This window comes from Cervus canadensis, chromosome X (assembly GCF_019320065.1).
Source record: "Cervus canadensis isolate Bull #8, Minnesota chromosome X, ASM1932006v1, whole genome shotgun sequence".
Classification (NCBI taxonomy): domain Eukaryota; kingdom Metazoa; phylum Chordata; class Mammalia; order Artiodactyla; family Cervidae; genus Cervus; species Cervus canadensis.
The window spans coordinates 8,223,808-8,295,896 of NC_057419.1; the positions used below are offsets into that span (position 1 = coordinate 8,223,808).

The 72,089-nt window shown below is 41.9% G+C and overlaps 1 protein-coding gene and 1 pseudogene across 1 annotated transcript; both read left to right on the forward strand.

Moving 5' to 3' along the window:
• Window positions 1-1,013: 1,013 nt before the first annotated feature.
• LOC122434718 lies at window positions 1,014-28,850 on the forward strand (annotated as a pseudogene).
• An 8,206-nt stretch (window positions 28,851-37,056) lies between these two features.
• Window positions 37,057-40,547, forward strand: LOC122434853 (allergen Bos d 2-like). The gene is made up of 6 exons (XM_043458621.1): window positions 37,057-37,211; window positions 37,750-37,889; window positions 38,056-38,126; window positions 39,408-39,515; window positions 40,239-40,340; window positions 40,510-40,547. Exons 1-6 carry the CDS (start codon window positions 37,131-37,133, stop codon window positions 40,524-40,526), a joined length of 519 nt encoding a protein of 172 aa, XP_043314556.1. The 5' UTR covers window positions 37,057-37,130; the 3' UTR covers window positions 40,527-40,547.
• Window positions 40,548-72,089: the final 31,542 nt, after the last annotated feature.

Consider the following 72,089-nt stretch of genomic DNA (forward strand, 5'->3'; position numbering starts at 1 on the left):
CCATGAGAGGTGCAAGCTACTATGTGGAAAATAATGTACAAAAATATACTGTATAAGGAAAAAGTGAATAGGGAATAAGTGAAGTGATTGTGTTTAATAGCTCAGTGGTGTGTGATTCTTTGTGACTCCACGGACTGTAGCCCACCAAGCTCCTCTGAACATGGGGATTCCCCAGGGAAGAATACTGCAGTGGGTAGCCTTTCCCTTCTCCAGGGGATCTTCCCAACCCAGGGATCACACCCAGGTCTCCTGCAAGGCAGGCAGATTCTTTACCAGCTGAGCCACAAGGGAAGCCCAAGAATAGTGGAGTGGGTAGCCTACCCTTCTCCTGCGGATCTTCCCAACCCAGGAATCAAACTGGGGTCTTCTGCACTGCAGGCAGATTCTTTACCAACTGAGCTAGCAGGGAAGCCATATTTTTATAACATTAGAAACAGAAATAAAATTATGAACATCTACATGATACCCCATAACAACAACAAAAAAAACTGTACATCAATTATACTTCAGTTTAAATATTTAAAAAATACCCCTCTGAATAATGCCCTGATAAATGATTCCTGGTAGAGACACCACATATTTATCTTCTTAAAGCAGACAGTGCCATCTTTAGTTTTAGAAAGTAAGCTTAAACAGGCCTCTTCAATGTGAAACAAATAACGTAGGAGTTGAGGATATTTCACCTGGACTGTTTGTCCCATTTTGAAATCTGAGGACAGAAAAGAATATAAAAATCACTGTCTTTGAAATAACTCATGAGTTCTGTGATTTCTTATTGACTCTGACGGCACAATGTCCAGATCCACTGTAGCTTCTCTTAAAACTGATACCATTATAAGAAGCCTAGAATGCCAAAAGAGCTCAGCTGCCAACCAAGATGTCAGAAGATTATGCAACCAAGGTCTTGTGACTAATCACTGCTTGATCATTATGGACTGAGCCAAGGGACATATCCTATAAAAAGTGGAATCAATTCACAGTCTATCCAACAACTAGCACACTCTCACCTTCTCTAGAAGAAGGACCACGTGAGTCACAAGATGAAGGTTCTGCTGCTGACTCTTTTCCTTGTCCTGGTTTGTGCTGCCCAGGAAACTCCAGCTGAGATAGACCCCTCACAGGTACCCAGAATGAGCTGATCTGCTAGAAGGTCTTGCTTGTTTAAATGTGCGTCTCTGTTTGTGTGTGAGGCTGTTGGTGTGCGCATGTGACAGAGATATTCTTGTTTATATGAAGGACATACTGTATAGATACCTTAGTCCATGTATCTACATGAGCATAATATCTCTATCTATGAAACCCTCTATGCATCCACTCTTTTATTTCCTTTTCATAAAAGAAAAAACCTTAACATGCTATCATTCAGAGAGTTATGAGCTGTCATGTTCATTATTGGTGTTTTCACTATTTCAAAATCTCTGAATTCTATGCTGTCTACGCAAATATGAATCATGATTTCATTTCATGTTATTCAGCAAAGTGGGGGGTAGAACCCTTCGTTGCTTAGTAAGACTCCATTTACTCTTCTGTGGTAAATACAGAAGCAAATATACTGCTGTGTATTGGCGAGTAACCAAAAACGAAATTAACTGACGTTTATAGAGATTTTCCTTCTTAGATTACAGGAGACTGGCACACCATTTACATGGCCGGGGATAACAAGAAGATTGTGGAAGGGGGCCCACTGAGGTGTTACTATCATCGGATCAAAATGTATCAATGGCTGTGAATACATCTCCTTTACATTTTACATCAAGTAAGCACAATCTGCCCCAAATGAAACCAAGGAGTCTGTTGACTTCTGACACAGGGTCTGGTCTCCAATGTGCAATGAAAGGTGTGGGTCATGGCTGTGATGTGGAGTATGTGAACTCTCTTCTGGGAAGGGTATCCTCAAGCACTGGGGAATGGATGGTGAGGAAGGAATGTCTTGTCTGTTGCTTTTTCAGGGTTGACAGGACATGCCTGTCATTCACAGAAGTGGCAAAGAGACAAGAAGGAGATGTTTACATCACAAAATGTGAGTATTCAAGCATTTCCGATGTATTCCCAAAACCTTGGAACATGTTCAGATGAATAGTCTCGGTCCCATAAAAGACAACTAGATGTCTGGATTGGTGGACTATTTTCTCTACTTATTACCAATGCAACCTTGGAAAAGCCATATAATTTTTCAGCAATCAATTCTGTCCCAAAACACCAGGATGAGGCCCAAGGTTGGAATGTCACCTTTGACGTTCTCTGAGAAGCCCCAGAACATTGGCTCCTCACGTTCCCTGGGCATGGGGAAGTGTGTAAAGCTAATTAAGATTACAATGACTCTTGCAAATTTTTTCTATCTTTTATTTGACCTACACGATCAAACTTGATTTAACTAAAGAAATTCTTTAAATATTAAAAGTTCTTTGCTAGCAAGCTTAGTAAGTAGAACATGATTAATTTAAAGCCCAAAGATGAGAACAGCTAAAATAAGAGTCAAACTTTCAAACTAATTTTTGCATAATTTGAAAGTAACTTTAGCATAAACTTCTATCTCTATAGTTTAAAATAATGAGAATTCTCAAATATGAATATCAATACATAATTCAAAAGGGGCATTAACAGATTTGTATCTCAGTAGTTGAAAGTAACAGCAAAAAATTCTCAAATATTAATATCAATACTGTAATATTCCATTCAGTGATCAAATGTCCATCCGCTTCATTTTCATGGAAAAAAAATGTACAACGGAGCACTCTAATCTTGGTCTGATGCATTTATTTTAATTTTAACTGTGGACAGGCAGCCACAGAATCTAATCTGCAATCATTAAGGATTATATACGTCAACATTTTACAATAGACTAATTTGTACCTCTTTTATTACCTCTTATACTAGGAAATAATCCTGGATGATTTGCAAACTCTTAATATGATTCATTTAGACTTTTATTATTCCTTTCTCACCATGACTGTACATGCGAACTGGGTTACAAAATTTCAAAAATTGTATAGCAGTCAGCTCTTGTGAGCTAGTATGAGATGGTTGAGGTTCAACACCTATTATGGATGCAATAAGCAACTTTGCTATCATTCACAGACTGCTCAGACTAGAACATTGGAAGTCTTAATTATCTCAGGAGAGGGGTGTGTGGAGAAAGTTTTCCTACTTCACGCTGTCATAACTAGTTCTAATGACACACCACTGGAAATGTCATTGAGACAGACTTCACCATCAGAAGGAAGGCAGAAGATAGCGTGTGAAGAATAAGGCACGTTCAACTGAAAAGGAAAGAAGTTAATCACGTTGAGGTTTGAAATTTTTTTTTTCTCTGTCACACTCAGGGGTAAAAATGCTTTGCAACTGATTCATGTATCAGACAACATGGTGGTAAATTATGTCGAAAATGATGATGGAGATAAGATCACAAAAATGACTGAAGGTGTTGGCAAATATTGTAGATTACCCAATACAGAGTAGACCTCTTCATATGATCAGTATTTTTATACTAGGGAGAGAAGTACATGTATACTTTATATTAGGGTTACGCTGGTGGCTCAGACAGGTGAGAATCCGCCTGCAATGTGGGAGACCTGGGTTTGATCACTGGGATGGAAAGATACCCTACTTCAGTATTCTTGCCTGGAAAATCCCCACGGACAGAGGATCTTGGTGGAATACAGTCCATGAGGTAGCAAAGTGTTGGGCACGACTGAGCGGCTAAGCACAGCACCTCATAATGAAGAACACTGGAGCAGACACGTGTTCACACAGTGAATTCAGACTTCACGTGACATAAGTCAGTGCCACAGAATGGTAGTCTGCTAGGAAAATGAGGAAATGTATCCACTGGGGATTCTATCAGATGGCTTTTTTTAAAAATGAGATACGTTCATCCCAGAGATCCAATGAAATACTACAAAATGGTCCATGGGTTTCCTGCCAAATATCACACAATGGAGCTGCTGGGTCCTGACACAAAAGTGAACCAAATCTGCTAAATCTGAGTTGAGTAGACTCACAGGTCCCAGCCATGACTACATTCATCTCCACCACAAACGCTTTCTTCTTTGTCACAATCATTAAAACACTTCCTGAGACCTGAATCCAATGCTCTGCAAACACCACTGAATCATATTGAATCCTGCAGAGGCAGTGTGGACAGGCACATCAGTCATTCTGCCATCCAGCCAACCCCTGGGTTCACTGACATGTCCCTTTATCCTTTCTGATATGATATCTTCATTGGGGTGGCGAGGGGGTTGTGTCTGGTCATTGAGGATAACAATGCATGAATTTTCCCCTCAGTAGCATGTGTGATGTTATTACTGAAAGTGGGATCCTGCTGCCCGCCCTTCAAAAGCCAACTAAGAGGCCAGCTTTTTGAAAGTCAAGTCTGCTTTTGTTCAGATGCCAACACCTGGGGGAAGGTTGGACTTCTGTCCAATGGCTGTATATCTCACCCAGCTGACAATCAGTGGGTAAGATCTCTATAGACAGAGAGAGGGGGCTCCATGAAAAAACAGCCCAGGTACCCTGAACAGTCATTTTGAAATTGGTCATTGGTGGTCTGACCTGCAAAATTATGATTGTTTTAGGTACAGTTAATCATCAGTTCCCTACTTTCTTTCATGTAAGTCTGAATTTTAAAATAAGGAGTTTATGATCTAAGCCACAGTCAGATCCCAGTCTTGTTTTTGCTAAGTGTATAGAGCTTCTCCATCTTTTTTAAAAATTTATTTTTATTGGAGGCTAATTACTTTAAAATATTGTGGTGCTTTTTGCCATACATTGACATGAATCACACATGGGTGTACGTGTATTCCCTGTCCTGACTATCCCTCCCACTTCCCACCCCATCCCATCCCTCTGGGTCATCCCAGTGCACCATCCCTAAGCACCCTGTCACATGCATCAAACCTGGATTGCTGATCTACTTCACATATGATAATATACATGTTTCAATGCTATTCTTTTAAATCATCCCACCCTTGTCATCTCCCACAGAGTCCAAAAGACTGTTTTATACATGTGTCTCATTTTCTGTCTTGCATATAGGGTCATCATTACCAATGTTCTAAATTCCATATATATGCATATATATATTCCATATATATACTCAGGATGGGGAACACAAGTACACCCATGGCTGATTCATGTCAATATATGGTAAAAACCTAACTTAGAAATAAATTTAAAAAAACAAGTCTGTTTTTTACATCTGTATCTCTTTTGCTGTCTCGCATACAGGATCATCATTACCATCTTTCTAAAATCCATATATATGCGTTAATATACTGTATTGGTGTTTTTCTTTCTGACTGACTTCACTCCGTATAATAGGCTTCAGTTTCATCCACCTCATTCAAATGCATTCTTTTTAATAGCTGAATAATATTCCATTGTGTATATGTACCACAGGTTTCTTATCCATTCATCTGCCAATGGACATCTAGGTTGCTTCCATGTCCTGGCTATTGTAAATGATGTGGCGATGAACATTGGGGTACACATGTCTCTTTCCATTCTGGTTTGCTTGGTGTGTATGCCAAGCAGTGGGATTGCTGGGCCGTATGGCAGTTCTATTTCCAGTTTTTAAAGGAGTCTCCACACTGTTCTCCATAGTGGCTGTACTAGTTTGCCTTCCCACCAACAGGGTAAGGTTCCTTTTTCCTCCGCACACTCTCCAGCATTTATTGTTTGTAGACTTTTTGATAGCCATTCTGACTGGCGTGAGACAATACCTCATTGTGGTTTTGATTTGCATTTCATTTCTCTGATAATGAGTGACGTTGAGCATCTTTTCAAGTGTTTTTTAGCCATCTTTATGTCTTCTTTGCAGAAATGTCTGTTTAGATCCTTGGCCCATTTTTTGATTGGGTCACTTATTTTTCTGGAACTGACCTGCAGGAGAGCTTGTATATGTTTAAGATTAATTCTTTGTCAATTCCTTCATTTGCCATTATTTTCTCCCATTCTGAAGGCTGTCTTTTCACGTTGCTTATACTTCCCTTCGTCGTGCAAAAGCTTGTAGGTTTAATTAGGCCCCATTTGCTTATTTCTGCTTTTATTTCCATTATTCTAGGAGGTGGGTCATAGAGGATCCTGCTATGATTTACGTCAGAGAGTGTTTTGCCTATGTTTTCCTCTAGGAGTTTTATAGTTTCTGGTCTTACGCTTAGATCTTTAATCCATTTTGAGTTTATTTTTGTGTATGGTGTTAGAAAGTGTTCTATTTTCATTCTTTTACAAGTGGTTGACCAGTTTTCCCAGCACCACCTATTAAAGAGATTGTCTTTTCTCCATTGTATAGTCCTGCCTCCTTTGTCAAAGATAAGTTGTCCATAGGTGCGTGGGTTTATCTCTGGGCTTTCTATTTTGTTCCATTGATCTATGTTTCTGTCTTTGTGCCAGTACCATGCTGTCTTGATGACTATAGCTTTGTAGTATCGGGTGACATCAGGCAGGCTGATTCCTCCAGTTCCATTCTTCTTTCTCAAGATTGCTTTGTCTATTCGAGGTTTTTTGTATTTCCATACAAATTGTGAAAATATTTCTTCTAGTTTTCTGAAAAATACCATTGGTAGCTTGATAGGGATTGCATTGATTCTATAAATTGCTTTGGGTAGCATACTCATTTTCACTATAATGATTCTTCCGATCCATGAACATGGTATATTTCTCCATCTTTTTCTGTTGTCTTTGATTTCTTTCATCAGGGTTTTATAGTTTTCTATATATAGGTCTTTTGTTTCTTTAGGTAGATTTATTCCTAAGTATTTTATTCTTTTTGTTGCAATGGTTAATGGGATTGTTTCCTTAATTTCTCTGTTTTCTCATTGCTAGTGTATAGGAATGCAAGGGATTTCTGTGTGTTAATTTTATAAACTGCAACTTTACTATATTCATTGATTAGCTCTAGTAATTTTCTGGTGGAGTCTTTAGGGTTTTCTATCCGGAGGATCATGTCATCTGCAAACAGTGAGAGTTTTACTTCTTCTTTTCCAATCTGGATGTTTTTAATTTCTATTTCTTTTCTGATTGCTGGGCTAAAACTCCCAAACGTATGTGGAACAGTAGTGGTGAGAGTGGGCACCTTTGTCTTGTTCCTGACTTTAGGGGAAATGCTTTCAATTATTCACCATTGAAGATAATGTTTGCTATGGGTTTATCAATTATGGCTTTTATTATGTTGAGGTATGTTCCTTCTATGCCTACTTTCTGGAGGTTTTCTTTTTTTTTAAATAAATGGATGTTGAATTATGTCAAAGGCTTTCTCTATCTATTGAGATAATCAAATGTTTTTTATCTATTTGTCAATGTGGTGTATCACACTGATTTATTTGCAAATATTGAAGAATCCTTGCATCCCTGGGATAAAACCCACTTGGTCATGATGTATGATCTTTTTAATACGTTGTTTGAGTCTGTTTTCCGGGATTTTATTAAGGATTTTCGCACCAATGTTCATCAGTGATATTGGCCTGTAGTTTTTTTTGTGGCATCTTTGTCTGGCTTTAGTATTAGGGTGATGGTGGCCCCATAGAATGAGTTTGGAAGTTTACCTTTCCCTGCAAATATCTGGAAGAGTTTGAGTAGGATATGTGTTAGCTCTTCTTAAAATTTTTCATAGAATTCAGTTGTGAAGCCATCTGGCCCTGGGCTTTTGTTTGCTGGAAGATTTCTGATTACAGGTTTGATTTCTGTGCTTGTTATAAGTCTGTTAAGATTTTCTGTTTCTGTTCCTGGTTCAGTTTTGGAAAGTTGTACTTTACTTAGAATTTGTCCATTTCTTCCAAGTTGTCTGTTTTATTGGCATACAGTTGCTGATAGTAGTCTCTTATGATCCTTTGTATTTCTGTGCTGTCTGTTGTGATTTCTCCATTTTCATTTCTAATTTTGATTATTTGATTCTTCTCCCTTATTTTCTTGATGAGTCTGGCTAATGGTTTGTCTATTTTCTATATCTTCTCAAAGAACCAGCTTTCAGCTTTGTTGATTTTTGCTATGACTCCTTTGTTTCTTTTCCATTTATTTCTGCCCTAATTTTTATGATTTCTTTCCTTCTACTTACCCTGGGGTGCTTCATTTCTTCTTTTTTCTAATTGCTTTAGGTGTAGAGTTAGGTTATTATTATTTTTTTCTCTCTCCTGTTTCTTGAGCTAGGCTTGTATTGCTATGAACCGTCACCTTAGCACTGCTTTTACTGAATCCCATAGGTTTTGGGTCATTGAGTTTTCATTTTCATTCGTGTCTATGCATATTTTTATTTCTTCTCTAATTTCTTGGTTATTCAGAAGTGTGCTCTTAAGCCTCCATATATTTGTATTTTTAATAGTTTTTTTTTCTGTAATTGACATCTAATTTTACCACACTGTAATCAGAAAAGATGCATGAGATGATATCATTTTAATATACCAAGGCTAGATTTATGGCCCAGGATGTGATCTATCCTGGAGAAGGTTCCGTGAGAAAGAAGGCTCACTTGAGAAAAAAGGTGAAATCCATTGTTTTGGGGTGAAATGCCCTATAAATATAAATTATGTCTAACTGGTCCATTTTATCATTTAAAGTTTGTGTTTCCATGCTAATTTTCTTTTTACTTGATCTATCCATAGGTGTGAGTGGGGTATTAAATTCTCCTGATATTACTGTGTTACTATTAATTTCCCCTTTCATACTTGTTAACATTTGCCTTACATATTGCGGTGCTCCTATGTTGGGTGCATATATAATTGTTATATCTTCTTCTTGGATTGATCCTTGGATCATTATGTAGTGTCCTTCTTTGTCTCTTCTCACGGTCTCATTTCAAAGGTTATTTTATGCGATATGAGTATTGCTACTCCTGATTTCTTTTGGTCTCAATTTCATGAAACATCTTTTTCTAGCCCTTCACTTTCAGTCTGCATGTGTCCCTAGATTTGAGGTGGGTCTCTTGGAGACAGCATATATAGGGGTCTTGTTTTTGTATTCATTCACCCAGTCTTTGTCTTTTGCTTGGGGCCTTCAACCCATTTACATTTAAGGCAATTATTGATAAGTATGATCCTGTTGCCATTTACTTTCTTGTCTTATGTTCGAGTTTATCAACCTTTTCTGTGTTTCCTGTCTAGAGAAAATCCTTTAGCATTTGTTGAAGAGCTGGTTTGGTGGTGCTGAATGCTCTCAGCTTTCGCTTGTCTATAAAGCTTTTGATTTCTCCTTCATGTTTGAATGAGATCCTTCTGGGTACAGTAATCTCGGTTGTAGGGTTTTCTCCTTCATCACTTTAAATATTTCCTGCCATTCCCTTCCGGCTTGAAGAGATTCTATTGAAAGATCAGTTGTTATCCTTATGGGGATCCTCTTGTGAGTTATTTGTTGGTTTTCCCTTGCTGCTTTGAATATTTGTTCTTTGTGTTTGATCTTTGTTAATTTGATTAATATGTGTCTTGGGGAGTTTCGCCTTGGGTTTATCCTATTTGGGACGCTCTGGGTTTCCTGGACTTGGGTGGTGATTTCCTTCTCCGTTTTAGCAAAGTTTTCAACTATTATCTCCTCAAGTATTTTCTCATGGCCTTTCTTTTTGTCTTCTTCTTCTGAGACTCCTATGATTCAAATATTGGGGTGTTTAACATCATCCCAGAGCTCTCTGAAATTGTACTCATTTATTTCTATTCTTTTTTCCTCTCTGCTTCATTTATTCCCACCATTCTACTGCCCACCTCACTTATCCTATCTTCTGCCTCAGTTATTCTACTGTTGGTTCCCTCCAGAGTGCTTTTGATTCTCAGTTACTGCATTATTCATTGACACTTTTTTATTTCTTCAAGGTCCTTGTTAAACTTTTCTTGCATCTTCTCAATGCTTATCTCCAGACTATTTATCTGTAACTCCATTTTGTTTTCAAGATTTTGGATCACTTTTACTATCATTATTCTTAATTCTTTTTCCTATCTCCTCCTCTTTTGTTTGGTTTGGTGGGCTTTTATCATGTTCCTTTACCTGCTGACTATTTCTCTGACTTTTCATCTTGTTTAGATTGCTGTGGCCTTTCTGTATGCTAGAAGTTTGTGGTTCCTCTTTATTGTGGAGGTTCCTCCCTGTGGGTGGTGTTGGATGAGTGGTTTGTCAAGGTTTCCTGGTTAGGGAAGCTTGAGTTGGTGTCCTGGTGGGTGGAGCTGGATCTCTTCTCTCTGGAGTGCAACGAAGTGTCTAGTAGTGAGTTTTGAGGTGTCTATGGGTTTGGTGTGACTTTTGACCACCTGTATTTTAATGTTCAGGGTTATGCTCCTGCGTTGTTGGAGAATTAGCTTTTTTATGTCTTGCTCTGAAACTTGTTGGCTCTTGGGTGGAGCCTGGTTTCAGTGTAGGTATGGAGACTTTTGGATGAGCTCATGTTGATTAATGTTCCCTGGAGTCAGGAGCTTTCTGGTGTTCTCAAGTTTCGGATTTAAGCCTCCTGCCTCTAGCTTTCAGTCTTATCCTTACAGTAGCCTCAAGACTTCTCTATCCATACAGCACCAATGATAAAACATCTAGGTTAACGCTGAAAAGACTCTCCACAGTGGGGGACACCAAGACAGGTTCACAGAGTTACATGGAGAGGAGGGAGGAGGGAGATAGAGGTGATCAGGAGGAGAAGAGGGGGAATCAAAAGGAGAGAGAAAGCTAGCCAGTAATCACTTCCACAGTCTGGAACTTCAGACTGTAATCTCCACAGTCTGGAACACTCAGAGAGGTTCACAGAGTTCCATAGAGAAGAGAAGAGGGAGGAAGGAGACAGAGGGGACCAGGAGACGAGGAGGGGGAGTCAAAAGGAGAGAGGCCAATCTAGTCTGTGTTCCCTTCCCTAAGTGTTCTCCACAGCCCAGAACAGCCAAAGAGATTCACAGAGTTAAGTACAGAAGAGAAGGGAGAGGGAGGAGATAGAGATGACCCAGGGGATTAAAAGGAGAGTCAAAAGGGGAGAAAGCAACCAAGCCAATAATCACGCTCCTAAGTAAAAATGGGTATGGAAGATTGGATTCTTAAAGGTGCAGAATTATAACATTTCGCAAAAGCAAAGATTAAAAATCTTGAGTAGAGTTTAGACTCTCAAAAATATAATAGTAAAACAAAAAACACAAAAGTTATAAAATACATATATATGAAATTTGCTTTAAAAATAGGGTCTTCTTTTTTGCAAGGTAATAGTGGGTTTTAAAAAGGAAAATTAAAGGAGCAATAAAGAACTTAAAATTTTAAAAAATTATAAAATGATAATAGTAAAATATATCTACTAATTTCTCTGGAGATGTTGAGGGCAGTGTGGGGTCAGTTGAGTTTCAGACAGCTCCTTGTTCCAGTTTATACTTCTCAAGTTCTGCAGGTCCCTTCCAATGTAGCCAGTGCTAACTACAGGGCTCTAATCTGTTGCAACTGTCACTTCCAAAGTGGTTCCCTCTTCTTGGTTTCTTTTGGCTTCCTCTGTTTGCAGGTCTCTTTAGTATCTAACTTCAGCCCTGACACAGGGGGCAAAGGTGATCATTTATTTCGGCTCGCTTGTTCAGTCGTGCTGTGGGGGGGGGGGGGACACTGTAAACAAGTATCACTGGCGTGTGTGGGGAGTGCTCGCAGGGTCCCAGCCACACGGGGTTTGCCCCCGCTCATGGCGTGTGTGCTTTCCCAGTCTACAGTGCTCAGGCTTCAGATTGCTCTGCAGGGGAACTGTCTAAGCTGAGCCATGGGTTCCATGCCCTCCCAGGTCTAAGCCACTTGGTTGAGGTTCTCGGGTACTACACAAAAGCACAGACTCGGTTGGGCCTGCGTTTTGTGCCCTCCCCAGGTCCAAGCAGCTCAGGCGACCAGATACTTGGTAAGTGCACACTCCCCAGGTTGGGGGGCGGGGCTGAGTCTTATCACCTCCCCGGTCCAAGCTGCTCGGTTTCCTGGGTGCTCAGAGGGAGCATCATCTCAGGTGTGCCGTGTGTCTCCTCTGGGGAGCTGATTTCTGGCTGCAATCCTCCTGGCAGATGTCAACCGTCCAGGATCCCAGGAAGACTTGGTTAGCAACTGGGAGCCTGCTTGCAGTTTGGTAGAGGATGCCAGCTCTGGGGCCCAGATTGCCCCTCTCCTTCGGGCTTTGGCCCTCGCCCCCCTGCCTCTCTGCCTCTGGCTCAGGATGGGCCGGTCTGCAGTCGGCTAGCTCTCCTCTGGTATTCGCTCCGTCCTTTGATCTGTGAGCAGTCCCGGCAGTGCCTTAGCTCAAACCTTTTTGTGAGAAAGTTCTCTCTTTTTTCTCTCTCTCTGGCTATCCCATGGTTTGAGTTACTATCTCACAATAGCTCTCTCAGATTGCCCTCAGGGCATTCAGGCCCGGTCCTTACCCTAAGCAATGCAGCCCACACCTCCCTGCTCAGCACCAGCTTGCTGGTGGCAGATGTGAGCATCTGGGCTACTCCTCTGCTGGGAGCTGCAGTTAGGCGACTAATCTGTGGGTTTTAATTATTTATTTTTTCCTCCCGCTTATGTTGCCCTCTGAAACTCCAAAACTCCCCACAGACCCACCAGTGAGAGGGTTTCCTGGTGTTTGGAAACTTCTCCTCTTTTACGACTCCCTCACTGGGATGGGTCTCCATCCCTAACTCTTTTGTCTCTCTTTTTAATCTTTTATATTTTGTCCTACCTCATTTCAAAGACAATTGGCTGCCTTTCTGGGTGGCCGGTGTCCTCTGCCAGCATTCAGAAGTTGTTTTGTGGTATTTGCTCAGTGTTAAAATGATCTTTTGATGAATTTGTGGGGGAGAAAGTGGTCTCCCCATCCTATTCCTCCATCATTTTAGGACTGCCCTGAGCTTCACGGTCTTTGGCTGCAAAAAATATAATCAATCTGATTTCGGTATTGACCGTCTGGTGATATCCATGTGTAGAGTCTTCTCTTGTGTTGTTGGAAGAGGGTGTTTGCTGTCACCAAAGCATTCTCATTGCAAAACTGTGTTAGGCTTTGCCCTGCTTCATTTTGTATTCCAAGGCCAAGTTTGATTGTTATTCCAGGTAAGTCGTGACAACCTACTTTTGCATTCCAGTCCCCTATAAGGAAAAGGACATCTTTGGGGGTGTCAGTTCTAGAAGATTTTGTAGGTCTTTATAGCACCATTCAATTTCAACTTCTTCAACATTACTGGTTGGGCCACAGACTTGGATTACTCTGATATTGAATGGTTTGCCTTGGAAAAAACAGAGATCATTCTGTTGTTTTTGAGATTGCACCCAAGTACTGCACTTCCAACTCTTTTGTTGACTATGATGATTACTCCATTTCTCCTAAGGGATTCTTGCCCACAGTAGTAGATATATTGGTCATCTGAGTTGCATTCACCCATGTCAGTCCATTTTAGTTCACTGATTCCTAAACTGTTGATGTTCACCCTTGCCATTTCCTGCTTGACCACTTCCAATTTACCTTGATTCATGGAACTAACATCCCAGGTTCCTATGCAATATTGCTCTTTACAGCCTCAGACTTTACTTCCATCACCAGTCACATTCAAAGCTGGGTGTTGTTTTTGCTTGGACCATCTCTCCATTCTTTCTGGAGTTATTTCCCCACTCTTCTCCAGTAGCATATTGGGCACCTACCGACCTGGGGAGTTCATCTATCAGTGTCCCATCTTTTCACCTTTTCATATTGTTCATAGGGCTCTCAAGGCAAGAATACTGTAGTGTTTTGCCAGTGCCTTCTCCAGCGGACCACGTTTTCTCAGAACTCTCCACCATGACCCGTCCATCTTGGGTGGCCCTACATGGCATGGCTCATAGTTTCACAGACAAGGCTGTGGTCCAAGTGATCAGACTGGCTCGATTTCTCTAATTGTGGTTTTCATTCCGTCTGCCCTCTGATAGGTAAGGATAAGAGGCTTATGGAAGCTTCCTGGTGGGAAAGACTGACAGGGGGAACCCCATCTTGTTCAGATAGGTAGGCCATGCTCAGTAAATCTTTAATCCAGCTTTATGGTGATGGGTGGGGCAGTGTTCCTTCCCTACTGTTGACCTATTGACCTTATTGCACAATTCAGACTCATATTGAAGAAAGTAGGGAAAATCACTAGACCATTCAGGTGTGACCTAAATCAAATCTCTTACAATTATACAGTTACATGTGTGTGTTAGACTATGCAGCTATGTGTGTGTGTGTTAGTTGTTCAGTCATGTCCAGCTCCTTGTGATCCCATGGACTATAGTCTACCATGCTTCTCTATCCATGGAATTCTCCAGGCAGGAATACTGGAGTGGGTTGCCGTTCCTTCTCTAAAGGAACTTCTCAACCCAGGGATCAAATGCTGGTCACCTGCATCGCAGGCAGATTCCTTACCGTTTGAGCTACAGAGAATTCTGAACTATACAGTGGAAGTGACAAATAGATTCAAGGAATTACACCTAATAGACAGAGTGGCTGAAGAACTATGGACAGACGTTCATAACATTGTACAGGAGGCAGTGATCAAGACAGTCCCCAAGAAAAAGAAATGCAAAAAGGCAAAATGGTTGTCTGAGGGGGGCCTTACAAATAGCTGACAAAAGAAGAGAAGCTAAAGGCAAAGGAGAAAAGGAAAGATATAACCATTTGAATGCAGAGTTCCAAAGAATAACAAGGAGTATAAGAAAGCCTTCCTCAGTAGGGATGGCAAGAAAAGTAAAGGAAACCAATGGAATGGGAAAGACTAGATGTCCCATCAGGAAAATCTGTGATAATAAGGGAATACTTCATGCAAAGCTAGGCACAGTAAAGGACAGAAACGGTATGGACCTAACAGAAGCAGAAGATATTAAGAAGAGGTGGCAAGAATACACAGAAGAACCATATAAAAAAGATCTTCATGACCCAGATAACCATGATGGTGTGATTACTCACCTAGAGCCAGACATCCTGGAATGTGAAGTCAAGTGGGCCTTAGGAAGCATCACTATGAACAAAGCTAGTGGAGGTGATGGAATTCCAGTTGAGCTATTTCAAATCCTGAAAGATGATGCTGTGAAAGTGCTGCACTCAATATGCCAGCAAATTTGGAAAACTCAAAAGTGGCCACAGGACTGGAAAAGGTCAGTTTTCATTCCAATCCCAAAGAAAGGAAATGCCAAAGAATGCTCAAACTACTGCAAAATTGCACTGAACTCACACACTGGCAAAATAATGCTCAAAATTCTCCAAGCAAGGCTTCAACAGTACATGAACCATGAACTTCCAGATGTTTAAGCTGGATTTAGCAAAGGCAGAGGAACCAGAGATCAAATTGCCAACATCTGTTGGATCATCGAAAAAGCAAGAGAGTTTCAGAAAAAACATCTACTTCTGCTTTATTGACTATGCCAATGCATTTGACTGTGTGGGTCACAACAAAATGTGGAAAATCCTTCAAGAGATGAGAATACCAGATCACCTGACCTGCCTCCTGAGAAATCTGTATGCAGGTCAGGAAGCAACAGTTAGAACTGGACGTGGAACAACAGACTGGTTCCAAATCAGGAAAGGAGTATGTCAAGGTTGTGTATTATCACCCTGTTATTTAATTTATGCAGAGTATGTCTTGTGAAATGCTGGGCTTGATGAAGCATCAGCTGGAATCAAGATTGCAAGGAGAAATATCAATAACCTTAGTTATGCAGATGATACCACCCTTATGTCAGAAAGCAAGAACTAAAGAGCCTCTTGATGAAAGTGAAAGAGGAGAGTGAAAAAGTTGGCTTAAAACACAGCATTCAGAAAACTAAGATCATGGCATCTGGTCCCATCACTTCATCACAAAAAGATTGGAAAACAATGGGAACAGTGACAGACTTTTATTATTTATTTATTTTTTGATCTCCAAAATCACTGCACATGATGACTGCAGCTATGAAATTAAAAGACGCTTACTCCTTGGAAGTAAAGTTATGACCAACCTAGACAACATATGAAAAAGCAGAGACACTACTTTGTCAACAAAGTCCATCTAGTCAAGGCTATTGTTTTTCCAGTAGTCATGTATGGATGTGAGAGTTGGATTGTGAAGAAAGCTGAGTGCCAAAGAATAGATGCTTTTGAACTGTGGTGTTGGAGAAGACTCTTGAGAGTCCCTTGGACTGCAAGGAGATCCAATCAGTCCATCGTAAAGGAGATCAATCCTGGGTGTTCATTGGAAGGACTGATGCTGAAGCTGAAACTCCAATACTTTGTCCACCTCATGCGAAGAGTTGACTCATTGGAAAGGACCCTGATGCTGGGAGGGATTGGGGGCAGGAGGAGAAGGGGACGACAGAGGATGAGATGGCTGGATGGCATCACCGACTCAATGGACATAAGTTTGAGCAAACTCTGGGAGATGGTGACAGACAGGGAGGCCTGGTGTGCTGCAGTCCATGGAATCACAAAGTCTCAGACATGACTGAGCAACTGAATTGACTGAATCTTCAGTTCCAGGGTCGCTATGTTCCCATCTCCTTGATGTCACTTCTCTGAATCATGGCAGCTTCTGTCGAGGCTATAGTCTGGTCATCCTGTAGTAAACTTGTCCCCTGGGTAGGGGTTCAGTGTCTAAGACAGCTCACAGTATATGACACAGAATATTATCTATTGCCCTTAGGGAGGAACTACAGGTCCTTGACTTTGCTTCATGATTACGTTATTATCATTTGGTCTCCGTTGACTATTTTCCTTTGCTTTCCCACATTCTCAATTATCTGATTAAGCTTATTCTTTGACTAAAATCTGTCACAGACAAAAGGCAGGCCAAAAACATGGTGGGTGGGGCAAGGAACACGAGGTCCTGTTCCGTCTCACCAGGATTAGTGTGCTTGCTGAAAATTCCAAATCATTCCCCGTGCCGCATTCATTTCATGAGGGTTGATGACAACCCTGTGGATGGAATTCTAGGATGTAGACAAAGTGGACAGGAAGAGTTAGAGTTGGGGCAAATTCTGGGTCTCAGACCCACCACGACCTTCTCCGATGTACCTTGAAAGATTGCATCTCATTGGGGCATCTTTAAGCTCACAGATAAATGACCTGTAGTTGTCTCAGAGGTTGGGAGAACTAGAATGTGATGAAATGTTAATTATGTGGACTCTACTCCCACAGATCCATCTGAAGACCTGTTTACACACTTGGGCTCCTCTGTAGAAAATTATGTGGTGAGCACTGTTTAGGTGATGGTGGAGGGCAGTAATGATGGTAAGACTTACTGGACATGACATGCATGACCCAGATGACACTCTATAACCTAAAAAGGCTTCTAGCGCACACCTCTTCTGCTCTGTTTGCTATGAAATCCAGCCAAAGAAACAGTTTCACTCAAGAAGAACTTCAGAAGTATCAGGAACTGAACAACTAAAATGGGGTTCCAAATGAAAATACAGAAAATCTCATCAAAACAAGCAAAGTCCCAGAGGACAACAGGTATCCAAAATGAACATATATTACTAGGACATTCAATTCAAAGTTCCCATTCACACAGACATCTTTTATTTTTTTTACTTGATAGTTTTTTTTTTCATTTATTTTTATTAGTTGTAAGCTAATTACTTTACAGTATTGTAGTGGTTTTGTCATACATTGACATGAATCAGCCATGGATTTACATGTGTTCCCCATCCCGATCCCCCATCCCACCTCCCTCCCCACCCGATTCCTCTGGGTCATCCCAGTGCACCAGCCCCGAGCACTTGTCTCATGCATCCAACCTGGGCTGGCATTCTGTTTCACACTTGATAATATACATGTTTCAATGTTGTTCTCTCAGATCATCCCACCATTGCCTTCTCCCATATAGTCCAAAAGTCTGTTCTATACATCTGTGTCTCTTTTTCTGTTTTGCATATAGGGTTATCGTTACCATCTTTCTAAATTCCATATATATGCGTTAGTATGCTGTATTGGTGTTTATCTTTATGGCTTACTTCACTCATATAGACATCTTTTAGAAAAGCTGTTATGAAATAATCCTTGGAATAGAGGCATGTCAATGGTCATTTTTTGCCTTATTCATTCTCTTTCACAGACATCTGTCCTCCATAAGGAGAGAGAACATCAGTTGGATGACTAGAAATGTGACAAATACAAGGCTGAATTTCTTTCCTGTAAGTTAACACCTTTTTAGGGGGGTTAAACTGCTCTACGAATGGAATACATACACCATGGAATATCACTCAGCCATGAAAAATGAAATAATGCCATATGCAGCAACATGGATGGACCTAGAGATGATCTTATTAAATGAAGTAAGTCAGGAAGAGAAACACAAATATGCTATCACTTCCATATGGAATCTAAAATCTGATGCAAATAAACCATTTATAAAGCAGAAACATACTCTCAAACATAGACAAAATTTATGGTTACCCAAGGGGAAGCAGGGAAGGGATGAATTAAGAGTTTGAGAAGAACAGATACATGCTAAAATATATAAAATAAACAACAAAGACCTATTGGAGAGCAGAGAGAACTATACTCAATGTCTTGTAATAACTTATAAGAAGAATAATTTTAAAAGGTATACATTTACCTAAATATATTTATAACTGACGGCATCCCAGGTGACTCAGAGATCAAGAACCTGCCTGTCAATGCAGGAGACACAGGAGATGCAGGTTCTATCCCTGGGTCGGGAACATCCCTTGGAGTAGGAAATGGCACCCCACATCAGTATTCTTGCCTGAAAAATCCAATGGACAGAAGAGTCTGGGAAGCTGTAGTCCATATGGTCACAAGAGAGTGGGAGACGACTTAGCAACTAAACAAAAACAAAAGTATAAATGAATCATGAAGCTAACACAACACTGCACGTCAAATACATCAGAATAAACATTTAAAGAAAGAGTGGGATAACTAAACACTTCACCATGCCACAGGCCAAGGGCTCGGGCTTCCTCAGTCCGTGATTTAAATGTCTAAACACACACACTGGGCTAGACTCCACGGTGAGATGCTCTGAGGACAAAGGAGGAGACTGAGTGAAGCCCTCAGCTTGAAATATGACGACTCCTGGGGAATCCCACTCTCAATGAATGACCTTGCAGCCACATCTTCATGATGATAAATGAGACGTCAGAAGACGTAAGTGGCACAGGTTACATATATGACCTCCTACGTCTCAGACCTGTGAACGTGTAACTTACTACCTCTCAACATAAGACCCAATATGATCATTTGTTCTGGCTCCAAAACATAGCAAAACTAATGTCTTGCTATTTCAGATACCTCTTGTGAACATCAGTAGAAATATACAATACTCTAATGATCTATAAATGGCTGAGAAATTCTGTTCTCACAAGTTTGTGAACTGTGAACATTTTCTTTCAACACAAACTTATTGAAGGCTAGTCATGCGACCTTCATGTTCTAACTGTCTCTATACATTGCCCAAAGCAGAAATCAAGAATGAGGGGAAAAAAAAACAAACTAAAACACAGCCAAATCTATTCCTGGGGACGGGACAAATAGATTTTGGATAAAGTTGCAAATGAAATTCAGTGGAAAATCATACGAGCAAATTTCCTGGAGAAATTGGAAATTTATATGCCAAAAAAAAAGAGCTTCACCCCATTCATTGCTCCATGCTTTAAAGCTAACACAGAGAGACTGGTAAACCTACGTGTAAGACCTAAAGCAAGGAACACTCGACAGGCAAACCACAGGTGGAAACTCCAAGACCAAAGATTAAGTGGTTCCTGATGCAGATATACACCAAGCAGGATAGTTCAGTGGGAACAGGGCATCAGAGTGACCAGGCCTCGATCAACACGAAAATATTTACATCTTTGAGGGACAACCGTAAGTAAGCACAAGAGAAGCCAGCGACTGGGCAAAATCATTGGCACATCTTCCATCTGAAAAGGAACTCATATTCAAATATATTAAAAACCTACAAGCTTCACAAAAAGTTAACAAATAATTCACTCAGTAATGAATGAAGGACTTGGAGAGACACTTACCAAAGAAAATAGACAAATGGCAATCCCAACTCTTTATTCATTCAGGAAATGGAAATCACTACTGAAACTGGATACCATCACACACTTATTATACTGTCTGAAATGAAAACAACTGGCCACCCTGAGTCCTGGCAAGGATCTGGAGCAACAGAAATTCTCATCTCTTGTTGACAAGAATCGAAAATCAGAAGGCGCTGAGATCCAGCAGTTCCAACACTGTCTCTACCCAGGAGATGAGACAGCTCAGTTCCTTACAGAGACCTCTCTACGAACATGTAACCATCAATATTTGGATGGATAAAAATGGGACATATCCTGACGATACTATGTAGGGTCAACAGGATTGGAGTCTACAAAAAAAGAAAAATAGATATTGATTCAAACGAATATGCTAAATGAAAGAAGCCAGAAACACACACAGATTTAATTTTTGAAAACATCTAAAGAAGACCAATTAATCTATTGTTCCAGAAAACAGACGAGGAGGTTCCCAAGTCCAGTTTTGGGGAGGCGGCTGAGAAGGGGCTAGAGGAGGAAGGATGAGCAAGGAGCCAAAGGACAGTTTTGAACATAACAGATATGCTCAGATACTGACTGGGGAAAAGTTTTCACAGCTCTATTCATTCAAAGCTTAGCGACTGTACCACCTGAAATACTTGAAATTTTGCTGTGTATCATTTACATCTCAATGAAGAGTTTTAAAAACTCATCTCTCAGCTCACTTATAGAGGTCATCTCAGTTACAGAGGTCGAGTTCAATTTCTATTTTTTTTAATACTTCTAATCAGTATTCATTCATTTACTTGTTTTATTATTACCATGGTCATCACAGGGCTGGTGGGAGCAAACTGTCCAAGTGAGTGCTACTTAGACAATGGCTGTCCACAGTTTCTTTAATCTAGTTTGCCTGATGTGTGAACAGTCAGAACAGTGGTTAAGAGAACCTGGATTTTCATGTTAGGAGATACACGTAAAGCAGAAATCTCATACGCTGTCATGACGGTAAACCCTCAAGGCAAAATGAAATGGTAGAGACAAATTTGGGAGGGATCCTTGAGTGCGGTAAAAGATAAGAATTTGCCTCCTGGGGGGGAGGAGCTAAGATGGAGGAGGAATAGGACAGGAAGACCACTTTCTCCCCTACAAATTCATCGAAAGAACATTTGAACACTGAGCAAATGCCACAAAACAACTATGATTGCTACCAGAGGACATCAGGTGCCCAGAAGAGCAGCCCATTGTCTTTGAAAGGAGGTAGGACAAAATATAAAAGATAAAAAGAGAGAGAAAAGAGCTAGGGATGGAGACCCGTCCCAAGAAGGGAGTCATAATAGAGGCAGTTTCCAAATACCAGGAAATCCTCTCACTGGCGAGGTCTGGGAGAAGTTTTCGAATCTCAGAGGGCAACCTAACCAGGCGGAAAAATAAATAAAACCCACAGATTACATGCCTAAAAGCAACTCCCAGCAGAAAAGTACCACAGACGCTCGCATCTGCCACCAGCAAGAGGGGGCGGAATGGAGAGAAGCAGGTGGCATTGCTTAGGGTAAGGACTGGGCCTGAATGCCCTGAGGGCAATTGGAGGGAGCTAACGTGAGATAGAAACTTAAAACTGTGGAATAGCAAGAGAGAGAGAGAAAATTAACTGGCGAAAAGCGCTAACTGAACACACTGCAGGCCCATTCACAGAACAAAGAAAGAACTGAGCGATCCCAGAGAAGAGTTAGCTGGCTGTGGACCAGTCTATCCCCTGCCGGAGGCAGGAGGCAGAGGGGAGGGGAGAGGGGCAAACTCAGCCCCAGAGACGGCATCCCCTAGCAAACTGCAAACAGGCTCCCAGTTTCTAACCAAAGGCTTCCTGAGATTCTGGATGGTTGACATCCATCGGGAGGGTCACAGTCAGAGATCAGCTTCCCAAAAGAGACATAAGGCGCACCCAACCGGTGCCCGCAGAAACCGAGGGTGGGACCGCGGAGGGGATAAGGCTCACTGCACCCAGGGAGAGTGCGCGTGTCAAGCTCCTGGCTGCCTGAGTTGCTCGGGCTGGGGAAGGCACAAAACGCAGGCCCAACTGAGTCCGTGCTTTTGTGGAATACCCGAAAACTGGAACCGCACGCCACGCAGGGCCCACTCCATATAGAGCAGCCTGGAGCCTAAGCAGTGTAAACGGGGAAAGCACACACCCGTGAGCGGGGGCAAACCCAGTGTGGCTAGAACACTGCGAGTGCTCCCCCCACACACAGCGATATCTGCCTGCAGCGCCCCTCCCTCCCCGCGGCACGACTGAACAAGCGAACCTAAACAAGAGGTACCATCTCAGGCCAGTCAGGATGGCTGCTATCCAAAAGTCTACAAGCAATAAATGCTGGAGAGGGTGTGGAGAAAAGGGAACCCTCTTACACTGTTGGTGGGAATGCAAACTAGTACAGCCGCTATGGAAAACAGTGTGGAGACTTCTTAAAAAACTGGAAGTAGAACTGCCATATGACCCAGCAATCCCACTTCTGGGCATACACACCGAGGAAACCAGATCTGAAAGAGACACGTGCACCCCAGTGTTCATCGCAGCACTGTTTATAATAGCCAGGGCATGGAAGCAACCTAGATGCCCATCAGCAGATGAATGGATAAAGAAGCTGTGGTACATATACACCATGGAATATTACTCAGCCATTAAAACGAATTCGTTTGAATCAGTTCTAATGAGATGGATGAAACTGGAGCCCATTATACAGTGTGAGGTAAGCCAGAAAGATAAAGACCAATACAGTACACTAACACATATATATGGAATTTAGAAAGATGGTAACGATAACCCTATATGCAAAACAGAAAAAGAGACACAGATGCACAGAACAGTCTTGAGGACTCTGCAGGAGAAGGCGAGGGTGGGATGATCTGACAGAACAACATCGAAACATGTATATTATCAAGTGTGAAACAGAACGCCAGCCCAGGTTGGATGCATGAGACAAGTGCTCAGGGCTGGTGCACTGGGAAGACCCAGAGGAATCAGGTGGGGAGGGAGGTGGGAAGGGGGTTCAGGATGGGGAACACATGTAAACCCATGGCTGATTCGTGTCAATGTATGGCAAAAACCACTACAATATTGTAAAGTAATTAGCCTCGAACTAATAAAAATAAATGAAAAAAATAAAAAAGAATTTGCCTCCTGTTGAAAATATTTCATTAAATTTAAATATTTATTTTTTTATTTTATTTTTTTTATTATTATTATTATTTTTCAATTATTTTTATTAGTTGGAGGCTAATTACTCCACAACATTTCAGTGGGTTTTGTCATACATTGACATGAATCAGCCATGGAGTTACATGTATTCCCAATCCCGATCCCCTCTCCCACCTCCCTCTCCACCCGATTCCTCTGGGTCTTCCCGGTGCACCAGGCCCGAGCACTTGTCTCATGCATCCTACCTGGGCTGGTGATCTGTTTCACTATAGATAATATACATGCTGTTCTCTCGGAACATCCCACCCTCGCCTTCTCCCACAGAGTCCAAAAGTCTGTTCTGTACATCTGTGTCTCTTTTTCTGTTTTGCATATAGGGTTATCGTTACCATCTTTCTAAATTCCACATATATGTGTTAGTATACTTTATTGGTGTTTATCTTTCTGAGAAAAGGGAACCCTCTTACACTGTTGGTGGGAATGCAAACTAGCACAGCCACTATGGAAAACAGTGTGGAGAGTTCCTAAAAAACTGGAAATAGAACTGCCATATGACCCAGCAATCCCACTCCTGGGCATACACACCAAGGAAACTAGATCTGAAAGAGACACGTGCACCCCAGTGTTCATTGCAGCAGTGTTTATAATATCTAGGACATGGAAACAACCTAGATGCCCATCAGCAGACGAATGATAAGAAAGCTATGGTACATATACACCATGGAATATTGTTCTCAGATGTTAATACACTGAAGCCGAAGTATGTATCCCCTCAGGGGGCCTCCTTCCTCAACCATCTCCTTGTTATCCACGGCCATGTAAATGGTGCGCCAGTCTCCTGTAATCTAACAAGGAAGGTTTCCAGAAACATCAGGCAGTCTCTTTACTTGTTTGTCTCTAACACACAGCACAATCTTTGCTTCTGCATTTACTTCAAAAAAGAAACAAATTCAATCTTATCAGATGAGGAAGAGTTCTACCCCTCACCTTGCCGAACAACATGAAATGAAATAATGAATCGTATTCAGTCACAAGCATAGAATTCAAGGTTTCTTGCAATAGCCGAACGAATGCCACTAAAAACCATGGCCCTTTATAGGTATCTAAATGATAGCATGTTAGGTATTTTTTTAACATACAGACAAATAGAATGAAAGAAAAATGCAAAGTGTGAAAAGACAGAGCTTTGTATTATGCTCATGTAGATACATTGACCATGGTGCTTATAAAATCTGTCTGTACAAGTAAACAAGAGTCTTCCACACACGCACACACACTCACAGGCCCAAGACCTTCTCCCACATCAGCTCGTTTTGGGTTACCTCTCAGGGGTCTAGCTCAGCTGGAGTGTCCTGAGTGACACAAACCACAAAAAGGACAAGAGTCAGCAACAGAATGTTCATCTTATGATTCTCCTGGTCCTTCCTCTGGAGAAGCTGAGGACGTTGGAGAGGATATGAATTGGTCTCATTTTTATAGGATTGGTCTCCTGGTGGTATACATAATGGTCAAACAGTGGTTAATCACAGGACCTTGCTTATTTGCAAGTGGTTCTCTGATATCCTGTTGGGCAGATGAGCGTACCTAGCAATCTGCGGGTTTTGTAACGAGATTAACTGGAGGACCATCTACAGTGGATCTGGGCATTTGTCCTTCAGACTAAGTGAGGAATCCCGGGATGTATGAGGTATTTCAAGGACAGTGATGTTTTTATTCTTAGATATTCTCAGTTTCCAAATGAGACACACAGTCCGAGACATAGCCCCAAGTCCTATGCTATTTAACGTTGAAGAGGTCTGTTAAGCTTCTTTTCTAAAACTACAGATGGTCCTGTCCGGTTTAAGAAGATAAATGTGGGGCATCTCTACCAGGAATCGGTTATCAGGGCATTCCTCAGAGGAGGAAATAAATAAAGTTGATGTTCACAGTTCCTTTGTTCCAGGTGTTGCATGTAATGATTCACAATTTTGTATGCTCCATTTATAGTGTAAAAATATTGTCTTATTCTCTATGTTGTTCAGGACATCTTTTAATATTATATATTTTATTCAGGTTAGCTTATACCTCTTACTCTGCTTCTCGTGTGTTACCTCCACCCCTTCCCTCCTCCCACTGGTCACCACTAGTTTGTTCTCTGTGAGTCTCCTCCTTTTTTGTTATATTCAATAGTTTGATTTATTTTTTAGAAAGATGGTAATGATAACCCTATATGCAAAACAGGAAAAGAGACACAGATGTATAGAACAGACTTTGAGACTCTGTGGGAGAAGGCGAGGGTGGGATGATCTGAGAGAACAGCATCAAAACATGTATATTATCAAGTGTGAAACAGATCACCAGCCCAGGTTGGATGCATGAGACAAGTGCTCGGGGCTGGTGCACTGGGAAGACCCAGAGGGATGGGATGGGGAGGGAGGTGGGAGGGGGGTTCAGGATGGGGAACACATGTAAATCCATGGCTGATTCATGTCAATGTATGGCAAAACCCACTACAATATTGTAAAGTCATTAGCCTCCAACTAATAAAAATAAATGAAAAAAAAAATCTGAGAACAAGTCTCCATTACTTTGTATGTCAAGTAAGTACAATCTGCCTAAAATGACAGCAAGGAGACTGTTGTCTCCCTAGATGGGGTCCTGCCTTCAGTGTCCACTGAAAGGTGTGCGTCATGGCTGTGATGTTGAGTGTGTGGACGCTATTGATGGAAAGGTGTCCTCAAGCGCTGGGGAACAGATGGGGAAGGAATGGTGAGGAAGGAATGTCTTTGTTGTTCAGGTGTTATGAGACAGGCATGTTACTCAGTGTAGTTGCAAAGAGAGACCGGGATGTTTATGTTGTAGGATGTGAGTATTTCAGAGTGTCTGGTGCATGCATCTTCTCAAGCACGTTAGTTGCTCTGCCGTCTCTGACTCTTTGTGACTGCATGGATTGCATGGATTGTAGCCCACTAGGATCCTTTGTCCATGGGATTTTCCAGGCAAGAAGATGGAAGAGGGTTGTCATTTCCTCCTCCCACTTAATGCACTGGCAGGCAGATTCTCTGCAACACTAACTGACCCAAATATTTATTTGACCCTTTGTTTGACCTTCATGATCAAATTTGCTTTAACTAAAGAAATTCTTTAAATATTAAAAGTTCTTCATGTATGTATTTAAGAGGTAGAAACTAATTCAAATCTCACAGAAAAGTATGAAAAACAAGTAAAAGTGACAAAAACTTTGAAACTAATTTTTCCATAATTTGAAAGTGAAAGGAACACAGTTTCAGAGTTCTATCTCTATGGTATAAAGTATGGGAAATAATTCTCAAATCCAATACTTAACAGTGTCATCACTTAATACTATAATAAGTGATCAAATGTCTACATATTTGATTTTCACAGGAAAAATGCACAGCAGTTTTCTAATCTTCACCTGAAGTGCCGTTTATAATTTCCACTGTAGGCAAGTAGCCACAGGAACTAAGAATCATTTCAAGTACATATGTCCAACATTTTGTAATATCTTCACTTATGCCTCTTTTATCACCTCTCGTACTAGTTAATGACTTTGATTTTTCTATAGCTTTTAATATGATTTATTTAAATTTATAGAATTACTTTTTAATCACCACTGTGCTTGCAAATTCAGTCACAACTTCCCTGAAAATTTAACAGTCAGCTCTTGTGAGCTGGTATGAGACAGCTGAGTTCCACCACCTACTATACTTGCTGCAATAAACAACATTGCTATCGTTCACTGACTGTTTGGTCTAGAAGAATGGAAGTCTTTGTATCTTAAGAAGAAGGGTGTGTGGGAAAAGCGTTCCTAGTTCACTAGCTGTCTTAACTCATTCCAGCAACACAGCCCCTAGAAATGTCATTGAGACAGAGTTAGCCATATGAGGGATGATTGAAGATAGCCTGTGGAGAACAAGACATGTCCAATTGAAAAGGAAAAAAGTTAACTGTATTGAGGTTTCAATTTTTTTTTTTTTTTTTGTCACAGACACGTATAAAATTTTTTCTGAACTGATTCGTGTATCAGACAACACGTTGGTACTCTATGCTGAAAACTTTGACGGAGTGAAGACCACAAAAGTGACTCATGCCTCGGTACATGCTGTAGCGTATTCTATACAACTTAGTCATGTTCATATTCTTGATATTCTTTATTAAGAACTGAGGTGCATACCCAGCTTATATTATATTAAGCACACTACCACAGACATGCGTTCAAGCAGGAGAATTCAGACTTTATGTCACGTGAGTCAGGGTGGCGAAAATGCTGTCTAATAGGAAACTGAACAAATGTATCCACAGGGGAATCTATAAGATTTTTTTTTTAATCAGATACACTTATCATTGAGGTACAATGAAATATTCCAAGATGGTCCATGGGATTCTTGCCAAATACCACATATTGGAGTTGCTGAGTTCTGACACCAAAGCTGAACCAAGGTTTAAATTTGAGTTCAACAGATGCACAGGTTCCATCCTTGACTGCATTCATCTACACCACATACACTCTCTTTTTGTCTCAGTCACTTTAAGAACGCCTGACGCCTGAACCCAATGCTCTGAAAATAACCACTGGTTCCTACTGATCCTTCAGAGTCATGTAGTCAGGCATGTCAATCATTGTGCATCTGGCCAACCCCACGGGGTCACTGACAGGTAGCTTTAACTTTTCTGATATTATATCCACATTGGTGGATGGTGGGGATTGTGTCTGCTCTCTGAGAATGAAAAAGTGTGTATTTTCCCCTCAGTAGCATGTGTAATGGGATTAATGTGCCTGGGGTAAAGTCCAAATCGTTTTTCCCCAATCATTTGAATTTTTTTTTTTTTTTCAGTTGCTAAGTCCTGCCTGACTCATTGTGACTCCATGGATTCCACCACACCAGGCTCCTCTGTCCTTCACGGTCTCCAAGAGTCTGCTCAAAATATGTCCATTGCCTGCAATGCAGGAGACCCCAGTTTGAGTCCTGAGTTTGGAATACCCCTAGAGAACGGATAGCCTACCCACTCCAGTATTCTTGGCCTTCCCTGGTGGCTGGTGGTAAAGAACCCTCCTGAAATGCAGGAGACCAGGTTTGATCCCAGAGTTATAAAGATTCCCTTGAGAAGGAAATGGCAAACCACTCCAGTATTCTGGCCTGAAGAATTCCATGGACAGAAGAACCTGGCAGGCTACAGGCCATGGGGTCACAAAGAGAAACAACTGAGAAACTTTCACTTCCTAATTAGACAAGTTGGACAGGAAGAGTTAGAGTTGGGAGGATTTCTGAGTCTCAGGACCCACCATGACCTTCTCCAACATACCATGAGTGCCTACATCTGACTCGGAGATGCTTAAGCTCATAGGTGAATGGCCTGTAGTTCTCTCAGTAGTTGTAAGAAGTAGAACATGAGAAACTATGAACTATGTGGACTGTATGGACCCATCTGAAGATGTGCATGAAACTCAGGCACCGCTGTACTGAATGACCTGGTGGGCCGTGTTTAGGTGATGGTGGAGGGCAGCGGTGCTGGTGAGACTTACCGGACACTACAGGTATGAGCCAGGTGGCTCTCCATAACCTATAAAGGATTCTCATGCACACCTCTTCCACCCTGTCTGCTATGAAATCCAGCCAAAGGAGTCCGTTTCACTCCAGAAGAAATTCAGGCGTATGAGGAACTGAACAGTGAAAGGGGGGTTCCAAAAGAAAATATACACAATGCCGCCAAAACAGGTAACACCCCAGAGGACAACAGGTATCAGAAATGAAAACGCATCACAAGGAGACTCGATTCAAATTTCCTATTTGCACAGCCATCTTTTACAAAGGCTGCTATAAAACAATCCTTTGAAATAGAGGCATGTCAATGGTCATTTTTCCCCTCATCCACTGTCTTTCACAGACAATTGTCTTAAATAAGAACTGAAAACCTCCAGTGGGTGAGGAGAATAATGATACATACAATACTGAGTTTTCGTTGTAAGTGAAGACTTTTCTTCTGTTGCGTACTGCATTAAGAATGCAGTATATACACAATGAACTATTACTCAACTAAGACAAAGAATAAGTAACTCCATGTACAGCAAGACGGTTGGGCCTACAGATGACCATACTAAGTGAGGTTAAGTCAGAAAGAGAAAAGCAAATATCCTATGACATCACTTACAGGGGAAACGTAAAATGGGATGCAAATGAACTATTTATAAAGCAGAAACAGATTCACAGACACAGGAAACAAATTTATCATTACCAAGGAGAAAATTCTGGGGATGGGTAAATTAGGAGTTTTAGATTAACGGATACACACTACTTCACATAAAATAAATAACAGGACCTACTATATAACACAGAAATCTATTGTCTTGTAATAACCTATAAACGAAAAGATTCTTAAAAGGTACATATTTAGCTACACAGATGTATAACTGAGGGCTTCCCTGGTGGCTCAATGATAAAGAATCTGCTTTCCAATGCAGGAGATGTAAGTTTGATCTCTGGGTCATAAAGATACCCTGGAGGAGGAAATGGCAACCCACTCCAATATTGTTCCATGGGAAAACCCACGGACAGAGTAGCCCAGCAGTCTACAGTGCAGAGAGACAAAAAAGAGAGGGATGTGACTTAGCGACTGAACAACAAGAAATGCATAAATGAATCACATTGCTGTACACCAGAAATGAACACGACATTGTAAATCAACTACATTTCAATATAAATTAATTTTTAAAAAAGACTGAGATAGAAAAACACGTACCTCGCCACGTGACAAAGTATTGGGCTTCCTTCAGTCTTTGGATTTAAATGTTCAAACACTCACATTGGTCTACAGTCCACAGAGGGATGCTTTGAGGTCAAACGTGAAGGCCGTGTGAAGCCCTGAGCTGGGAAATATGATGATCCCTGGGGAATCCCACTGTGAATGCAGGACCTTGCAGCCACAACACCTTTATGATGATAAAAAAGATTACAGATGATATAAGTGGCACAAGTTACATGCTATGTTATCTTGGACATGTGCTATACATCTTGGACATGTGCATATGTAGGTTAGTGTCTCTCAACATAACACGACTGCTCACCGCTAGTTTCACCAGGTGGTAATCCTATGCAAACCCACAGGGGCATGCACACATAGGGACTTCTGTGAAATGGGTCTTGTAAGGAAATTTCTCCACAGCTTCCATCAGTAACCACTGCTGTTTTTCCTTTCCTGCTCTGGCCAATATCATTTTAATCCTAATCAGTTCAACAGCATTTTACTTTTGTTCTTGTTTAAAGAAAAAAAAAAAAGTAAGAATACGAGCAACATCGAAGCACTGCTGTGTCCCAATCATCCATATGAAGATAACAGACCTTTTCCTTGAAATCATCATTTCTTATCTCCGAGGATATCATGACCCTCGACCCATGGCTTTCCAACAGTGAATGTCCTCTGCTCTGGCTGATGTTACTGAACTCTTAAATCATTCAATGAATTGACTGGCATACATATGTGTCAGCAAGGAAATGTGCCATATTTGAGAATGCACAAAACATGTAAATCCAACCATGCGGAAAATCGAGTATACAATGATGGAGGAAATAACTCCGTTTAGGACACAGTGGTGTGAATCCTGCAAGTGTTATGGTGAAAAGAGAGAATAAGCCACATCTGGTAGTTTCGTAAAGTGATGTAAGGTTCCCACCAGATGTCACGTGAGAGATGGGACTGGTCAGTCAGACGACTTCCAAATAGAATATGTTCTGTCCTGACTGGCATCTGAAAGCAACTCAATTATGCAGCTAAGCAGTGTTCATCTATGTGGTTCATCTGGTGAAGTGACGTGAAGTGACGTGACGGTGGGAGGTGGGAGGTGGAGGTGAAGTGAAGTGAAGTGAAGTGAAAGTCGCTCACTCGTGTCCAATTTTTGTGACCCCATGAACTATACAGTACGTGGAATTCTCCAGACCAGAATGCTGGAACGGGTAGCCATTTCCCTTCTCCAGGGGATCAAACCCAGGTCTCCCACATTGCAGGCAGATACTTTATCAGCAGAGTCATGAGGGAAGCTGGTAGTGGTAAGGATTTAGCAGAATACAGTGTTACATGGCCTTCCAAGGTGGTACAATGGTTAAAAAAAAAAAAAAAAAACCTGCCTGTCAACGTAGGAGATGTAAAAGATGTAGTTTTGGCCCCTGGGTCAGGAAAATCCCCTGGAGGAGGAAATGGCAGCCCACTCCAGTATTCCTGCCTGAGAATCTCATGGAAAGAGGAGCCCAGTCCACGAGGTCACAAAGAGTCAGAAGCCATCTACTGATTGAGCATGGATCCATTTACAACCAAAGTGAGCAGTATTTACTCAAGAAACAGCACTGATGGTGGTTACAAAGCACGGGGTCTGTTGTGTCCAACTTGGGACTGCCAAGCTCAGCCCCACCCCCAGAAGCAGTGGCCTTGCTGCTGACACGGGTGCTGAGTAGTCTGCAGTTCTGCATAAATTTTCCTCGTCAGGGATGTTTTCAAAAGAACATTCGTTGATTGGTGCCAACTGAAGGGGAAAAAGAAATATTACGGGTGCCCAAAATGATCATGCAGCTGACCAGCCAAGAGGCCATGAAAAAATGTTTCAGGGAGATGGGAAAGATGAGGTAGACCTAGAACACTCTGGAGACCTTTGGTAGGTTCCTGGGGGTGTGGAAGGCTGTGTCCAACTGAAAAGCTAGGGGAGTGACAGGAAAGACAGAATAGATCTCTGGTCACCCAGGGCTTACTGTAAGCTACATGCACTTTGAATGCATGTTACACTGATACGAAGGCCTCCAAGCATAAGATATTAGTGACTGATCACTTGAATTGTTCAAAGAAAATGGAACAACGGTGGTTGACTATTATCCTATGCCTCCTGCATGGATCACTGCCTTGTGTTGCAAAGAATATAACCAATATCATTTTGTATTGACCATTTAGTGATGTCCTCTGTAGAAGTCATCTCTTGTGTTGTTGGAAAAGGGTGTTTGCTACAGCCAGTGCATTCTCTTTGCTAAATTCTGTTAGCTTCAGCCTTCCTTCATTTTGTACTCTAACGTCAAACTTGCCTGTTACTCCTGGGATCTCTTGACTGCCTACTTTAGCATTCCAGTCCCCTATAAGGAAAAGGACATCTTTTTTTGGTGTTAGTTCTAGACCGTCTTTTAGGTCATTATAAAAGTGTTAAACTTCAGTTTCTTCAGCATTAGTGTTTAGGGCAGAGACTTGGATTACTGTGATATTGAATGGTTTGCCTTGGAAACGAACAGAGATCATTCTGTCGTTTTTGGGACTGCATCCAAATACTGCATTTCGGACCCTTTTGTTGACTATGAGGGCTACTCCATATCGTCTGAGGGATTCTTGCCCACAGTAGTAGATGTAACGGTCATCTGAATTAAATTCGCCCAATCTGGTCCCTCTTAGTTCACTGATCTCTAGATTGTCAATGTTCACTCTTGCCATGTTCTGTTTCACCACTTCTGATTCACCTTGACGCATGGAGCTAACACTCCAGGTTCCTATGAAATGTTGTTCTTCACAACATCAGACTTTACTTCCATCACCAGTCACATCCACAACTGAGCCTTGTCTTGCTTTGGCTCTGGCTCTTCATTCTTTCTGGAAATGTTTCTCCACTCTTCTCCAGGAGCATACGGGACACCTACTGGCCCGGGGAGTTCACTGTTCACTGTCACATCTTTTTGCCTTTTCATATTGTTCATGGGGCTCTCAAGGCAAGAATACTGAAGTGGTTTGCCATTTGCCATTCCCTTCTCCAGACTTGTGTGGAAAATGGCTAGGCATAACTTAGTGAAGGCATGAGTAATTTCGTCTAGGGCCACCCAAGAAAGACGTGTCATACTGGAGAGTGCAGCCAGAACATGACCACCGGAGGAGGGAGTGGCAACACACTCCAGTATTCTCACAGTGAGAACTTCATGACCTGTATAAAAAGGCAAAAAGTTACGGCACTGAAAGATGAGCAACTCCACCCCATGTCAGAAGCTAGCCGATACTGCTACTGGGGAAGAGTGGAGGACACCTACTAATAAACCCAGAAAGAATGAAGGTATGCTCACTTATCCCCAATGAAAGGCAATGCCAAAGAATGTTCACACTAAAACACAGTTGCACTCATCTCACACACTAGTAAAGTAATGCTCAAACTTCTCCAAGCCAGGCTTCAGCAATAAGTGAACCGTAAAGTTCCAGATGTTGAAGCTGGTTCTAGAAAAGGCAGAGGAATCAGAGATCAAATTGCCATAATCCACTGGATCATCAAAAAAGCAAGAGAGTTCCAGAAAAGCACCTATTTCTGTTTTATTGACTATGCCAAAGCCTCTGACTGTGTGGATCAAAATAAACTGTGGAAAATTCAGAAGGAGATGGAAATACCAGACCATCTGACCTGCCTCTTGAGAAACCTGTTTGCAGGTCAGGAAGCAACAGTTAGAACTGGACATGGAACAACAGACTGGTTCCAAATAGGAAAAGGAGTATGTCAAGGTCGTGTTTTGCAAACCAAAATACAACCAAATCTGCTCCTGGGGAAGGGATAGGAATATACAGGCAAATAGCTTTAGGATATAGTTACAAAGGAAATTCAGTAAAATAATTATCATATAGGAAAAACTGTTGGAGAAACTGGAAATTCATATGACCAAAAAAAATAATAATTTCACCACATTCATTGCTCCATGTTTTACAAGTAACACAGAGAGACTCATAGACCTATATGTAAGACAGAAAGCAAGAAAGACTCTAGAGGTAAAACACAGGTGGATACTCTGTGGTCAAAGTTTAGTTGGTTACTGATTAGAATCTACACCAAGCAGGATCCCACGCTGGGAACAGAACGGCAACAACCAAGCCTCAATCAAAATACATCTTTACATCTTTGTGGGACAACCCTAGGGAAGCACAAGAGAAGCCAGCAACAGAGAGAAAATATTGGCACATCTTTATCTTACAAGGGACTCATGTCCAGAATATCTTAAAACTCTACAAACTTCATAAAAAATAAAAACTTTATTCACTCAGGAATGAACAAATGACTTGCAGAGCCACTTCACATACAGAATCAGTTCAGTTCAGTCGCTCAGTTGGGTCTGACTCTTTGTGACCCCATGGACTGTAGCACGCTAGGCCTCCCTGTCCATCACCAACTCCCAGAGTTTACTCAAACTCATGTCCACTGAGTCAGTGATGTCTTTCAGCCGTCTCACCCTCTGTCGTCCCCTTCTCCTGCCCTCAATCTTTCCCAGCATCAGGGTCTGACAATGAGTCAGTTCTTCACATGAGGTGGCCAAAGTATTAGAGTTTCAGCTTCAGCATCAGTCCTTCCAAGGAACACCCAGCACTGATTTCCTTTAGGATGGACTGGTTGGATCTCCTTGCAGTCCAAGGGACTCTCAAGAGTCTTCTCCAACACCACAGTTCAAAAGCATCCATTCTTTGGCACTCAGCTTTCTTTATAGTCCAACTTTCCCATCCATACATGACTACTGGAAAAACCATAGCCGTAACTATCGCACAAAGAGAATGGACATATGGAAATCACCCCTCTTTATTCACTCAGGAAATGGAAATGGCAACTGTAACTGCATGCCATCACACACTATACTATCTGAACTGAACACAGCTGACCACACGAATGTTGGCAAGGATGGAGCAATGGCAATTCTCATCTCCTGTTGGCAGGAAGCAAGAATCAGAAGGCACTGAGATACACCAGCTCCACCCCTAAGTGACTACCCAGCCAGATGAGCAGCTTAGTTCCTTACAAAACCTTGTCTATGAACATGTATCCATCAACACTGCAAAGGATGAAAAGAGGACATACCCTGAAGGCACTATGCAGGGCCAATGGGAACGGATCTACAAAAAACATAGGTATTTACTCAGACCAATATGCTGAGGGAAATAATCCAGATACACACACACACAGATTCAATACTTTAAAAATTCTAAAGAATACCAATTAATGTATTGTGCCATAAAACTGAGGAGTGGGTTCCCAAGTCTGGGCTGGGACAGCTGGTTGAAAAGCAGCAGAAGTAGGTATGACAAGGGAGTCCAAGGATAGTTTTGAAGCTGACAGATATACTCAGATCCTAATCGGGGAAAAGTTTTCACAGCTCTATTCATCCAAACTTTATCAACTGTACAATCTGAAATACGTGAGTTTTTGTTGTGTATCACTTACATCTCAAATAAGAGTTTTAAAAACTCATCTTTCAGTTCAGCTATAGCGTTTAGTTCAGTAACACGGGTCTAGGTCAGTTTCTGTATTTTATATCTCTGATCAGGTTCCATCCATGTACTTTCTTATTATGAACATGATCATCATAGTGCTGGTGACCTCATGGGAGCAAACCACCCAAGTGAGTGTCATTTAGAGAGTGGATGCCCTCGGTTTCTTTAATCGAGTGTGCCTGATTCATGGACAGACAGGATGATGGTTGAAAGAACCTGAAGCTTAGTGTCGGGGCTACATATAAAAGAGCAACCTGATAAACCGTAGTCAGAGTACAACACATGTACACCCATGGCGGATTCATGTCAGTGTATGGCAAAACCAATACAACACTGTAAAGTAAAAAAATAAATAAATAAAACTGAGAGAAAAAAAATTAATGCAAAATGAAACTGCAATAACGAATTAGGGAAGGATCCTTGAGTAGGGTAGAAGATGAGAATTTGCTCCTGTTGAAAATATTTCATTCAATTTAAATAAAAATATAAAGAAGCCATGGTAATGGTTTTATGCACTAAGTCATGTCCCACACGTGTGACCCCAGGGACTGTAGATTGCCAGATCCCTCTGTTCATGGGACTCTCCAGGAAAGAATGCTGCAGTGGGTTGCCACTTCCTTCTCCAGGAGATCGTCCCGACTCAGGGATCGAATCTGCACCCATCTCTCACATTGGCAGGTGGATTCTTTACCTTTCATGCCACCTGGGGAGCCCAAAGAAGCCACAGAATGTGTGTGCATATGTGTGTAAACACACACACATACACACACACACACAGTTTGTGTGTGTATCATACACAAATACAGTGGAACACTCGTGCATATATATATATATGTATATATACACACACATCTATGTGTATCCATACACAAATACATGGAATTTGTAATTTGTAATTTTATTTAAACTTGTGCATTTGTAAATACATATATATGTGTTTATATATGTACACACACACATGTATATGTGTGTGTATCAAACATGAATCAGTGGAATACTTGTCAACCATAAAAATGTGAAGTGTACAACACCATGGATGGACTTTGAGGGCATTATGCTAAATGAAGTAAGTCAGATGCAGAAAGGACAAATACTGTATGATATCACTTATATATGGAATTGAAAAAAATGAAACAAACATTTTAATATAACAACAAAGGAGCAGACACAGAGAGAACAAACTAGTGGTGATGAGTGGGATGATGCAAAGTGGTGGGTTAAGACAGGAGGAGTGCAATAAGAGGTGCAAACTACTATATAGAGAAAAAATAATGTACAAAAACATACTGTATAACATAGGGAATAAAAAAGCCAATACTTTTATAACATTAGAAAGAGAAATAAAATTATGCATATCTACATGATACCTAAGAACGACAACAACAAAAACTGTACATCAATTATACTTCAATTGAAATATTAAAAAAAATACCCCTCTGAAGAATGCCCTGATAACTGATTCCTGGTAGAGACACCATATATTTATCTTCTTAAACCAGACAATGTCATCTTTAGTTTTAGAAAATAAGCTTTAAAAGATCTCTTCAATGTGAAAGAAATAACACAGGAGTTTCGTAAGAAGCACAGAATGCCAAAAAGCTCAGCTGCCAAGCAGGATGTCAGAAGCTGATGTCTCTGGAACTAAAGTCTTGTGATAAACCACAGTTTGATCAATATGTATTCTGCCAAGAGACATATCCTATAAAAAGTGGAACCGACTCACAACCTCTTCAACAACTGGGGCGCCCTCAGCTTGTCTAGAAGGAGCAACACGAGAGTCAGAATGAAGATTGTGTGGCCGAGTCTTGTCCTTGTCCTGGTTTGTGCTGCCCAGGAAACTCCAGTTGAGATAGACCCCTCAAAGGTACCCAGAATGAGCTGATCTGCTAGAAGGTCTTGCTTGCTTGTGTGTGTGACTGTGTGTTTGCATGGGTGTGTCTGTGAGGTTGTGTGTGCGTGTGACACAGATTTCGTGTTTATATGTATGACCAGATTGTAGATATACCATGGCCCATTAACTACATGAGATGCTCTTTGTATTTTTTTTTTTTTTGAGTTGTTGTTCTTTCTCTTTATGTTCAAAAAAAAAAAAAAAAAAAAAGCCTAACGTGGTCATTCAGAAAGTGATGAACCCATCACAGTCTTTATTGGCTTTCTTTTAGCTATTTCAAAAAACTCCGAATTCTGTGCAAAATTCTCTGAATTCTATGATTTCTGCTCAAATAGGAATCATGAATTCATGTCATGTTATTCAACAAAGTAGGGGGCAGACCTCTTCTTTGTTTAATGAGATTCAATTTACTTCTGCTCTGGGGTAAATGCAGAAGCAAAGATGTTGCTGTATATTGGTGAGGAACCAGAAAAAAAGCCCGACTGATGTTCATGGAAACTTTCTTTCTTAGGTCAGAGGAGACTGGCGCACCATTTACTTAGCTGCGGATAACAAGGAGAAGATTGTGGAAGGGGGCCCACTGAGGTGTCTCTATCGTCAGATTGAATGTATTAATGGCTGCGAATACCTCTCCCTTACATTTTATGTCAAGTAAGCACAATCTGACCCAACTGAGAACAAGGAGGCTGTTGACTTCCAACACGGGGTGCAGTGGGTCATGGCTGTGGAGTTGAGCGTGTGAACTCTACTCACAGAAGGGTGTCCTGAAGTACTGGGGCATGGATGGTGAGGAGAGAATTTCTCGTCTGTTTTTCAGGCTTGACGGGACATGCCAGTTGTTCCATGAAGTGGCAAAGAGGCAAGAAGGAGATGTTTACATCATCGAATGTGAGTATCTGAGCTTTTCCAGTGGGTTGTCGCATGAAACGTGTTCAGACGGATAGTCTCGGTTCCATCCAAGACTAGATGTCTGAACGGGTGGCCTATTCCCTCTACTCATTACCAAGGCAACCTTGGAAAAGCCAGTTAATTTTTCAGGAATCTATACTGTCCCACAACATCAGGATGAGGTCCAAGGGTATAATGTCGCCAGTGATGGTCCCTGAGAAGAAGCCCCAGCATGTTGACTCCTTGTGTTCCTTGGGCATGAGGAAGTGCGAGAATATAATGACTCTCTCCTGCACTGTTCTACCTTTTATTTTACCTACATGATCAAATTTGCCTTAAGAAATTCTTTAAATATTTAAAGCTCTTTATTAGCAAGTTCAGTAAGTATAACATGATTAATTGAAAGCCCCAAATGAGAAAACTTACGAGCAAAAATAAGAGCAAAAATTTCAAACTGATTTATACATAATTTGAATGGGACTTTAGCATAGACTTCTATCTCTATAGTTTAAGATAAGAAATAAGTCTCAAATATGAATAGAAATACAAAATTTGAAATGGGCCTTAATATAGACATCTACCTTAGTAGTTGAAAATAAAAGGAAATAATTCTCAAATATGAATATCAATTCTGTAAGATTATATTGTGATCATATGTCCCTATGTTTCATTTTCAAGGAAAAAAATGTACAGCAAAGCACTGTAACCTTGGTCTGATGAATTTATATTAATTTCAAATGTGGACATGCAGTAACAGGATCTAACCTGCAATAATTTCAGAGTATATATGTCCAACATTTTGCAGTAATTTGTACCTGTTTAATTACCTCGTGTACTAGGAAATAAATCTGGATGATGTATTAACTCTCATTCTAACATTATTCATTTAATTTTTTAGAATTCCCTTCTACCCATGACTGTACTTGTAAACTCGGTCACAGAATTCCTGAAAATTTAACAGACAGCTCTTGTGAGCTGGTAGGAGATGGTTGAGGTTCAACACTCAGGATGCTTGCAATAAGAAACTTTGTTATCATTTACAGACTCCTCAGGTTAGAAGACTGGATGTCTTAATTATCTTCAGGTGAAAGCAGTGTGTAGAAGGCTTTCCTAGTTCACTAGCTGTCATAACTGGTACTAACAACACACCACTACAAATGTTAATGAGATAAAGTTCACAATTAGAGGGAAGACAGACAATAGCGTGTGAAGCATAAGACATGTTCATTGGAAAGGAAAGCAAATAATCATAGTGAAATTTGAATTCTTTTTCTCTCACAGTCGCAGGTACAAATGTTTTGCGACTGATTCATGCATCAGACCACATGCTGGTAACTTACATTGAAAACTATGATGGAGAGAAGATCACAAGAATAACTAAAGGCGTCGGTATGTACTGTAGCTTATCCAATACAAAGCAGATGTGTTCATATGATCAATATTTTTATAGTAAGGAGAGAGGAAAACACAGACCTTATATTAGTGCTTCCCTGCTGGCTCATATGGTAATGAATCTGCCTGCAATGAGGGAGACCTGGGTTCGATCCCTGGGTTGGGAATATTGCCTGGAGGAGGGCATGGCAACCTACTCCAATATTCTTGCCTGGAAAATCCCCATGGACAAGGAGCCTGGCAGGCTAGAAAATTCCAAATCATTTCCGCCCTCCATTCATTTCATGAGGGTTCATGAAAACCCCAGGGATGGAATTCTAGGATGTAGACAAAGTGGACAGGAAGAGTTAGTGCCGGGAGAAATTCTGAGTCTCAAACCCACCGTGACCTTCTCCGATGTACCACGAAGGACTGCATCTCACTGGGGCAGGCTTAAGCTCACAAGCGAATGATCTGTAGTTTACTCACTAGTTGGGAGAACTGAAACATGATAACATGTTAATTATGTGGACTCTACCCCCATGGACCCATCTGAAAACCTGTGTCCACGCTCGGGCATGACTGTAGAAAAATACCTGGTGAGCAGAGTTTAGGTGATGGTGGAGGGCAATGGTTATGGTGAGACTTAGCAATCACTACAGCTACGAGCCGGGTGATTCTCTGTAACCTATAAAAGATTCTAACACACACCTCTTCTGCCTTCTTTGCTATGAAATCCAGCCAAAGGAGACAGTTACACTCAAGAAGAATTTCAGAAGTATCAGGAACTGAACAGTGAAAGGGGGATCCCAAATGAAAATATAGAAAATGGCATCGAAACAGGTAAAGCCCCGGAAGACAGCAGGTATCCAAAGTGAAAACACACCACGAGGACGTTCAAGTCAGATTTCCTATTTACAGAGACATCTTTGATAAAAGCTGTTTTGAAATAATCCTTTGAAATAGAGGCATGTCAATGGTAATTTCTCCCCTCATTCATTCTCTCTCACAGACAACTGTCCTGCATAAGAAAAGAGAACATCAGTTTGGGTGAGTAGAAATGTGACACAAACACACAGCTTTTTTTCACTCGGCTCACACTTTTTTTTTTTGGCGGGGGGTTGTACTGCCTTAAGAATGGTTTTCGTATATAACGGAATATTATCTGGCCATGAAAACGAATGGAATAATGCCATTTCCAGCAACATGGATGGACCTGGCGATGATCTTACTGAGTGAAGTGAGTCAGGGAAAGAAAGGCAAATATCATATGCTATCACTTCCACGTGGGATGTAAAATATGATGCAAATGAACCGTTCATAACACAGAAATAGAATCTCATACACGGACAACATTAATAGTTACCAAGAGGAAGTAGGCAAGGGATAAACTAGGAATTTGAACAGATCCACAGTAAAATATATAAAATAAACAATAAAGACCTGCTGGAGAGCACAGAGAAGTATCCTCAATGTCTTGCAGTGATTCGTAAGAACAAGAATGTAAAACGGTATCCATTCACCTACATTTACTGAGGGCGTTCCAGGTGACTCAGAGGTCAAGAATCTGCCTGCCAATGCAGCAGCCACAGGGGCGTCAGGTTCTATCCCTGGGAGGGGAAGATCCCCGTGGAGTAGGAAACGGTACCCCACACCAGCATTCTTGCCTGGAAAATCCAAAAGACAGAGGAGTCTGGCACGCTATAGTCGATAGGACACAAAGAGGAGGACACGACTTAGCGGCTAAATAACAACAACAAATGTATAAATAAATCACGTTGCTTTACGGCTGAAAGTAACACAGCATTGCAAACCAAGGACTTTTCAATTAAAATTAATCAGAAAAAAAAAAAAGAATAGGATAACAAGGCAGTCCACCTTGCCAGGCGGCAATGGCTCAGGCTTCCTTCGTATTTGGATTAAGTATCTAAACATTGACAGGATAGAGTCTCCTCCATCTCAGACCTCTGAATATGTAACGTAGTGACTCTCAGCGTAAGAGCTGATACAAGACTGCTCACCGCTAGTTTCACCAGGTGGTAATTTTGTGCAACCCCACAGGGACACACACACAGGAACTTCTGTGAAAAGGGTCTGGTAGGATAATTTCTCTGCTGCTTCCACCAGCAACTGCTTCTCTTTTATCTTTCATGCTCTGGCCAATATCACATTAATCCTAATCAGCTCAACAACGTTTTACTTTTTTTTTTTTTTCATGTTTAAAGAAAAAACGAAATACGCATATGAGCCGCATCGAACCACTAATGTGTCCCAATCATCCAGATGAAGATATAAGACCTTTTCCTGGGAAATCATCCTTTCTTCTCTCCCAGGATATCAAGAATCTGAATCCATGGCTTTCCAACAATGAATCTCCTCTGCTTTTGCTGATGTTACTGGATTCCTATACTGATCAATAAATTGATTAAAGCACATACTTGTAGTGAGCAAAGGTGCCATGTTTGCAAATGCACAAAACATGTAATTTCAACTAGGCAGCAAATCTAGTGTACAAGGAAAGGGGAGAAAACTCTGTTTAGGATGCATGGTGTGACTCATACAAGTGTCTTGGCGAGAAGAGCGAGTATACCACGGATGGTAGTTTTATATGGTAATATAAGATTCCGACCAGATGTCACATGAGAGATGGAACTGGTTAGTCAGACAACTAGAAACAGAATCTGAGTTGTTCAAAGTGGCACCTGTAAACAGCACAACTGTGGGGTTAGGCAGCATTCATCTGATGTGTGGCTGCAGGGGTGGAAAGGATTTTGCAGAATGCAGACTTACATGGGGTACCAGGGGGTGCGGTGGTAAAAAAAAAAAATAGATAAATAAATACACCTACAAATGCAAGAGACGCCTGAGACACAGCTTAGATGCCTAGGTCAAGAAGATGCCCTGGAGGAGATAATGGCATTAATCTTGCCTGCAGAATCCCATGGACAGAAGAGCCTGGCAGGCTACAGTCCATGGGGTTGAGGTTGCAAGATCAGACATGATTTACCAACTGAGTACACACACAGACACACATAGAACAAAAGTGAAGAGTGTTTACGAAAGAAAGAGCACTGATGATGTTTACAAAACACGGGGTCTGCGGTGTCCAACTGGGGTGGGGGTGCTACTCTGAAGCTCAAACCCCAGAAGCAGAGGCCTTGCTGCAGGTGCAGAATTACCTAAAGCTCTGCATACAAGCTCCTCATAAGAGATTTTTCAAAGCAATAGTCATTGATGAGTGCCAACTGATTTGAAAAAAGGAGCATCTTTGGCATCACGTAGGTCATGCCACACGAGCAGACAAGAGACCAGGAAAAATGTGTTAACGGGGATGGGAAAGACCAGGCAGTCCCAGACCACTCCAGAGACCTCTGGTAGAGTCCTGAGGATGTGGAAGGCTGGGTGCACCTGAAATGCTGCAGGATGACAGGAAAGAGAAAAGGGAGTGATCACGTACCCTGCCAGGGCTCACTGTAAGCTGCATGCACCTTGAATGCGTGTTACACACAGGCACAGCTCTCCAAGGTCAAGGTGTTTGTGCCCCCTGACTCCAGCTGTTGCCAGAATACAGAACAAGAGTGGTTGTCAGCTGAGCTATGCCCCCTTCACGGATGACGGCCTTGTGTGGTGAAGGGGCTGCCATAACTCAGCGAAGCTATGAGCCATTTTTCGTGCAGGGCCACCCAAGACAGATGGGTCACAGTGAAGAGCTTTGACTGAACATGAGATCCACTGTGGCAAACATGTGATCCATGTGGCAAACATGAGGTCCACAGGACTGGCAAACCACTCTAGTATTCTTGCTCTGAGAGCCCCAGGAACTGTATAAAACGGCAAACAGATATGACACGGAACACAGCCCCCCAGGTGGGAAGGTGTCCGATATTGCTACTGGGAAGGTGTGAAGGACAGCTGCTAATAGGCCCGGAAAGAATGAAGCTATGCTCACGTAGGTCTCACCAAAGCCAGCCAGCCTAAAACAAGAATGAAAGCTAGGAAACAGGAAGCAATAACTGAGCAGTGGAGCTTCTCTAGGCGTCCAGTGGTTCAGAATCCACCTGCCAATGCAGGGAACGCAGACTGAATTCCTCATCGGGGAAGATTCCACATGCTGTATGACAACCAAGTCCATGCACCTCATCACCCGTGTTTGTGCTAAAGAGCCCAAACAAAGAACCATCACCGTGAGAAGCCCTCCAACTGCAAGGAAGGGAAAAGCAGAACACAGCAGTGAGACCTAGTGTGTGTTTTTAAATTAAAAAAAAAGAGCTGAGCAGAGGTTATAAGAAGTGTGACCACTGAGACATACCACTAAAAGAGTTTTTAAAATGCTAAGGGAAAGAGTTGCCATTTGAATAATGAAAACAACATTAGGAACCAGGCAGGAAATAGGAACCATTAAAAAATTTTGTCTGAAAAACTATTTTCAATGATATTTATCCAGTTGAAAACATATCAAATCCTGAGGAAGAGGGACCATCTCTCATGAGGGGATGAGGTTTAACGTAAAAGTTTAAACAGGATATACGAACACTTAGAATTTTGCAGGGACTAAAGGAGCAGGAAGGTAGAGTCAAAGAAAAAATGTCGCTGGTGATTTACATAAGAAACAATTTATCTAACACATCTGTCTCCTGACATGATAGTTACCCCGTGTGCGTGTGTGTGTGTGTGTGTGTGTGATAAAAATGCTTAAAGTTCTGATTTAATCGCCTAACAGGTGTATGTGCACACACTTATTACAACCTCTGAAATGAGAACAACTGACCACACAGAGTCCTGGCAAGGATGGAGCAATGGAAAGTCTCATCTCCTGTTGACAGGCATCGAAAATCAGAGGCACCTGAGATCCAGTAGTTCAGCCCCTAAGCCTCTACCCAGGAGATAAGATGGCTCACTTCCTTACTAAATCTTGTCTATGAACATGCATTCATCAACGCTGGAATGGATAAATGTGGGACATTTCCTGATGATACTATGCAGCAGCAATGGGAAAGGAGTCTACAAAAATATACAGCTGTTTATTCAAACGAATCTGCTGAGGGAAAGAAGTCAGTAACACACACACAGGGAGTGGAATAAGAGGTACAAAGTACTATGCATAAAGTAAATAATATACAAAGATTATTTGAAAACTAAACACTGGAAAACATAGGGAATAAAAAAGCCAATATTTCTATAACTCCAATGATAGAAATAAAATTATGAATACCTATATGGTACACATGTAACAAAAAACATTGTACATCAACTATACTGCAATTTCAATATTAAAAAAAAATATTAACCTCTCAGGAATTTCCTTATAACTGATTCCTGGTAGAGGCACCACATATTTATCTTCTTAGACGGAAGGTGCCATCATTGGTTTTAGAAAGCAAGCTTAGAGAACATAGGCAAAACACTCTCCGACATAAATCACAGCAAGATCCTCTATGACCCACCTCCCAGAATATTGGAAATAAAAGCAAAACTAAACAAATGGGACCTAATGAAACTTAAAAGCTTTTGCACTACAAAGGAAACTATACGTAAGGTGAAAAGACAGCCCTCAGATTGGCAGAAAATAATAGCAAATGAAGAAACAGACAAAGGATTAATCTCAAAAATATACAAGCAACTCCTGCAGCTCAATTCCAGAAAAATAAATGACCCAATCAAAAAATGGGCCAAAGAACTAAACAGACATTTCTCCAAAGAAGACATACAGATGGCTAACAAACACATGAAAAGATGCTCAACATCACTCATTATCAGAGAAATGCAAATCAAAACTACAATGAGATACCATTACACGCCAGTCAGGATGGCTGCTATCCAAAAGTCTACAAGCAATAAATGCTGGAGAGGGTGTGGAGAAAAGGGAACCCTCTTACACTGTTGGTGGGAATGCAAACTAGTACAGCCGCTATGGAAAACAGTGTGGAGATCTCCTAAAAAACTGGAAACAGAACTGCCATATGACCCAGCAATCCCACTTCTGGGCATACACACAGAGGAAACCAGATCTGAAAGAGACACGTGCACCCCAATGTTCATCGCAGCACTGTTTATAATAGCCAGGACATGGAAGCAACCTAGATGCCCATCAGCAGATGAATGGATAAGGAAGCTGTGGTACATATACACCATGGAATATTACTCAGCCGTTAAAAAGAATTCATTTGAATCAGTCCTAATGAGATGGATGAAACTGGAGCCCCTTATACAGAGTGAAGTAAGCCAGAAAGATAAAGAACATTACAGCATACTAACACATATATATGGAATTTAGAAAGATGGTAACGATAACCCTATATGCAAAACAGAAAAAGAGACACAGAAATACAGAACAGACTTTTGAACTCTGTGGGAGAAGGTGAGGGTGGGATGTTTCAAAAGAACAGCATGTATACTATCTATGGTGAAACAGATCACCAGCCCAGGTGGGATGCATGAGACAAGTGCTCTGGCCTGGTGCACTGGGAAGACCCAGAGGAACCGGGTGGAGAGGGAGGTGGGAGGGGGGATCGGGATGGGGAATACGTGTAAATCTATGGCTGATTCATATCAATGTATGACAAAACCCACTGAAATGTTGTGAAGTAATTAGCCTCCAACTAATAAAAAAAATAAAAAATAAAAAAAAAACAAAAGAAAGCAAGCTTAAACAGACCTCTTCAATGTGGAAGAAATAACACAGGGGTTGTATAAGAAGCACAGAATGCCAAAATGCTCAGCTGCCAACCAGGATGTCAGGAGATTACGTTCGGGTCACCATGATCTGGTGATTAACCACTGTTTGATCAACAGGTATTCCGCCAAGAGACGTATCCTATAAAAAACTGGAACCGATTCACATTCTCTCCAGCAACTGGGGCGCCCCCAGCTTGTCAAGAAGAAGGACCACAACAGTCACAAGATGCAGGTTCTGTTGCTGGGTCTTGTCCTTGTCCTGGTTTGTGCCACCCAGGAAACGCCAGCTGAGACAGACCCCTCAAAGGTACCCAGAATGAGCTGATCTGCTAGAAGGTGTTGCTTATTATTGTGTGCCTGTGTGTGCCTGTGTGTGTCAGACGTTCTGTGTGCACATGACAGAGATATTCTTATGTATGTGTATGAACAGATGGTACACATACCACGGTCCACGTATCTACATGGACGAAACACAACACTCGGTCTACCTGCTCTTGGTATTTTTCTTCTATCTTGTTTGTCTGTAGGTAAAACAAAGCAAAACAAAAAGGCAAACATGCCAACATTCATTTTATTAGTATAGCCTCCAAGTAACAAAAATAAATGAAAAAAAAAAAAAGAAAGTTATGGACTGTCATGGTCTTTACTGGCGTTGTTTCAGCGGTTACAAAAAAACTCTGAATTCTATGCTTTCGGCTCCAACAGAAATCGTGATCTCAGGTCATGTTAATCAGCAACGTAGGACGTGGAACTCCTCTTTGCTGCAGTGAGCCAGTTCAGTCGCTCAGTCGTGTCTGACTCTTTGCAACCCTATGGACTGCAGCACACCAGGCCTCCCTGTCCATCACCAACTCCCGGAGCTTACTCAAACTCCTATCCATTGAGTCAGTGATGCCATCCAACCATCTCATCCTCTGTCGTCCCCTTCTCCTCCTGCCTTCAGTCTTTCCCAGCATCAGGGTCTTTTCTAGTGAGTCAGTTCTTAGCATCACGTGGCCGAAGCACCGGAGTTTCAGCTTCAGCATAGGTTCATCCAATGAATATTTAGGACTGATTTCCTTTAGGGTGGACTGGTTGGATCTCCTTGCAGCCCAAGGGACTCTCAAGAGTCCTCTCCAACGCCACAGTTCAAAAGCATCCATTTTTCTGTGCTCAGCTTTCTTTACCCTTCAACTGTGACATCCATACATGACTACTGGAAAAACCATAGCTTTGACTAGATGCACCTTTGTTGGCAAAGAAATGTCTCTGCTTTTTAATACACTGTCTAGGCTGGTCATAACTTTTCTTCCAAGCAGCAAGTATTTTTTTATTACTCTTCTTTGCTTAATAAGATTCAATTCACTTCTCTTCTGTGGTAAATGCAGAACCAAGACAGTGCTGTGTATCGGTGATGTTTATGAGACTGACTGACGTTTATGGAGGCCTTCCTTGTTAGGTACAGGAGAGTGGCGCACCATTGACGCAGCTGCAGATAACAAGGAGAAAACTGTGGAAGGGGGACCACTGAGGGGTTACTATCGTCAGATTGAATGTATCGATGACCGCGAATACCTCTGCACTACATTTTATGCCAAGTAAGCACAATCCTCCTCAGCTTAGAACAAGGAGTCTGTTGGCTTCTGACATGGGGTCCGGGCTCCAATGTGCAGTGAGAGGTGTGAGTCAGGGCTGTGAGGCTGAGTGTGTGAACTCTGTTCCCAGAAGGGGGTCCTCAAGCCCTGGGGAGTGAACAGCGGGAAGGAATGTCTTGTCTCTTTGGTTTTCAGGGATGACGGGAGATGCCAGTCATTCACAAAAGTGATAAAGAGACAAGAAGGAGATGCTTACGTCTCAGAACATGAGTATTTGATGGGTTGTCTTCCAGAAAACCATGGGACATGTTCAGATGTATAGTCTTGGTTCCATTCAACACAACTAGATGTCTGGATGGGTGGACCACTTCCTCTACTCATTACCAATGCAACCCTGGAAAAGCCACTTAATTTTTCGGCAATCGGTTCCAGCCCACAACACCAGGATGAGGTCCAAGGGTCGAATGTGGCCATTCATGGTCTCTGAGGAAAATCCCCAGAACACTGACTCCTTGTGTTCCTCGGGCATGGAAAAGTACGTAGACTTACTTAGGATTGTAATAACTCCCTCAAAAAAAATTTTTTTATTTGACCTACATGATCAAATTTGCAATAACTAAAGAAGTTCTTTAAATATTAAAAATTCTTCATTAGCATGTCCAATAAGTAGAACATGATTAACTTAAAGCCCAAAAAGATGAGAACAGCAAAAGTAACAGCCCAAAAGTTTAAACCAATTTTTACATAATTGAAAGGGACTTTAACATAGATTTCTATCTCTATAGCTTAAAATAAGGATAAATAATTCTCAAATATAAATACCAACACATAATTTGAAAGGGGCATTAACAGAGATTCTAGCTCTGTAGTTGAAAAATAACAGAAAATAATTCTCAAATATTAATATCAGTACTGTAATATAATAAGTGATCAAATGCCCATATATTTCACTTTCATGGAAAAAGTGTAGAAAGGAGGATTCTAATCTCTATCTGAAGAGTCTTTTCTAATTTCAACCATGGACACACAGTCGCAGGATCTAATCTGCAAGCCCTGCAGGGTATGTATGTCCAACAATTTGCAATAGACTAATTTGTACCTCTTTTATTAGCTCTTGTACCAGGAAATAACTCTGGATTGGGCATTAAATTTATTTAACTATGATTCATTCAAATTATTAGAATTCCTTTCTAACCATGACTGCACCTCCATATTGGGTCACAAAACTCCTGAAAATTTAACAGTCAGCTCTTGTGAGCTGGTATGAGACGGCTGAGGTTCAACACCTGCGAAAGCTGCAGTGAGAAACTCTGCCTCGCCCACAGACTGCTCAGTCTAGAAGACTGGAAGTCTTAATTCTCTTCAGGAGAAGGGGGTGTGGAGAAAGCTTTCCTAGTTCACTAGCTGTCTTAACTGGTTCCAACAACACACAACTAGAAATGTCAATAAGATACAATTCACCATCTGAGGGAAGATGGATGAAAACATGTGAGGAAAAAGACAGACTCAAGGGAAAAGAAAAGAAGTTAATCATATTGAGGCTTGATTTTTTTTCTTTTTCTGTCACAGTCTCAGGTACAAATGTTTTTCAACTGATTCATGTATCAGACAACATGCTGGTAACTTATATTGAAAATGATGATAGAGAGAAGATCACAAAAATTACTGAAGGTGTTGGTACGTACTGTAGTTTTCCAATACAAAGTAGATGTGTTCATATGATTACTGTTTTTATAGTAATGTGAGAACTACACAGATACCTTATATTATGGCTTTGCTGCTGCTCAGACAGGAAAGAACCCACCTGCAATGGAGGACACTTGGATTCTATCCCTGGGTCAAGAAATCCCTGGAGGAGAGCATGGGAATACACTGCAGTATTCTTGCCTGGAGAATCCCATGGACAGAGAAGCCTGGCAGACAAGCGTCCACGGGATCAGAAAGAGTGGAGCAACTAACCACAGCACCTCATATGAAGAACCCTGGAACAGACGTATGTTCACAAGGAGAAATCAGACTTCATGTGACATGAATCAAGGATATAGAATGTATGTCTGCTAGAAAAATGAGTAATTATATCTACTGAGAATTCTATCAGATGGCATTTTTTTCCATTTATTTTTATTAGTTGGAGGCTAATTACTTTACAATATTGTAGTGGTTTTTGTCCTACATGGACATGAATCAGCCATGGATTTACCAGACCAGGCTGGATGCATGAGACAAGTGCTCGGGCCTGGTGCACTGGGAAGACCCAGAGGAATCGGGTGGAGAGGGAGGTGGGAGGGGGGATCGGGATGGGGAATACAGATGGCATTTTTAAACATGAGGTACACTTGTCCCAGATTTCAAATGAAATATTCCAGGAAACTCCATGAGTTTCTCGCCAAGTATCACACAACAGAGTTGCCAGGTCCTGACGCCAAAGTGAACCAAGGTTTAAATCTGAGTTTAGCAGACTCAGGTCCTGGCCATGGCTGCACTCATCTCTACAACAAACGCTTTCTTCTTCGTCAGAATATTTAACATACTGCCTGAACCTGAACACAAAGCTCTGCAGGCATCTCTCGATGATACTGAATCGTGCAGAGGAAGTGTGGCCAGGCATGTCAATCATTCTGCCATCCGCCCAATCCCCTGGGTTCTCTGACATCCCTTTATCCTTTCTGGTACTATACGGGCATTGGAGGTGGATGGCTGTTCTGTCTCGTATTTGAGGATGACAAAGCCTGAACGAATCCCTGAGTAGTGTGTGCGTGATGTTGTTACCAAAAGTGGGTTCCTGCTGCCCGCCTTTCAAAAGCCAACTAAGAGCCCAGTTTCCTAGGAAGGAATGTCTGCTTTCATTCATATGCCGATGACAAGTGGGGAGAGTGGACTTCTGTCCAAAGGCTGACTGCCCCACCCCACGACTGGCAACCGGTGGGGCAAGGGCTTTTATAGACAGAGGGAGGGGGCTCCTTGCAAAAACAGCAGTCAGCCTCGACAGTCATTTTGAAGTCGGTCATGAGCGGTTGACCAGCGTTATCTGGATGCAGTCAGGACAGTTCATCTTCAGTTCCAGGGTCGCTATCTCGCCGTGCCCTGGACATCAGTTCTCTAAACGGAGGCAGCTTCTGTCATGGCTGCAGTCTGGTCACCATACAGTAAACTTGTCCACTGGCTGGGGGTCTCAGTGTGCATAACACCGCTCACAGGATATGACCCAGAATAATGTCTATTGCCCTTGGGGAGGAACTACAGGTCCCTGTCTTTGCCTCATGACTGCATTACTATTATTTCATCTCCTCTGTCTGTTTTCCTTTGCTATCCGACATTCTCCATTCTCTGATTCAACTTACTCTTTCACTAAAATCCTTCACAGACAAAAGGCAGGCTGAAAATATCAGGGGTGGGGCAAGGAACATAAGGTCCTGCACTGTCTCACACTGTCTCAATGGGGTCAGTGTGCTTTTGAAAATTCCAGATCATTCCCCACCCATTCATTTCATGAGAGCTCATGAAAACCCCAGGGATGGAATTCTAGGATGTAGACAAAGTGAACAGGAAGAGTTAGAGTTGGGAGGAATTCTGAGTCTCAGACTTGCCATGAACTTCTTCAATGTACCAAGAAGGGTTGCATCTCACGGGGGCATGCTTAAACTCACAGGTGAATGATGTGTAGCTCACTCAGTACTTGTGAGAACAGGAATGTGGTATCTTGTTAGCTATGTGGATCTACCCCACGGAAAAATCTGAAGACCTATGTGCACACTCGGGCACGTCTGTGGAAAACTACCTGGAGAGCAGGGTTTAGGTGATGGTGGAGGGCAGTGGTGTTGGTGAGACTTACTAGGCACTACAGGTATCAGCTAGGTGACACTCTATAGAGGATTCTAATGCTAACCTCTTCTGCCCTGTTTGCTATGAAATCCAGGCAGAGGAGACAGCTTCACTCCAGAAGAACTTCAGAAGTATCAGGAACTGAACAGTGAAACGGGGATTCCAAATGAAAATGTTGAAAATGTCATCGAAACAGGTAAAGCCCCAGAGGACAACAGGTATCCGAAATGAAAACACATCACAAGGACATTAATATCAAATTTCCCTTTCACAGAGACATCTGTTATAAAAGCTGCTTTGAAATAATCCCTTGAAATAGAGGCATGTCAATGGTCATCTTTCCCCTTATTCATTCTCTTTCACAGACAATTGTTCTCCATAAGAACAGAGAACATCAGTTGGGTGAGTAGACATGTGACAAATGACAAGGCTGAGCTTCTTTTTGGTAGGCTAACACTTTGGGGAAGGGTTTTTTTAACTTCTTTAAGAATGGGACACATACAGAATGTCATATTACCCAGTCACGAAAAAGAATGAAATAATGCCATTTGCGGCAAGATGAATGGACCTAGAGATGACCTTACTGAGAGAAGTCAGTCAGAAAGAGAAACGCAAATATATGCTAAAACTTCCATGTGGAGTCTAAAGTGTGATGCAAATGAACCATTCATAAAACAGAAACAGACTCTCAAACATAGACAAAATTAATGGTTACCAAAGGGTAAGCAGGCAAAGGATAAATTAGGATGACCAGATACACACTAAAATATATAAAATCAACCAAAAAAGATCCACTGGATAGCACACAGAACTCTACTCAATGTCTTGTAATAACTTAGAAGAAGAATCTATAAAAAGGTATACGTTTACCTACATATGTATAAATGAGGGCTTCCAAGGTGACTCAGAGGTCAAGAATCTGCCTTCCCATGCAGGGGACACAGGAGAGGAGGGTTCTATCCCTGGGTCAGGAAGATCCCTTGGAGTAGGAAATGGAAACCCCATCCAGTATTCCTGCCTGGAAAATCCAATGAACAGAAGAGTCTGGCAAGATATAGCCCATAGGACACAAAGTTAGGAACACACCTTAGCGACTCAGCAACAACAAATGTATAAATGAATCACCTTCCTCTATACCTGAAACTAATAAAACATTGCACATAAACTACACTTCAATAAAAATCAATTTTAAAAAATAATGGGATGACAAAACATTTCACATTGCCACAGGTCAAAAGCTCAGACTTCCTTAAGTCTTTGGATTCAATATCTAAAGACTGACATGGTCTAGACTCCACAGAAAGATGCTTTGAGGACAAAGGAGGAGATTGTGTGAAGCCCTGAGCTGTGAGTTACGATGATCGCTGGGGAATCCCACTGTGAATGAAGGACCTTGCAGCCACAGCCCATTCATGATGATAAATGAGACTTCAGAAGATGTAAGTGGCACGTTTCACATAGTTTATAATCTGCTACATTTCAGAGCTGTGAATACGTACCTTAGTACCTGTCAACATAAGACCGGATATCAGACTGCTCACAACTAATTTCACCAGGTGGTAACTCTATGCAACCCCACAGGGGCAAACACACACAGATGAACTCCTGTGAAATGAATCTTGCAGGAAAATTTCTCCACTGTTTCCATCAAAAACTGCTTTTCTAATTTCTCCTCTGGGAAATGTCATATTAACCCTAGTCAGCTCAACAACGTTTTACTCTCCTTTCAGGCTTAAAGAAAAGAATGACTTAAGAATTCAAGCACCATTGAAGCAGTAATGTGTCCCAATCATACGTATGAAGATAACAGACCATTTCCTTGAAATCATCATCCCTTCTCTCCCAGGAAATCACGACCCAGAACCCATGGTTTTCCAACTATGACTGTCCTCTGTTCTTCCTGATGTTACTGGATTCCTAAACTGATCAATAAATTCATTAATGCATATGTGTGTAGTGAACAAAGCTTCTACAGGCAAGTGCACAAAACATGTCAATTCAGCTGTGAAGAAAATCGAGTGTACAAAGGAGGAGGAGATATTGCTGTTTAGGGCGCATGGTGTGAATCCAGCAAGTGTGTTCATGAGAAGAGAGAATAAACCACAGACGGTAGCTGTATATGGTGATATAATGTTCCTGTCAGATGTCATGGGAGAGGTGGAATTGGTTAGTCAGACAAGTTCAGATAGAATCTGAGGTGTCCAATGTAACACCTGAAAACAACTCAAGTATGGGGTTAAGCAGCGTTCATCTGCTGCAGGAGACACAAGAATGAACCTTTGATCCCCGGGCCGAGAAGACGCCCCAGAGGAGGAAACGGAAATCCACTCCAGGATTCCTGCCTGGTGAACCCCACAGACACAGGAGCCCAGTGGGCTACAATCCATGGGGTCGCAAGAGTCAGACACAATTTAACAACTGACCTCACACACACATACAGCGAGAGTGAACAGCATTTACGAAAGAAGGAGACCTGATGGTGTTTACAGAGCACGGCGTCTGTGGTGTCCGACCAGGGGCTGCCCCTCTGCAGGTCACACCCCAGAAGCAGAGACGTTGATGCTGACGCAATGCAGGTGCAGAGTTACCCAAAGCTCTGCATCAGAGTTCCTCATCAGACACTTTTCAAAGTAATAGTCACTGACTGGCGCTAACTGATGGGAAGAAAGGAGCATCATGGGTACCAAATAGATCATGCAACTGGACGGGACAAGAGAGCAGGCGAAATGTTTAAGAGAGACGGGAGAGATGAGGCAGTCCTAGACCACTCAGGGGACCTTCGGTAAGCTCCTGAGCTTACTCCTTGGAAGGAAAGCTATGACCAACCTAGACAGCATATTCAAGAGCAGAGACATTACTTTGCCAATAAAGGTCCATCTAGTCAAGGCTATGGTTTTTCCAGTAGTCATGTATGGATGTGAGAGTTGGACTATAAAGAAGGCTGAGCGCAAAAGAATTGATGCTTTTGAACTGTGGTGTTGGAAAAGACTCCTGAGAGTCCCTTGGACAGCAAGGAGATCCAACCAGTCCATCCTAAAGGAGATCAGTCCTGAGTGTTCATTGGAAGGACTGATGCTAAGGCTGAAACTCCAGTACTTTGGCCACCTTGTGACTCATTTGAAAAGACCCTGATGCTGGGAAAGATTGAGGGCGGGAGGAGAAGGGCACGACAGAGGATGAGATGGTTGGATGGCATCACCGACTCAATGGACATGGGTTTGGGTGGACTCCGGGAGTTGGTGATGGACAGGGAGGCCTGGCGTGCTCCGGTTCATGGGATCGCAAAGAGTCGGACACGACTGAGTGAATGAACTGAACTGAACTGAGGATGAGGAAGGCTGGGTGCACCTGAAATGCTGCAGGAGTGACAGAAAAGACAGGATAGGGCACTGGTCACGCACCCTGCCAGGACTCACTGTAAGCTAGATGTGCTTTGAATGCTTGTAACAACCACACCGTGGTCTCCAAGGCCAATATATTTGTCTCCATTAACTCGAGTTGTTGACAGAAAATGGAACAGTAGCAGTTGATGAGTCAGCTCTACCTGCTTCATGGACCACTGCTTGTGTGGTGAAGGGGTTGGCATAACTCAGTGAGGCTATGAGCCTTTTCGTGTAGAGTCACCCAAGATAGACATGTCATAGTGAAGAGTTCTGACAGGACGTGATCCACTGCAGGACGGAGTGGCAGACCGTCCACTCCAGTATTCTCGCTGCGGGAACCCCATGAGCTGTACAAAAAGGCAAACAGATATGGCACAGAAAGATGAATCCCCCAGGTTGGAAGGTGTCCAGTATTGCTGCTGGGGAAGAGTGAAGGACAGCTCCAAATAGCCCCGGAAAGAATGAAGCTATGCTCACTGAGGTCTCACCCAAGGAACCTGCCTAAAACAAGAAGCCAATCAAAGAAACAATCACACTGACTTTCGGGTCCAGTGGTTCAGAATCCACCAGCCAATGCCGGGGACACAGAGACTGAATACCTGATCCAGAAAGATTCCACGTGCCGCACAGCAAATAAGCCCATGTGCTACATCAACAACTGATCCTGTGATCTGGAACCCCAACTGGAGAACCATCACCATGAGAAGCCCTCCAACCGCAAGTCGAATAAACCAGACCATAGCAACAAACACCAGTGTGTGTTTTAAAATTAAAAAAATATATCAAACTGAGCAGAAGTTATAAGAAGTGTGAGCACTGTGACACACCATAAAACAGCTTCAAAAACTCTAAGAGAAACATCTTCAGTTTGAGTCATGAAAGCAACATTAGAAACCAGACAGGAAATATGAACCATTAAAAAATTTTTTACCTGAAATATTATTTTCAAGTATCTTTATCCAGTTAAAAATATATATCAAATCCTGGGGAAGATGGAACTATGACAAGTATGCTGAGTTTAATCACTGTTGACATGGGAACTCGTAGAATTTTGCAAGTGTTCAGAAGCAGGAAGGCAGAGACAAAGAATAAAGGTCACTGGTGATTTACATAAGACACAAGTAAACTAACACATCTGTCTCCTCACACATAACCCCGTGTGTGGATGTTTGTCTGTGTGTCTATGAGATAAAAACACATAAAAGTTCTACTCTAAGCGACTGACCAGGTATTTGTGCAATACTATTAGTCATAGTCACCATGCTTTTCCTTGCATCTTTCTTTAAATCACATGACCTCCTTAGGTAATGATAGCTAGACAGGAAAACATACAAAAAAACAAAAAACAGTAGAACTTACTTAAGTTAATTAAAGCCTTATGTTTGAAACCGACTATCTGCTTATGTTGAGAACTCTGCAGGCAGCATTTATTCAAGGATTATTTGGTTTGGCTCTAAAACATAGCAAAACTGATGTCTTGCTCTTTCAGACACCCTTGGTGAAATGAAATACACACTACTCTGGCTTCCCTTGTGCCTCAGCTGGTTAAGAATCTGTTGCAATGCCTGGAGACCTTGGTTTGATCACTGGGTTGGGAAGATCCCCTGGAGAAGGGAACAGCTACCCACTCCAGTATTCCGGGCTAGAGAAATTCCAAGGACTGTATGGTCCACGGGGTCGCAAAGGGTTGGACATGACTGAACAACTTTCACTTTCAATGATCCATAAATGGATGAGAAATTCTATTTCCACAAGCTTTGAACCATGAATGCTTTGCTTTTGACACAAAGTTGTTGAAGGCCACCCATGTAATCTTCATGTTCTAACTGTCATTAATACTGTCCCAAAAAAGGAGGCAAGAATGGGGAAACACAAACCAAAACACAAACAAATCTGCTCGTGTGGAAGGGACAGGAACATACAGACAAAGAGATTTGGGATACAGTTACAAAGGAAATTCAGAAGAAAATAGTAATCTTATAGAGAAAACTATTGGAGAAATTTGGAGAAGGAAATGGCAACCCACTCCAGTACTCTTGCCTAGAGAATCCCGTGGACAGAGGAGCCTGGTGGGCTGCTATTCATAGGGTCACACAGAACGAGACACGACTAAAGCGACTTAGCATGCATGCATGCATTGGAGAAATTGGAAACGCACATGCAAAAAAAAAAATATATATATGTATATATAAGAGCTTCAATCCTTTCGTTGCTCCATGTTTGACAATTTACACAGAGACTCATAGATCTACATTTAAGACCAAAAGCAAGAAAGACTCTAGAGGTGAAGCCTAGAGGTGGATAATCTGTGACCAAAGATTAGGTGGTTACTGATTAGAATAAACACCAACCAGGATCCCACACGGGGAACAGAACATGAATAACCAAGCCTCAATCAAAATATTTACATCTTTGAGGGACAAGCTTAAGGAAACACAAGACAAGCCAGTGAAAGGTGAAAACTATTGGCATATCTCCGTCTGAAAAGAGACTCACATGCAGAATGTGTTGAAAAACGTACTAACTTCACTGAAAACAAACAAACAATTCACTCAGTGATGAACAAATGACTTGCAGAGACATTTAACAGAGAAAATAGACAGACAGCAATTCCACCTCTTTATCCATTCAGGAAATGGAAAGCATGACCGAAACTGGATACAATCACACATTATTATAATAATGAAATGAAAACAACTGACCATACTGAATACTGGGAAGGGCAGACCAATGGAAATTTTCATCTCCTGTTGGCAGAAATCAAAAATCAGAGGGCGCTGAGATCTAGCAGTTCCACACCTAAGTCTCTACCCACGAGATGAGATGGCTCAGTTCCTGACAAAGACCTGTCTATGAACATGCATCCATCAACACTGGAATGGATAAACATGGGACATGTCCCCATGATACTATGCAGGGGCAATGGGAACAGGGTCTAAAAAATATATATAAAAACATAAATAAGTATGTTTATTCAAACGACTATGTTGAGGGAAAGAAGTCGGAAACACACACACGAGGAATGGAATAAGAGGTACAAAATACTATGTATAAAATAAATAATGAACAAAGATTATCTGAAAAATAAAAACTGTATACAACACAGGGAATAAAAAAGCCAAATTTTTATCACTTCAAAAATAGAAATAAAATGATGAATACCTATATGCTACACCTGTAACAAAAAAAATTGTACATCAACTATACCGCAATTTCAATATTAAAATAATAGAGACTCCTTGGAGGAATTCCCTGACAACTGGTTCCTGGTAGAGGCACCACATGTTTATCTTCTTTAACAGAACAGGGCCATCATTAGTTTTAGAAAATCAGCTTAAACAGACCTCTTCAGTGTGGAAGGAATAACACAGCAGTTGTTCAAGAAGCAGAGAATGCCAAAATTCTCAGCTGCCAACCAGGATGTCAGAAGACTGCATCTATGTTACCTACGTCTTGTGATTAAACACTGTTAGGTCATTATACACTCTGCCAAGAGACGGGTCCAATAAAAAGTGCCACCAATGCCCATTCTCTCCATTAACTGGGACGCCCTCAGATTCTCTAGAAGAAGGATGACGAGAGTCAGAAGTTGAAGGTTCTGTTGCTGAGTCTGGCCCTTGTCCTGGTTTGTGGGGCCCAGGAAACTCCAGCTGAGATAGACCCCTCACAGGTACCCAGAATGAGCTGATCTGCTAGAAGGCCTTGCTTGTTTGAGTGTGTGAGTGTGTGTTTGCGTGTGTGTGTCTGTGAGGTTGTGTGTGCATGTGACACAGATATTCTTGTTTATATGTATGACCAGATTGTATACATACCTTGCTCCATGTATCTACACGAGCGTAATACAACCCTCTGTGTATCTGCTCTTTTTTTTTTAATCTTATTTGCCTGTATGTAAAAAAAAAGTGCTATCATTCAGAAAGTTATGAACTGTGACAGTCTTTACCGTCATCGTTTTACTTATTTCAAATAACTCTGAATTCTCTGCTAAAATCTCTGAATTTGATGCTTTCTGCTCCAATAAGAAAGATGATTTCATGTCATGTTATTCAGCAAGGTAGGGGGTAGAACTCCTCTTTGCTTAATATGATTCAATTTACATCTCTTCTGTGGCAAATGCAGAAGCATAGATACTGCTCTATATTGGTGACAAACCAGAAAAGAGATTGACTGATGTTTATGAAGAACTTCCTTCTTAGGTTACAGGATGCTGGCGCGCCATTTACATACTGTGGATAACAAGGAGAGGATTGTGGACAGGGGCCCACTGAGCTGTTACTATCATCAGATTGGACGCAAAAATGACTGCAAATACTTCTCCCTTACATTTTATGTCAAGTAACCACAATCATCCCCAGCTGAGAACAAGGAGTCTGTTGACTTCTGACATGGGGTCCGGTCTCCAAAGAGCAGTGAAAGGTGTGAGTCAGAGCTGTGAAGTTGAGCGTGCAAACTCTACTGACGTAAGGGTGTCCTCAAGTCCTGGGGAGTGAATAAGGAGGAAGGAATGTCTTGTCTGATTGGTTTTCAGATCTGACGGGAGATGCCAGTTTTTCTCCGAAGAGCTAAAGAGATAAGGAGGAGATGTTTACATGATAGAATGTGAGTATTCCAGCTTCTCTGACGGGTTGTCTTACCCAAACCATGGAACGTGTTCGGACTGACAGTCTCCGTTTCACTGAAAACAGCTAGATGTCTGGACTGGTGAACCATTTCCTCTACTCATTACCAATGCAACCTTGGAAAAGCCATTAATTTTTCAGCAATCAATTCTGTCCCATGACACCAGGATGAGGTCCAAGGTTGGAATGTGGCCGTTGGTGGTCTCTGAGAAAAAGCCCCGGAACATTGACTCCTCATATTCCTCGGGCATGGAGAAATGCGATAACCCACACAGGATAATAACGACTCTTTCACAATTTTTGCTTTTATTTGACCTACATGATGAATTTTGCCTTAACTAAAGAAATTCTTTAAATATTAAAAGTTCTTCATTAGCAAGTTTACTAAGTAGAACATAATTATCTTAAAGCCCAAAAATGACAACAAGTAAAGTAAGAGTGAAAATTTCAAACTAGTTTTTACATAATTTGAAAGGGACTTTAGCAGAGACTTCTATCTCTATAGCTTAAAGTAAGGAGAAACAATTCTGAAATGTGAATATCAATACATAATTTGAAAGGGGAATTAACATAGATTTCTATCTGTAATTAAAACAACAGGAAATAAATCTCAAATATTTATATCAATACTGTGACATTCTATTCAGTGATCAAATGTCCATGTTTCATTATGATGGAAAAAAATGTACAACAGAGCACTCTGATCTTGGTCTGATGCATTTATTTTCCACTGTGGAACACAGACACAGGAACCAATATGCAATCATTTCAGTGTTTATGTCTGACATGTTGCAATAGACTAATTTTTACCTCTTCTATTAGCTCTTCTACTATGAAGTACCTCTGGATGATGTACTAACTTTGATTTAAATAAGATTCATTTAAATTTTTTCAATTCCTTTGTAACCATGGCTGTGCTGGCAAACTGGGTCACAAAATTCCTGGATGTTTAAGTCAGCTCCTTTGAGCTCGGATGAGATGGCTGAGGTTCAACCCTACTGCAGTCGCAATGAGCAACTTTGCTATCATTCACAGACTGCCCAGTCTAGAAGACCGCACGTCTTAATTCTCTCCAGGAGAAGGGGGTGTGGAGAGAGCTTTCCTAGTTCACTAAATGTCTTAACCAGTTTTAACAGCACATCACTAGAAATCTCAGTGAGATAGACTACCATCTGAGGGAAGGCTGATGATTGCATGTGAAGAATAAGACACTCTCAAATGAAAAGAAGTTAATCATATTGAGGTTTGATTTTTTTTTCTCCTTCTGTTACAGATGCGGATACAAATCTTTTCCAACTGATTCACATACCAGCCAATATGCTGGTAACTTATTTTGAAAACAATGATGGACAGAAGATCACAAAAATAACTGAAGGTGCTTACAGGTACTGTAGCTTACCCAGTACAAAGCAGATGTGTTCATGTGATCAGTATCATTACAGAAAGGAGAAAGGTATGCACATCACTTATATTAGGGCTTGACTGGTGGCTCAGATGGGAAAGAAGCCACCTGCAATGCGGGAGCCCTGGGTTGGGAAGATCCCCTGGAGGAGGGCATGGGAACCCCCACCAGTATTCTTGCCTCAAATCCCCATGGACAGAGGAGCCTGGTGGGCTACAGTCCATGCGGTCGCAGAGAGTTAGACACAGCTGAGTGACCAAGCAGAGAACTTTTTTATAGCACACTGAACAGACGTGTGTTCACAAGGAGAGTTCAGATTTCATGTGACATGAGTCAGCGATATAGAGTTTGTCTGCTAGAGAAATGAGGCCCTGTATCCACTAGGATTCCATCAGATGGCTCTTTCAAAAGTGAGATACACTTATCCCCCCCGATTTCAAATGGAATACTCCAGGATGTTCCATGAGTTTCTCACCAGGCATCACACAACGGAGTTTCCAGGTCCTGAAACCAAAAGGAACCGAGGTTTAAGTCTGAGTTTAGAAAACTCAAGGGTCCCGGCCATGACTGCATTCATCTCCACCACAAATGCTTTCTTCTTTGTCATGATCTTGAAAGTACTGCGTGAACCCGAACACAATGCTCTGCAAATACCACTGGATCACACTGAAGACTGCAGAGGAAGTGTGGTCTTGAATGGCAGTCATTCTGCCATCCGGCCAATCCCCTGTGTCCACTGACATGTCCCTTCATTCATTCTGATGCTACACCCTCATTGGAGACAGGTGGGTGTCATGTCTGGTCTTTGAGGATGACAAGCGTGAGTTTTTCCCTCTGCAACATGTGTGATGTTGTTATTAAAAGTGGGTTCCTACTGCCCACCCATCAAAAGCCAAGTAAGAGGCCAGCTTCATAGAAAGGAAATTCTGCCTTTGTTCAAATGCCCACAACTGGGAGGAGGGGGGACTTCGGTCCAAAGGCTGACTGCCCCACCCCACAACTGACTCTCAGGGAGTTAGAGCTCTACAGACAGACGGAGGGGGCTCCTTGCAGAAGCAACAGAGTCAACGCCGACAGTCACGCTGGAATTGGTCACCGGTCTGACAGACCTCATCATGATCAGTTTAGGCACAGTTAATAGACACCTGCAGGGTCACTATAATCCCATCTCCTTGACGTCAATTCTCTGAACCGTGGCAGCTTCTGTCATGGCTACAGTCTGGTCATCCTGTAGTTAACCTGTCCACCGGGTGAGGGTTTCAGTGTCTGTAAGACAGGATATGACCCACAATAGTATCTACTGCCCTTGGGGAGGAAATAGAGGTTCTTGTCTTTGCTTCATGAATACATTAGCATTTGGTCTCCATTGGCGGTTTTCCTTGCTTTCCCATGTTCTCACTGTTGACTAAACTTCTTCCTTGACTAAAATCTTTCACAGACAAAAGGCATGCAGAAAACACGGTGGGTGGGGTAAGGAACACAGGGTCCCGTACTGTCTCAATGGGGTCAGCGTGCTTCTGAAAAATCCAGATCATTCCCCTGCCCCATTCAGCTCATGAGGGTTCATGAAAACCCCAGGGATGGACGTCTAGGATGTAGACAGAGTGGACAGGAAGAGTTAGAGTTGGGAGGAGTTCTGAGTCTCAGACTCTCCATGGCCTTCTTTGATGTGCCACGGAAGACTGCATTTCACTGGGGCACGCTTAAACTCACAGCTGAATGATCTGTAGTTCACTCAGTAGCTGTGAGAACTGAAACATGTTAACTGTGTGGACTCTACCCTCACGGACACATCTGAAGACCTCCGTGCACACTCAGGCACGTCTGTAGAAAACTACCTGGAGAGCAGGGTATGGAGACGGTGGAGGGCAGCGGTGTTGGTGAGACTTACCGATCGCTACAGGTATGAGCCACGTGACACTCTATAACCTATAAAGGATTCTACTGCACACGTCTTCTGCCCTGTTTGCTACGAAATGCAGCCAAAGGAGACAGTTTCACTCAAGAAGAACTTCAGAAGTATCAGGAACTGAACAATGAAAGGGGGGTTCCAAATGAAAATACAGATAATGTCACTGAAACAGGTAAAGCCCCAGAGGACCACAGGTATCCTAAATGAAAACACATCACGAGGACATTCAATTCAAAATTCCCACTGGCACAGAAATCTTTTTCAAAAGCTGTTATGAAATAACCCTTGGAAAGAGAGGCATGTCAATGGTCATTATTCCCCATATTCATTCTCTTTCACAGACAACTGTCCTCTATAAAAGCAGAGAACATCAGTTGGGTGAATGAAAATGTAACACATACAACACTGAGCTTTTTTGCACTAGGTTAATACTTTGGGGGGTGGCTGTTTACTGCTTTAAGAATGGAATACATACACGATGGAGTATTACCCACCCATGAAAAAGAATGAAATCATGCCATTTGCAGCAACATGGATGGACACAGAGATGAACTTACTAAATAAAGTCAGTCACAAAGGAAAGTGAAATATCATGTGATCACTTCCATGTGGAATCTAAAATATGATGCAAATGAACCATTCATAAAACAGAAGCAGACTCTCAACATAGAAAACATTAATGGTTACCAAAGGGGAAGCAGACAAACGGTAAATTAGGAGTTTGAGATGAGCAGATACACACTAAAATATATAAAATAAACAACAAAGACCTACTGGAGAATGCAGAGAACTATATTCAATGTCTTGTAATAACTTTCAGAAGAAGAATCTAAAACTGTATACATTTACCTACATATATATGAAAGTGAAGGCTTCCCAGGTGCCTCAGAGGTCAAGAATTTGCCTGCCAATGCAGGAGACACTGGAGAGGCAGGTTCTATCCCTGGGTCGGGAAGATCCCTTGGAGTAGAAGATGGTAACCCATGCCAGTGTTCTTTTCTGGAAAACCCTTTGGACAGAGGGGTCTGGGAAGCTGTATTCCATATGCTCACAGCAGAGTGGGAAATGAATCAGTGACAAAACAACAACAAAAGTATAAATGAATCCCTTTGCCGTATACCTGAAACGAACAAACACTGCACATCAACTAAATTAGAATAAAAATGAATTGAAAAAATATGGGATAACAAAACGCTTCACCTCGTCATGTGCCAAAGGTTTGGGCTTCCTTAGAAGCCCACTGATGCAAATACCCAAACACTGACACTGGTGTAGCCTCCACAGTGAGATGCTTTAAGGACAATAGAGGAGCCTGTGTGAAGCCCTGAGCTGTGAATTATGATGATCATTGGGGAATCCCACTGTGAATGAAGGACCTTGCAGCCAAAACACCTTCATGATGATAAATGAGACTTCAGAGGATGTAAGTGGCACAGGTCACATAGGATATTATTTCCTACATCTCAGATTTCTGATTATGTAACGTAGTAACTCTCAACCTGGCAGAGGTCACATATGATATTATTTCATACATCTCAGACTTCTGAATACACAATATAGTAACTCTCAACAGAAGAGTTCATACTGGTCTGCTTACAGCTGGTTTCACCAGGTGGTAATTCTATGCAACCCCACAGGGGTACACACACAGAGGAAATTCTGTGAAATGGGTCTTGTAGGAAAATTTCTCCACTCTTTCCATCAACAACTGCTTCTATACTTTCTTTCATGCTCTGGCCAACATCATATTAATCCTAATCAGCTCAACAATGTTTTACATCATTTTCATGTTTAAAGAAAAAATAAATAAAGTAGGAACATGAACAGCATCGAAGCACTCATGTGTCCCAATCATCCAGATGAAGATAATAGACCTTTTCATTGAAATCATCATTTCTTCTCTCCCAGGAAATCAAGGCTCTGAACCCATGGCTTTCCATCTATGAACCTCCTCTGCCCTTGCTGATGTTACTGGATTCCTAAACTGATCAATAAATTGATTTTTTTAATGCCCATATGTGTAGAGAACAAAGGAGCTCTATTTGCGAATGCACAAAAGATGTAAATTAAATTAAGCAGGAAATTGAGTGCATGATGAAGGAGGTGATAACTCTGTTTAGGACGCATGGTGTGAATCATGCAAGTCTTTTCGAGAAGGGAGAATAAAGCACAGATGGTAGTTTTATAGGGTGAAATAAGGTTTCGACTAGGTGTCACGTGAGAGATGGAACTGGTTAGGCAGACAACTACACACAGAATCTGGGCTGTTCTAAGTGGCACCTGAAAAAACTAAACTATGTTGTTAAACAGCGTTCATCTGCCATGGGATTGCCAGGGCTGGTAAAGATGTTGCAGAATGCAGTCTTACATGGGCTTCCAGGAGGTGCAGTGGGAAAAAAAAAAAATACACCTATCAATACAGGAGACACATGAGACGCAGCTTCGATCCCTGGGTCGAGAAGATGCACTGGAAGAGGAAGTGGTAACCCCCTCCAGTATTCTTGCCTGGAGAATCCCATGGACAGAGGAGCCTGGCGGGCTACAGTCCATGGGTTTGCAAGAGTCAGACACGATTTGTCAACTGAGCACAAAAACACACATAAGAGAAGTGAACAGTGTTCACTGAAGAAAGGGCACTAATGGTGTTTACAAAGCACGGGGTCTGTGGTGTCCGACGGGGAGGGGCTAAGCTGCAGCTCAAACCCCAGAAGCAGAGGTCTTGATGCTGCTGCAGATGCTGAGTTACCTAAAGCTCTGCATGAAAGTTCCTCATCAGACATTTTTCAAAGTAACAGTCATTGATTGGTGCCAACTGATGGGCCAAAGGAGAATCAAGGATACCCCACAGGTCATGACACTGGACTAGACAAGAGACCAGAAAAAACGTCTAAGGGAGATGGGAAAGATGAGGCAGTCCCAGACCACTCTGGAGACCTCTGGTAGGCTCCTGAGGACGTGGAAGGCTGGGTGCACCTGCAGTGCTGCAGGATGACAGGAAAGACAGAATAGGGCACTGGTCATGTACCCTGCCCGGGCTCACTGTAAGCCGCATGCACCTTGAATGCATGTTACAAACACACACGGCACTCCGACGTCAAGGTATCTGTGTCCACTGACTCGAGCTGTTGACAGAAAACGGACAGGAGTGGTTGACAAATAAGCACTACACCCTTCACGGATTACTGTGTTGTGTGCTGAAGGGGCTGGCGTAACTCAGGGAATCTATGAGCCATTTCGTGTAGGAACACCAATGACAAACGTGTCACAGTGAAGAGTTCTGACAGAACATGATCCACTGGAAGACAGAGTGGCAAACCACCCCAGTATTCTTGCTGTGGGGACACCACGAGCTGTGTAAAATGGCAAACAGATACGACACTGAAAGATGAGCGCCCCCCTCCACCGGTTGGGAGGTGTCCAACACATTGCTCCTGGGGAAGAGTGGAGGACAACTTCTAATAGGCCCAGAAACAATGAAGCCATGCTCACTTAGGTCTCACCCAAGGAAGCCACCCTAAAGCAAGAACTAAAACTCAGAAAGAACAACCTGGGCAGAGGGACTTCTCTAGGCGTCCAGCGGTTCAGAATCCACTGCCAATGCAGGGGACACAGACTGACTTCGTCATCGGGGAAGATCCCACATGCTGTATGACAACAAAGTCCATGCACCTCATCACCCGTGCTTGTGCTAAAGAGCCCAAAAGGCAGAACCATCACCGTGAGAAGCCCTCCAACTGCAAGTAGAGAAAAGCAGAACACAGCACTGAGACCCCAGTGTGTGTTTTTAAATTCAAAAAAAAAAAAAACTGAGCAGGGGCTATAAGAAGTGTGACCATCAAGACACACCATGAAAAGGCTTTTAAAAATTCTAACAGAAAAAGTTGCAGATTGAATGATGAAAGCAACATTAGGAACCAGGCAGGAAATATCAAGCATTAAAATTTTTTATCTGAAAAATTATTTTCAGGAATCTTTATCCAGTTGGCAATATATCAAATCCTGGGGAAGAGGGATCCTCTATCACAAGTGGGTTCAGTTTAATCAGTGTGGATATACCAACTCTTAGAAGTTTGTAGGGAGATAAGGATCAGGAAGGAAGACTCAAAGGAAAAATGTCACTGGTGATTTACATAATACACAAGTGAACTAACACATCTGCACCTCACTATACCCCCTGTGTGTGTGTGTGTGTGTCTCTGTGTTAGAGATAAAAATACTTAAAAGTTCTCCTCTAAGCAACTGACAGGTTATAGGTGCAATCCTATTTGTCGTAGTCACCATGGTGTTCATTACATCTTTCCTTAAATCACATGAGCTCTTCAGATAATACAATCAACAGAAAAACACATAGGAAAAAAAAAAATAGAACTTAAGTTGATTAAAGCCTTATGTTTGAAAGTGAATATCTGCTTCTGTTGAGAACCCTGCAGAGTCAGCGTTTACTCAAGGATTATTTCTTTTGGCTCCAAAATGTAGCAAAACTAATGTCTTCCTATTTCAGGCACCTTTTGTGAAAATCAAAACAGACATACAATACTCTAATGATCCACAAATGGATGAAAATTCTACTTTCACAAGCTTGTGAACCGTGAACATTTTGCTTTTGACACAGAAGTGCTGGGGGCTAGTCATATGACCTTCATCCTCTAACTGTCTTTATCAGTGCCCGAAAGAATATATCTACATTGGGGAAATTCAAACCAAAACCCAACGAAACCTGCTCTTGGGGAAGGGACAGGAATACACCGACAAACAGATTTTGGATATAGTTACAAGGAAATTCAGTGAGATAATTATCGTATAGGGAAAAATGCTGGAGAAACTGGAAATTCATTTGACCAAAAAAAATAATAATAATAACTTCAACTTATTCATTGCTCCATGTTTTACAAGTAGCACAGACTCGTAGATCTATATGTAAGACAGAAAGCAAGAAAGACTCTACAGGTAAAACACACGTGGATACTCTGTGGCCAGACATTAGGCGGTTACTCATTAGGATATACACCAAGCAGGATCCCAGACCGGGAACAGAACGTTAATAACCAAGGCTCTATCAAAATATTTACATCTTTGGGCAACCACATTAAGGAAGCAGAAGAGAAGCCAGCAATGGGGGAAAGACACTGGCACATCTCTATCTTAAAGGGGACTCATATCCAGAATACTTTAAAAACCTACAACCTTCATAAAAAATAAACACAATTCACTCAGGAATGAACAAACGACTTGCAGACACACTTCACAAAGAGAATGGACAAATGGCAATCGCCCCTCTTTATTCATTCAGGAAGTGGAAATTGCAGGTGTAACCGCATCCCATCACATACTTATCATACTATCTAAACTGAACACAACAGACCACACAGAATGCTAGAAGGGATGAAGCAACAGCAACTGTCATCTCCTGTTGGCAGGAAGCAAGAATCAGAAGGCGCTGAGATCCACCAGTTCCACCCCTAAGTGACGACCCAGCAGATGAGCAGCTTAGTTCCTTACAAAAACTTGTCTACGAACATGGATCCATCAACACTGGGAAGGATAAAAATGGGACAGACCCTGAAGATACTATGCAGGGCCAATGGGAATGGATCTGCAAAAAATATAGGTATTTACTCAAATGAATATGATGAGGGAAATAAGCCAGATACACACACACTAATTCAATTTTTGAAAAATTCTAAAGAATACCAATTAATCATCTATTGTGCCAGAAAACTGAGGAGTGGGTTCCCAAATCTGGGCTTGGGGAGTTGGTTGAAAAGGGCTGGAGCAGGTTTCACCGGGGAGCCCAAGAGTAGTTTTGAAGCTGACAGATATACTCAGATACCACCTGGGGGAAAGTTTTCACAGCTCTATTCATCCAAAGTTTATCAACTGTACAATCTGAAATATGCGAGTTTTTGTTGTGTATCAGTTACATCTCAACCAAGAGTTTTAAAAATTCGTCCTTCAGTTCAGCTATAGAGTTCAGTTCACTAACACAGGTCTAGTTCAATTTCTGTATTTTAGGCTTCTAATTAGGATCCATGCATTTACTTTTTTATTATTACCATGATCATTATTTCTTCTACTAAGGGATTCCTGTCCACAGTAGTAGATATAATGGTCATCTGAGTTAAATTAACCCATTCCAGTCCATTCCAGTTCGCTGATTCCTCAAATGTCAACACTCACTCTTGCCATCTCCTGTTTGATCACTTCCAATTTGGCTTGATTTATGCACCTAACATTCCAGGTTCCTATGCAATATTGCTCTTCACAGCATCGGACCTGACTTCTGTCCCCAGTCACATCCACAACTGGGTGTTGTTTCTGCCTTGGCTCCATCTCTTCATTCCTTCCAGAGTTATTTCTCCACTGATCTCCAGTAGCATATTGGGCACCTACCGACATGGGAGTTCATCTTTCAGTGTCCTATATTTCTGCCTTTTCATACTGTTCATGGGGCTCTTAAGGCAGGAATACTGAAGTGGTTTGCCATTCCCTTCTCCAGTGGACCACATTTTGTCAGAACTCTCCACCATGAACCGTCTGTCTTGGATGGCCCTCCACAGCATGGCTCATAGTTACACTGAGTTAGACAAGGCTGTGGTCCATGCGACTAGATGGGTTAGTTTTCTGTGATGGGGGTTTTCAGTCTGTCTGCCCTCTGATGTAAAAGGATAAGAGGCTAATCAAAGCTTCCTGATGGGATACACTGACTGAGAGGGATACTGGGTCTTGTTCTGATGGGCAGGGCCATGCTCAGTAAATCTTTAATCCAATTTTCTGTTGATGGGTGGAGCTGGGTTCTCACCCTGCTATTTACTTGGGGCCAAGGTAATGAAGATAATGGTGACCTCCCTCAAAAGATCCCAGGCATGCACTGCTACAGTCCGTGTCCCCAACTCTGCAGCAGGCCAACACTGTCCACGCCTGCGCCAGAGACTCCCGGACACCCACAGGCAGGTCTCCTATGGGCTCACTGCTCCTGTCTCCTGGGTCCTGGTGCGCAAGCTTCTGATGTGCCCTCTATGAGTCTATTTCCCAGTCCTACGTAAGTTCTGGCTTCTCTACAGTGGGGTTAATGGCGACCTCCTACAAGAGGACTTATGTTATACCCACACCCAAACTCCCTGACCGTGCGGCAGACCACTGCCAACCCGTACCTCCACCGGAGATGCTCAAACACAGTTCTGTCTCGGTCTCTGCGGGATCTCTGGGTCCTGGTATGGAAAAGGTTTGTTTGGGCCCTCTGAGAGTCTCTGGCAGGAACGGGGTTTGATTCTAAATGCAAATTCGCCCCTCCGACTGTCTTGCCATCTTAGAGAAATGGAGTAGCCATCATAGTCAACAAGACAGTTGGAAATGCAGTACTTGGATACAATCTCAAAAACGACAGCATGATCTCTGTTTGTTTCCAAGGCAAACCATTCAATATCGCGGTAATCCAAGTCTATGCCCCGACCAGTAATGCTGAAGAAGCTGAAGTAGAACAGTTCTACGAAGATCTACAAGCCCTTCAAGAATTAGCACTCCAAAAATATGTCCTTTTCATTATAGGGGATTGGAAAGCAAAAGGAAGACGTCAAGAAACACCTGGAGTAACAGGTAAATTTGGCCTTGGAGTGCAGAATGAAGCAGGGCAAAGACTAACAGAGTTCTGCCTAGAGAATGCACTGGTCATAGCAAACACCCTCTTCCAACAACACAAGAGAAGAATCTACACATGGACATCACCAGATGCTCAACACCAAAATCAGATTGATTATATTCTTTTCAGCCAAAGATAGAGAAGCTCTCTACAGTCAGCAAAAAATAAGACCGGGAGCTGACTGTGGCTCAGATCATGAACTTCTAATTGCCAAATTCAGACGTAATTAGAGAAAGTAGGGAAAACCACTAGACCATTCAAGTATGACCTAAATCAAATCCATAACAATTATATAGTGTAAGTGACAAACAGATTTCAGGGACTAGATCTGATAGACAGAGTGCCTGATGAACTATGGACAGAGGTTCATGACATTATACGGGAGACAGGGATCAAGATCATCCACAAGAAAAGGAAATACAAAAAAAGCAAAATGGCTGTCTGAGCAGGCCTTACAAACAGGTGTGAAAAGAAGAAAAGTGAAAAGCAAAGGAGAAAAGGAAAGCTATACCCGTTTGAATGCAGAGTTCCAAAGAAGAGCAAGGAGAGATAAGAAAGCCTTCCTCAGTGATCAATGCAAAGAGACAGAACAAAACAATAGAATGGAAAAGACTAGAGATCTCTCACAAGAAAATAAGAGATACCAAGGCAACATTTCATGCAAAGATGGGCTCAATAAAGGATAGAAATTGTATGACCTAAAAGAAGCAGACGATATTAAGAAGTGGCAAGAACACACAGAACTGTACAAAAGAGAGCTTTATGACCCAGATAATCACAGTGGTGTGATCACTCACCTACAGCCAGACATCCTGGAAAGTGAAGTCAAGTTGGCCTTAGGAAGCATCACTATGAACAAAGCTAGTGGAGGTGATGGAATTCCAGTTGAGCTATTTCAAATCCTAAAAGATGATGCTGTGAAAGTGCTGCACTCAATATGCCAGCAAATTTGGAAAACTCAGTAGTGGCCACAGGACTGGAAAAGGACAGTTTTCATTCCAATTCCAAAGAAAGGCAATGCCAAAGAATGCTCAAACTATCACACAATGCACTCATCTCACACACTATAATGCTAAAAATTCTCCAAGCCAGGCTTCCATAATATGTGAACTGTGAACTTCCAGATGTCCAAGCTGGTTTAAAAAAAGCAGAGGAATCAGAGATGAAATTGTCAGCAACAGCTAGATCATCAAAAAAGCAAGACAGCTCCAGAAAAAAAGCTATTTCTGCTTTTTTGACTATGCCAAAGCCTTTGACTGTGTGGATCACAATAAACTGTGGAAAATTCTGAAAGAGGTGGGAACACCAGGCCACCTGAAACTTGAGAAATCTTATGGCATCTGGTCCCATCACTTCATGGTAAACAGATGGGGAAACAGTGGAGACAGTGTCAGACTTTATTTTGGGGGGCTCCAAAATCACTGCAGATGGTGACTGTAGCCATGAAATTAAAAAGACGCTTGCTCCTTGGAAGAAAAATTATTACCAACTTAGCATATTAAAAAGTTGAAACATTACTTTGCCAACAAAGGTCTGTCTAGTCAATGCTATGGCTTTTCCAGTAGTCAT

Excerpts from the sequence above, each read along its gene's own strand:
- LOC122434853 (XM_043458621.1), top strand. The coding sequence starts at position 37,131 with ATGAAGATTGTGTGGCCGAGTCTTGTCCTTGTCCTGGTTTGTGCTGCC. Across the intron at positions 37,212-37,749 it reads TTGAGATAGACCCCTCAAAG|GTCAGAGGAGACTGGCGCAC; the intron begins GTACCCAGAATG and ends TTTCTTTCTTAG. Across the intron at positions 39,516-40,238 it reads AAGAATAACTAAAGGCGTCG|CCAAAGGAGACAGTTACACT; the intron begins GTATGTACTGTA and ends TATGAAATCCAG.